Consider the following 72089-nt stretch of genomic DNA (forward strand, 5'->3'; position numbering starts at 1 on the left):
GTACACTGTCAACTGATCACTGTGGATTTTAGATATTACAGTATCGATTAATGTTATGTGCTGAGGTTGGATCCCAAAAACGCAGACACCAATAATACCTTAACTATTTATTCACATCAAGAGGCGTGGAACAAACGTGACTAGACGAGAAACAAGGAGAGTTGCACAGAGGAACAGAGGTAATAATCCAACAAAACACACTTCTCAGACAGGCTTATATAGACAGCGAATCGATCTGATTGGTTGTGGCTAGACATGTGGGTAACAGGATTGACATGGAATTCATTAATAATTATTGACATGGAAGAGATTAACGATTCCTGACATCACATAGCTTCTGACATCACATAGCATCTTACCAGTTTAAACTAGATGCTGGTTACATAGGTTCAAAACAGACACATGACCTCACGGCCATGACCCAAACATAACCCTTGCATGACCCTAGTCATGACAGTTAATAACAATGTTATAAACTACAGTATTTAAAATTAATAAGTTAATAGTTAATATACTAACAAATTTTAGAGAGATCAAGTTAATGTTCTTAATTCATCACTTTTGATAGATAACGTGATGTGAAACAAAATGTACATAATTGAACCACTACCATTCAGACAATCTCCAAAACAGTAGATTTGATCTCACAGTTTGTAAAGCAGGTCTGACTTGCTGTTATCTAAATATCAGTTAATTAGTTCAGTTTAGTTTATTATCATTTTATTACATGTTAATTACCAAACGTGTTGCCACATTTGCCATTACTTAAAATTACTCAAGTAACACTGTGAACGCATTCCTAAATGCTCACAAGCTAAAATCGCAGATGGAGGCGATGTATTAAGATCAGGTTTTTTTTTGTTTTTTTTTTTAAGTGGTTGTCCAAAGCAATGCTTCTCAAAATACTTGACGTTCACACAGTGATGATACAGGCCTCCATACAGAGGGCCGACCATCTGAATGACACTTTACAAAGTCAGCGGAGGCAGGAAGCAAGAAACCAAATACTCGATTAGCCATGTCGCTCCCGATCAGCACGTTTACCACACACAATTATAGATACCAGATGCAATGACAATGACTCGGCAAAAAGAACTGGAGGAGAAACTGGAAACTCAGCAACAATGATAAATGTGCAGATTTTGCGAGAAGCTGTTGTAGTAAAAGCTCAAGAGTGCAATCTGGTTTCTCGGCAGTATGACGCAGTCTCGAGGTTTATTCAAAAGCTTTTTGCACTTTTAAAAATAAGGCATTCTTGCTTGCCGAGGGAGAGATGAACGACAATTCGGCTCAAAGAAACAAGACAAATAAAATAAAGGAACAACTTGAGCCTTTTACTCCCACTCCTCTGGTGTATCGGCGTCCTCTCCAGAGCGTCCTGTGGGGTCAGAGCCGCGCTCGCCAACACGCTACAGCACAATCAAAAACACCTGGCCTGCGGGCTTGGAACGGTCACAACATTACGGCGTATAAACGAGCCAACTACTTCATATAGAGGCCCCCTAATTGTTGGGCTGAAGAGGATTTCTGCTTTATTTTACGGCGCCGTTTTACTATTGTTGTTCTGGCTCCGAGCCCGACGTCCGGCACACACTTCATGAATATAACATTACAAACAACGAGAAACAGCGGACTAAACTGCACGTCACTCACTCTCCGAAGCGGGAATTTTTCTCAGCGTTATGAAACACGGCGCCCTCCAACTTTACTCCATTCCCACCATTCACAATTTACCATGTCACTACTGCAGCGCAATAAAACATTTGACATTTATGAGCTTCTCAATATTTCTTTTACGGTGTATTTTAGAGCAAAATGTGTGTGCTTTGTAGCACGTGAAGCAGAGGCGATTCTTGGATCAGAGGTTTAGGGGTGCTATAAAGATGTTTGGGGGTGCTTGGGTGGTACGGGGGGGTTGTGATAGGTTGCCTGTTGTGGTTTGGGAGGAGAAAATGACTTAAAATATAAACATATCCCAACCCTAATTTCTTGGGAACTTCCAAATGGAGCTTTGATTTGCTGAAAAACAATATTATATCCATGACTTACTCCATGTGTCATGGTTTGGGTTGGGTTTTGTTCCGGGGTTGCTTTTGTTATGGATCAGGTTTGGTTTGTGTTTTGGTTGTTTTTCCTTGAGTCAGTCATGTTGTGTGTTTTTGAGTTGTTGTCCTTGTGTCATCCCCTAATTTTAGTCGATGCATTGTTTTGTCCACCTGTGTTGCATGCCCTTCTTCATGTATCTACCAATCAGCTTATCCTGCCACTTATGTCTTGCCCAGCTGTGGCTAATCATTGTCAATTAGTTTGTGTATTTAGTTCCCTGGCTCCTCGCTGTCCTCTGCCGGCTCATTGTTATTTTCCCACCTGTCATGCTGCTGAGTTTTGCCTTGCTGTTGTCACACCTCATTTTGCCCTGTCAGGTTTTTGTTTGTTAGTTGTTGAAGTTTTTTGTTAGTATCTGGACTTTGTTGTTTTGGTTTAAGTTGCTAAATACCTTGTTTGCCCTTTGTTTTGTTTGATTAAAGTACACTTATTTTTTGAGCACCTCAAACTCCCTGCTGCCTTCCGCCTCTGCACTTGGGTCCACACTTACCAAAGAATCGTAACACCATGAAGCTACTTTTTCTGTGCAGACACACACTCGCCACACACGTTAGTTAGTTTCCCTCATTAAAGCTACTCTATGGAGGATTTCCCAAAAAAATATCTTAACAATAGCCTTTTTATTTGACCATTTATGACTGAAACATATTCTAATTAGTAGATCAACATCTTAGCTGTTCACAATGGGTACTCCTACAAGCCTCTGGCCAATATTATTTAGGAAGCGTCCGGTCCGAATCCTTCGAATTTCCCGCCCTCTGTCTGCAGGATGTGACGTCATGCGCGTCATCGTCAGTTGTTTCCTGTCGCGCGAAGACGGAACTAGTACAGATTTTCGCTGCCCCAGACACCCACTGTTAGTCCGCGGAAGGCTGCTTAAAAAAAAGAAAAGAAAACAATGTCAAGTGCCACGGGAAAAAAAACAAACATCTAAACTTGATAGTGACCGAATCCGGGCAAGAACGAGAGTGAACATTGGTTTGACATTTCAGCGGTGGAGAGAGTTGAGATCGGACTTGGATTAGAAAATGATTCACAGCTGGCTTTCTTTCTACTCGAAAAGGTAAGAAGCGAGTATCTTGACATTTAGAAGAAAATGTGTTGTTTTCAAATAGCAGTAACCTCAAGATCGATTACTTCTCGGTCGTAACTATTGGGGTGAAAGTGAGGTGGACGGCAACATTTAGCGTGAAAGGGGCGGCAAAGTTGAATATAATAGAACAGAATGACTTTATGAAGAACAGACGTTCCATTCCGCGGCGTTTCAATCAGACTAAATGTTGCCTTATTTTCCTCCGTGAAAACAGCCTATTGTAGCTACATTATGCTAACGGAATGTGAACGGTACTACTGAATGGCGATAACATTCACGGCCATATCACACTAAGTAGTGAATGGGTCTATATGTTTTTCACAATCGTCAATTTCCATAAATGGACAGCCCACCTTTCGGCTCATGCACAATGACGCTAGCCTGGGGGCGACATACACTAATAATGACTAGAATCAGGTTGACGTCCGTCGAGCGGGGTGGCTATAATATGTAACTGCATATTAACATCGGAATGAGGTCCAATTAATTGACGTAATTTGCACATCATTTTGGAGTACAGCACAGGACTGGACTTCGACCGACTAAAGCAATATGATCTGCACGTCCCGTCGACATCGATTGTTTAGTGAGGATCGAGAGTCTCATTCCGTGAAGTGGCCAGCTTTGTATAACATTATAAAACTTCTTACCTCTGAAAACATAGTTTCATTGGATATGAAGAGCCCAGTCTTCAGTATTGAGGTCGTGCACGTACGAGTGCGCGCAGCGTGTACGAGCGTGCAGTTTGTTTTCGGCCACAGGTGGCAGTAGAGATTTGAAATTTTAAATCTTACATATAGCTGTTTTAAGAAGTACCAACATGATGAAGGAGCAAAAAAGAAGACTAGTAATGAAAATAAGGTGCTGGTGTATAGTGGTAGAAGGTAAAAAAATAAAAATAAAAATAAAAACTTCACATATCCTGCTGTAAGTAAGGAACACTTAATTTCACTCCACTGACTAGACAGACATACACCGTGAATGAACTGAGGACGATGCGCTCTGCTGTCTGCTATTGCAAGCAAAAGCAGAGGGGGAGGGGTCGAGTTGGATGAAACCATTTTCAGTCAAATGGGGGGTGTACTGTATTTTTGTTTAAATATTACTTTTGAAATCTATGGTTTAGTGGTGGGTGATATGGCCTAAAAATTATATCACGATATTTCAAATAAATTTGCGGTGACAATATGGTAATAATTACTGAACAATAGATTTGTGATTGACACTTCGGAATAATAGAACTTTTACTGCAGCAACAATATTTAAGCCACCTTTTTTCCCCCCACAATTTAAATGTAAGCATAGTGCAAATATACCAAATGTAATGGAATAAAATGGAAATAAAAACAGGCCATAGTGTTTACCCTGCAAATTGAAACATAACTCCTTAAAGCACATTTACTTAGCAAATACAATGAAAGCACAAAGTCTACCTTCAGAAGTCAGTTGATGAGTCAATTACATGAGTCAAAAAAGTCCCTTATGTTCTTCTGTGTGGTTGATTTCGTGTTGTAGGAGGTGGATCGCCAATGATACGATAGCAGCCAGTTTGTGGCTTGTTAAAAAACGTTTTCCCTCTGCGATTGTTTAGGCAGTGGTTATGTTTGTTGCAGCCGGCGGCAACCCTCCTCGAGCGTTATTTTGCCGTGAATGTCTCTGATTGGTTAATCAGGGGAGCGATGAAATGCCGTGATTGCTTGTAGACATTACTAGCGGGTATGAAAAACACAAATATGCATGTTTACGCCACTGTGCAACAACAACGCACACGCCGTCTCGTTGAGAGTACGTTAGCTTAGCGGTTGGTCAGCATCACAAACTCGCGTGTATTAGATGGCGAATTACCATCCATCCATCCATTTTCTTGACCGCTTATTTCTCACAAGGGTCGCGGGGGGTGCTGGCGCCTATCTCAGCTGGCTCTGGGCCCTAACCCTAACCCGGAGTACCCGGAGAAGACCCACGCGGGCACGGGGAGAACATGCAAACTCCACCCAGGAAGGCCGGAGCCTGGACTCAAACCGGAGTCCTCAGAACTGGGAGGCGGACGTGCTAACCACTCGACTGGCAAATTACCAGTCACGGTAAAATAAACACCGTGCTGATTGGCTAATCTTGGCCAAACAATACGCGAACGCTTCTGTATTAACCGACCACTGTCTGTTTTTGTTTTGTTTTTTTCATTAGGAGTACGTCTAATCAAGAGTGCTCCAGTAATTAATGAACTTTTGTTCACCCCCGACAACACGAGCTGCTTCTATGTCATCTATGACGTGCTTCTATGTGTCTGCAGCCTCCGCATACTCTTAACTTTACGGCAACTGTTTTCCTGCACAATTTGCAAATGATTTTTTTTTTTTTTTTTTTTTTAGCATTATATCTGACCCCTTGTAGCAAAACAGCCTCCACGCGACGAAGCTCACTCCCACTTTGCCGAAGACGTGACAGAACTAGCTGCAGCTCTTGCAGCCTCACACGCTCCGACATTGTTTTTTATGCAGCAGCGAGTGTATGTCCAAATTGACATAACGACGTATAATGCTACGCATTACGTCATCACCTCAATTTCGCGAAAATTTTTATCACCAAAAAAAATACACCGGTAATATCGTAGATATAATTTGGAACACCCCTAATCAGAAGGACGCAAGGGCCACATAATGTTATGAAGAGAAATTGTGTTTAGTCCTAAAAATTGTACTAACAATTTATTTGTGCTTTTGCATATTTAGAAATATGCTACAGTATATAAACCAATTTATTTGTAATGTGGCCGTAGGGTTATTATAGTTTTGGAATTTTTCATTTGAGTTTTTATTTCATTTTGATTTTTGTTTTTTAAATTTAGTCAATTTTCATTAGTTTTCAGGGTGTTTCTGTTAGTTTTTATTAGTTTTAGTTCTTTAATAAATGCTTAGTTTTAGTTGATTGTTAGTTTCAGTATGATTTTTTTTTATTTATTTTTTATGTGTATTACTTGTGCACAATATTTAAAAAACACCATGGAAGCGATGTCATCTGAAGGTGCTTTTCTATTGGCTGTTGCTAAATGACGTCACTTCTGTGTGACATACATTCAATCGTCATTATTCCAGTTTTATCAAAATAAATCTACTAAAAATCATATTTGAAATCATCCCCAAAGGCTCATGCATTAAATTAATTACCAAAGACTAAAACGAATGACCTTTGCTTTAATTCTAGTTAGTTTTGTAAACATAAAATGAAGTTTCAGTCAGTTTTGTTTTGTTTTTAAAAAAAAAAGCATTTTTGTTTTTATTTTATTTCGTTAACGAATTTGTTTTTTGAATTTTAGTTTTAGTTATTTCGCTAGTTTTCGTTAACTAAAATAACATTTTAGGGCACCTGTGTTTTTCGACACCCTCCCTTCTTACTCTGACCATGTGCAAACATTTTTGTTTTAGTTAATTGTGTTAATGCCATTTTTAGCATATGTCGCGGGCCACTGAAAAATGCCGTAGTTTGGACACCACTGTATTACAGCTATAAGTTTCTAGCTTGTTAAAAAGAACACACAGTAATACATATATATATATATATATATGTATATATATATATATATATATATATATATAAATGCGCATAGAAAATTTTGGGGGTGCTATTGTTCACTTTGTTCACACCCTCAAAAATGGGCTATATACGCATCTGACGTGAAGCCAAACTGGACTTGGAATGGGTCAATGTAATGTAAACATGCGGTGGTTGTTGGGATGTTCGTACATGAAGAGGACTTCAACACGTGCGCGTTGTGTGATTGGCACACATAACGCTACCCAGATTTTTATAATCCTCTGACGAGGTAATTGTGGAGTAAAGTGCACTCGGATAATCAGCTGGGCCTTTTGGGACAGATAATGGAAAGGAACATGTGAAGTTTAGATTTCAGACTCAGGAGTTTCTTTAAAAGAAAAAAAGAAAAGAGATTTCTGTGTTTCATTAAACGTGAAGCCGTAATTCTCATACTATAAAAATAACAAAGGGTTCACATTTCTCCAAAGCGAGTAAACAAAGAAAAAAAAAAGGCTGAAAAGATGGCGCGAGCAAAATACTTGGACAAAAGTGCATTGTTGTTGTAACCTTAATGGGGATACAATAATAAGAATTTTCCTCCTCATTATGACCGAGCGGCTGGGCCAGGTCTCTGGTTGCCCCCTCCCCCCCATACCCCTGCCGAGCCCTGGCAAGCCGACGCATCCCCACAGAGATGGCTTCCTTGCTGTGATGAGCTTTTGACAGGCCCCAAAACAGGCCGCTTAATGCTGTGCCAGGCCAGACATGGAGCGGCTGGGACACTGGCAGCTTCTTGGCCCGCACCGTGCATCACGGGCCTCGACCCATTTTACCCCTCCTCTTCCTCTTCGTCCTCCTCCTCCTCTCTCCCCCCCGTCTATCCTCCCGAGCGCCTCCGGATTGTTATGCAAAGCTTTCCGAGCGGAGATGGCGAGCGCTAGTTCAAGCGCAGATGTATGTTGATCAGATTCAATTTCTTATTGCACGCTATGATAAGTAGGCCCAGACTGAGATCGCTCATTTCTATTCTGGGCTCAAGCACCAGGTGTGAGGCTGAAGCCCCAACTAGCAACACTTTGAAACTATCTGGAATAGATTCTAGAGACCTACAGATTATACAGCTTGACAAAATATGTTAGTTAAAATATACTAGTCTAAACTCAGTATTGTATTCTGATTAGTATTATACTGGTGGAATATGAATGGCAGCAAAATGCAGCCATTTTTACCCATTTCAATGGCGGCCATTTTGCCACTTGCTGTCGACTGAAAATGACATCACATTTGCTCAGGGCTCGGGCAACAACCAATCACGGATCAGCTTGCAAATGTCACATGACCAAACTCAGACAACAGGTGAGCCGTGAGCAACTGTGATGTCATTTTCAGTCGACAAGTGGCAAAATGGCCGCCCCTGAAATAAAGAAAAACGGGTGAATTCCACAATCACAATAGATATCAGAATACCTTGTTTAAACTTCTGGGTCTGCATAGGACATATTATTGCAAAGAAAATATTCTCCTGTAAATATCAATACTTTTGAAATGTCCGTCATTTGAAGTACTATATTTTCAGAATTGTACCCGAAAGGAAAATGACAACACTGGGCAGCAAAATAAAGTTAATAAATTGGTTAAATATTAACATAATCTATGAGTGGCAGCCAAAATTCATCTGTGGTTAGAAAAAAAATTCTTAGGATAACAAGTAACATTTTCACAAAAAGTAGTTACAATATCTGTAGACACATTTTTGTGTGTCGAAATACGTTCACAAAGAATTGGAAAGGTGTCTTTAAATAAACTTTAATGTCATTACATACAGTATTTTCAATACATTTTAAATCTCAAAATTGTGTTCAAATACGTTCACAAAAATGTATTCAAATGTTAAGTGTTGAAATTTTGTGGGGGAAAAAAAAGAAAGTATTTTATGCCATAAACAGTGTTAAAAAAAAAATAAAAAAATAAAAAAGGGGCGTTATACCATTGATTTCCACCTATCATGTCTGGAATGTAACTCCTGCAATGAGTGATAATCACTGCCTTATCTCAATATACTTACAAATGTAGTTAAATTCGACAAATTGAGGTTAACTGGACATATCTTCTGCCACCTACTGGAAAGACATTTGATTGTTCGGTCCATAAGTGATGTCAAAAAAAAAAAAAAAGTCTACACACCCCAGTTCAAATATTAGAATTTCGTGATATACAAAATGATACCAAGACCTGTGCAACTAAAGTTGATTTATATTTAAAAAAAAAAAAAAAAAAAAAGATTTGCAAAGAAAAGTAAACAACTGAAATAACGTGGTTACACACCTGCCACTGCTGAAAGTATCTCTGATTAATCCCAAATAAATGTCAGCTGTTCAACTGGGCTTGCCCTGATTTTATTTTTTATTTTATTTTTTCTAAAGAAGGCAATTTTGACTATTTCAAATTGTTCATAATTCCATCCTCCTTGTCTAAGACCCCAGTTCCAGCTGAAATAAAACAGCCGCAAAGCATCATGCCGCTACCACCAAGCTTCACTATATGGCCTCCTTTTGGTGAGGAACAGTGTCATGTTTGCGCCAAACATACATTTTGCCAAAAAGTTTAACCACAACTTTGTTGGACCAAATATTTTCCCACGTTTTGGAGATTTTGATCATTAGACTTGACGATCCTGTGATGTGACAAACTACATCTTACAGCGGCCAGTCTGTCAAATTCCCTCACTGCTGCACAGCTTTTGGACCAACTAAAACGTAATAACTACAGTCTTGATGACAGCTCCTACAACCAGATTTTTGGCAGGGCTGAGAACATGAGCTGCACTGCCATCTAGCGTTTATCTGGTGCTACTGCAATGCATCTGCTGCACAAGTGACGACACCAGGATAAATCGTCCCAGATTTTTCCTATTTGTGGTCCATTTTGTGGCTTGTGAATTGTAAACATTAGTCCAAGGAGAGGGAAACACTAAATGCGCGTCGGGGCATTGTTAACCTCCGCCGTCGCTTGATTTAGTGGACTTGTTTGAAGAAGAATCCTAACAGTGTTTAAAAAAAAGAAAAAAGAAAAACGAAGAATGTGCGTTGCATTGCACAATAACTACAAGCATGTGCTGTCTTCCTCAGGCAGGAAAGTCTTTGATGATCAATGTCACAGTAAATGCACGCAGACAAACAAAAGAGCTTTGGGGAGGATGGATGACATCTTGCTGTTGTCGTTCACACAGTCGGGCCTGCAGACGACATTTCCAAGTGTGAAACAAACAATTGTCACACTTGACTAATTTAACACATGTAAAGTCAAATACACAATAAATGCAGCTGCCACACACGACTGAAGCTTTGAGGGGCGAAAACATCTGAGACGGCAGAAACATTTGTCCGAAAGCCCGCGAAAAGAAGACAGATAAAATCTGCTTGAAGAAAAGTCCAACATGATCCTTTCACCGTTAATTTTAAAGCTCTGTTACTCATTTAAATAAAATAAAATAAAAAAATAAAATAAAATAGCTTTAAAAGAACGCGCCGGCACAATAGATATCATATTTCAGTTTATGATCCAAAGAGATGTCTGAGATACTCCGTGGCTTCTATTTCATTTGCTTCTCCCATGTAGGCATGAAAATTTAGTAGCTTCTCTCGAACCCTGTACATAAATCACGTTCAATCCGGATTTTAATTCAGGGTAAACGTGAATTATTTTTACTAGATTGTAATGTATGATTTTTGCTTCATCTCATTAATCCAGCATAAGTCTTTATGTAAACAAAAATGAGACTTTCCAAAAAAAATAAAAAAAATACATATTTTTTGGGAGAGGAAGTGTAAAAAAAAAAAAAAAAAAACTGAGATAATGTGGATGCACAAGTGTGCACACCCTCTTAAAAATGGGAAGTTGACTGTGTTCTGAATTAACCAATCACATTCATATATCAATCAGTGCCTGTGTTCACCACAAATAAAGTTCAGATGTTCTGGCAGGCTTTTTATGACATTTTGCTGATCACATCTTACAGCACACGCAATAATCTTCACATAATTTCAACAGGATCAAAGAGATCCCATTAGTGAAAGATATTACTCAGGAGAATGGTACAAAAGTCCTATTTAATTAGGGATGCCAGTACGAGTACTCCACTCTTGAGTAGTCACTGATACCGATACCAAGTACCAAGCCCAACATACATTTTGATACATATATATATCTATATATCCCAATATAGAATTTGTCCTTAAGATTGCATGAAATGAATGGCCATTTTATTGTACCATTTTCAAATTCCTCATCCCTGATTCCTGAAGAATGGCCACAAGAGGGAGGCTAATACAATATCGGCGCCTTTTGCAAGTACTAATAACTTGAAATGAGGCCCGATATCAGTACCATCTCTTTCTCTAATATTAATAGTGGAAATAATTTTGAAATGATTCATCTTGGTCTCGTTTTTTTTTTTTTTTTATATTACAAAAGAAAACTGGCAAATGAACGGGGGTGTGTAGACTTTTGATATGCACACCGTATACTGCAACTGGTGTCTTTGTTGAAAGTGGTTGCAGTTTACAGTTGTGTTGATGTTACGTACATATAATGATCTAGACCAGGGATGGGCAATCTCGGTCCTCGAGGGCCACAGCCCTGCAGCTTTTGCAAGTTTCCCTCTTCCAACACAAGCTGTTTCTAATCAATGGGATTGTTATCAGTCTAATGCAGAGCTTGCTGATGAGCGGATCATATATCAGCTGTGTTGGAGAAGGGCAACATCCAAAACCTGCAGGGCTGAGGCCCTCAAGGACTAAGATTGCCCATCCCTGATCTAGACAGCAAACACACCCATTTTAAAGTCCAACTTTTTATACCAAGTATTCAGTTCAAAGTTTAAATATAACCAAAGCCCTCTATACATAAATTGATCAAGTTATAGAAAGACCCAACTCTCATTTCACTATTTTAAATCGGTTTCAAGTGCAGAGAATTTCTCTGGCTTTATGCCGAACTGTTCTCGTAGTCTGTTGTTGTCATCAGTGGCAGCTGTGTGCTTTGTCAAGAACAAATCCTGTTTTGAGAAACTTGCCATAAATTGTACTACGCGTTGGAACAGTGTGACGGCCATTCAGCTTTTCAAACTCAAGTGGCGGACAGGAAAAACGTCTTGCCAGGCGGCAATTTTCCAGAGCTCCAACGTCAGTTGGCGAATCATGGGAAAGGGAACCAACGATATGCTTACAAAAACAGCAACGCATGAGCTATCAGGTGCTGATGGCCTCGTGTCTGCTCAAATCACAACAGAAACGAAATAGAAATAAAGGAAGTGTGACTTTTTGCTTACGGGAAAGTGGTTGGAACTGGTCAATTTGGGTGGAAAAAAGAAAGTTTTAAAAAAAGAAGACTCATTCCTATAAGTGGCTTCTCTTAAAAGGGGAAGTCAGGTTAAAATAAAATTGTGTTCATTATTATGTTATGTTCCTTTTGAAATTTTCACACGCTTAAGAAAAATCCAAACAGTATTGTCTCTCACATAAAAGTCATCGCCAACATCTGCTTGGAAAGAAAAACGCAGTGCATGAAATTTTGACAATTCCTCAGTTTAAAAAAAAACAAAACATGAGTGATAGAAATGATAAAAATGGGGGAAAACAGTTTCACTTGACTCACATCTTGTGCAATAGGTGGAGGGCGGGTTTGCGCATAGCTTGGAACCTCATCTGCACATTGCTGCTGCGAACTACATTATTTCATCTCCTCGTGTGCCCCCAAAAATATGACAAGTGGAAAAAAAGTATGAGCTCAGCCTCCTCAAGTTGGCAGATATAATCCAATCACGGTGCCGAGGGCCCAACCTGATGCATACATCATACTTTCTATCTAATTTAAGCGCGAGCTGACTGCTCTTGATCATCACATTCCACTTCCCGCTCCAAAACATCAAATCATTCCTATTCCCGCGTGACGTGCAATTTTCGGACGCGAGAGCTGGAGCAAATCACTTGCAGACTACTTCACGGGGTGCGAGACAAGAGGCCCGGGGACCCGAGTTGAAGTATAAACAACCTCATCAGCGGACAATGTGAACGCTTTGATAGAAAGCGTGTGAACGGTTCCTTCTTAACGACAAAAAAAGTGCCCCATAATTGGGAACAGTCACCGAGGTGGGCTGTGATTAATTCCCAGCACAATGAGGATCCTCTGCGGAGCCCGTGTTGTTATTGGACGTCATGCACGCGGGCCACTCTGGAGCCTATCAGCAATCAGCAGGATGATTTCAGCAACCTAAAGGTTATCAAGGGGCATCTTTTAGACGTCACTCTGACCTGAGCGATACGCTCTTCGCATCAGGTTGTTTGAATTAACGTGGTGAGTGCCAGATGAAGGATGACGGGAAAGGTACCGGCTGTAGCTTGGCACATCTTATCTCCCACATATTAGCAAAGGCGAAAGACCCTATTTGCCATGCTGCCCGCCCACCGCGGCCAACAACAACACCGTTCAAATGCAGTCCAGATGTTTCAATAATATTTCACTCCCTCCTGGAACGACCGTTATCGAGCGTGCCACTGATCTCTGCGTGATAACGCCTCACGTGATCTTAGACAAGCAGCGCCATCATCTGCGCCGCTCCACAGGCTTATACCAACCTGCATATTTGCACTAAGCAAACACTATAAAACGACATTTGAACTACAGTCGAATATTTGTTGTAACTCAACATTCCAATGTTTTTTTGTTTTTGTTTTAACTCAAAGTTTGTTCTTATCCCTTCTTAGAGGAAACACAGGCATAAGGAGCGATGGGGCCAAGGAAAAAAACAAAAACAAAAAAAACAGCCAGTGTCTTAAACATAGAAATGTTAATTTTGGAGTGAAAGGTCATGCGATATGACTTCACCTGGCTTTCAAATTTGGACTTTTGTCACTGATTTATTATTGTTTGTGTGCAAATAAAAACTATTAGGCAAGAAAAGCAGTTTTGGTTAACCATTTGTTGTGCCAGAACTTTCTGATGCTAATGATTTCGATCCTTATTTGAATACGCTTGACGCCATTTTCATTACCAGTTGTGTTTATTTTAAACAACATAGTTTTTCGCAAAGTTTTGTGTCATTCAAAGTCCATCGCCCTTAAAGAGGAAGTCAACCCAAAAAATATTTTGATAATATGTTCTATGCAGCCCCTCTAGTCTAAAATACAGTATTTTGGTTAATATTACATTAGCGGAATATCAGTTAAGCAGAAAAATCCAGCAGTTTTTATCAGTATCAGAAGGCGGCCATTTTGCCACTTGCTGTCAAGTGAAAATGACATCACAGTAGAGGTAAGATCGAACCTAAACAATCCAGCCTGACCCGACCAGGCCCGCGGGCATTAAAACCCGACCCAGCCCGAGCCCGACCAATTAACTTGATTTGCAGGCCCGAGCGCGAAGCAAACCCGAAATTTCAATTTATCCCATAGTATTTTTGGCAGAAAAAAACGCAAGATTTTTTAAGGTTAAAATAATCTACATATTTTTATGATCATGATAAATACATTTGCACAACGAAATAACGCTGGAACACAGAATAAGACGCCAGACAAAGAGAGTGAAAGACAGATCTTGATGCGCACTCGCTTAATTACGCGGAGAAATACTGTACACGTGTGGATTCCACACATCGTTTTAGTATACATTTTTATAAAAATATATTTATTTAAAAAAAAAAAAGTCAGCAAGAGAGAAGCACGGCTCGACCCGACCCGAACCTAATGATTGACATTTTAGGCTCGGGCTCGGGCTCGGGCGAAAGATCTTACCTCTACATCACAGTTGCTCAGGTCTCAGCTAACAACCAATCACAGCTCAGCTTTAGAAAACAAATGAGCTATGATTCCTGAGCAAGTGGCAAAATGGCCGCCCCCTTAGATGTTGCCGCATAACTCATATTTCACAAACGTAATTAATCAGAATGTCATGTTTAGAGTAGTGAGGTCACATATAACATATCCTGGTCAAGAAATGTTACAGGTTGACTTCCCCTTGAAGGAACAAGCAGGTCTTTCTCCCATCTGACCGTCCAGGATCAGTCTTCCTCCGAGGACGGCTGCGCTCCTTCATCGTGAACCTCTCTGTAGGCCGCCATGGGGCCTCCGTCGGGAATGTAGCTCCCCATGGAAATCTTCAATCCCTCGGACAGTTTCTGTGCTGCCAGCTTGGCCTGCAGCTCCTGTCGTGAACCACAACACAGGACTAGGCTCGACACGCTAGGTTCAATGCGGGGCCCGAGGATGAAGAGGGTGAAATTACTTGCTAACTTGGTGCACAGGTGTCCATGATTATGAGCATTACTTTGTTAGAAACAACATGCAGACTCTTTGAATGCAGGTTACATGCTGCCCTCTAGAGCTCTTGGAAGTATATGACATCTTCCTGCCCACCCAAGATGTTCAAATGTCATAAATCGACTTCATTTAATAATAAATAAATAAATAAATAAATAAATAAATAAATAACTATTTTATTATAATACAAGATTACAATTTGATAAATTTGAAATTTAACAATGTCTAAAAATCTTAGCTTTCTTAACTACAAGAAAAAAATATATGCACTTACTAACAGTAAATGTGCTTTTTATCTTATAAGTTACAAGTTAGGGCAGCGAAGCTCAACTGGTTGGTGGGACCCAAAAGATGGCCAACAGCACTACACTTTGCTTAAAAACAGGACATATTTGCAAATACTATTTTTGAATACCACATTTTCTCCATTGTTCTTAACCTAAAATGCTCCTTCCATGTCTGTTAAAATTGCTTCTTTTATTTTATATAACTTTTTTGATTGGATGTACAAATTGGCGTCCCGCTGCAAGAGACTGATCTGCTAAAATATAGTGTGTAATATGTGGTTAAACAATTGAGCAAAATAATACATTTTACATGGTTTTACGGTGCACAAGAAATTATTTGACAAAACAAGTCATTTGATCATGTATAGTCTATTTTCATAATTAAGTGACCATTTTGCTGTCCACCCTGTCATAATTTGTTAACTGCCCCTTTAAGAACCCCTCTTATGTTGGTAGTGACATTTCTAGAGACCAATTGTCGAGTAAGTATTTAAATTTATGTTTTATAATTTTTCTCATATAGTTTACATGCTGTTAAGCTTCTACCCAGTCTTAGTGGAATATCAAATCCCAAATTAGCCACAGGTACATACATATATCATAAATATATTTCTGTATTTCTGTCAAATATAACACAATATACTGTATATACAGTATACAGCATTGGCCAATTTTGGATTAATATTTTTGTGTCTCAGCAGTCATGAACCTCACTCCACGTCACTGACAGGTAAGGCAGAAACTCAAATCGCTTAAGAGATATGAAAAATTCATTTAGTTGTAGCAGATGATGAATTGTATTTGTTGATGTTGGTAAAGAAGTACATAGAGAAAATGTGTGACGCCTGCAAGAATGGACTAACCTGTTGTCTCTTAGTTTGTGCTCTCAGGAGGTCAGCAGACTCTTGCAGAGACAAAAGCTGTGCTGGAGTGTGGTGGAGAGGAGGCAGCTTTGCGGCGGTGATGTCATCCAAGTGCTTTTTGTCACGCTCCCTCCGGGCCTGTGCGGAGAGCGGAGACGAGCCTTCGGACGACTGGCCGGGTGATGAGGAGCCAGATGGGGAGTTGCCGCCTCTAGTTGGTAGCCTGAAAAGACACAAAAGGAAAAGCCAAGGTTATTGAAGGACATTAAAAATCCGTTATGTTTCAATAACGACTGATCGGATCTGCTCACTGGTTTGTTTTGAATTTTTGCCTTCCGGGTGTCTCAGAGTCCTCGCTCCTTTCCAGGACGGTTACAACGTGAGGCTTCTTTGGTGTGTGCTTCCTGAGAAAGTAATTGTCCGTTGCAGTGCTTTTAACAGGATCCTTGCCTTGGTCGTCAGTGCTATTGGAGATTGTGACCCGCTCCAAGGCCTCCGCAAGGTCGCTTTCTTTTGTCCCGACAGAGTTCAGGGAGGCCCCAGGGACAGCCGTCGTCTCCATGGTTTTAGCAGTGTCGTCTTCCTCCTCCTTCCCATCAAGGAAGACAGGCGAGGCGTCAGTCCGTTGTGACGTGGCTGCTTCATTTTGCATAGCACGATGCTGCCCCGTGAAGGCTCGCTGATACTTGGAGTGAAATTCCGTTCTGGCTGCTGACACCAAACTCTGCTTCTTCTCCTCTTCATCACGGCGTTCAATGGCGACGCGTATCTTCTCCGCAAAGTCCCTTAATCGCTTCCCTTTGTCAGGAAGCGATTGTATTAATTGCCTGCAAACAACAAAAACACAACTTAATATTCAAACAAATCAATGTTAATATGTCCATGTGAGTTGCAAGTATTTTTTTATCCACATGGGGTCGCCATCCTCAAGCCCTGTACACCTGATAATGAGGCCCTACAACTGGCTGATGATAACCATTCAATACTGGTTGCGAGACAAATTTTTTAATACAATTTTAAAGATGTCAATTTGTTACATATTTAAAATGAACAACAGGTGCTGCATTTTGAAATTATTTTATGAGAACTTATTGTCGCAGTTTGTAGGACTCTGAATCATTTTATTACATGACAGGCTGCCAAGTGCGGCAACACCTGTCTGCGTTTAATTGCGAGGCCAACCTGTTTTGTGGTGCTAAAAAATAGTGACACGCCCCATTGTGGAAACATATCGTTATATTTTTAGTTTCGAGGGATTTTATTGTCTGCATTTGTATGTTCTCCCTATGCTTGTGTGTTTTTTCCAGCCTTCTCCTTCATTCCAAAAACATGCATTGAAGCTTCACTGAAGCCTCTAGATTAAATAGTCCATAACTGTGAATGTCCAGGGGCTAACCCACTTCTCACCCATAGTCAGCTAAGGACAAGTGCTATAGTGAAAATGGATAGAGTGATGGATTTATGGTTATTTGGTTGTTGTAATCTCTTGATTCTTAGAATAGCATCTTTTAACACAGTGATTTGCACTTACTGTGCTGCAGGTGAAACCTTCTCTAAAATTTTGAATGCACATAATCCAACTGTTCAACATTTGAGGACATAGTTTTTGCATAACTTGCTCTCTAACAAAAAACTCAACTACAAAATTCATGACCATTGTTTGACCCATTGGTCTCCTGGTTCAATTAGAAATGGTATTATAGACAATCCTCTTCTTCCCGCGGTTCTTTTTTTTTTTTGACATCATGAGACCAATAATGGAGTTTAATCCATGAAAATGTCCAAAGACATACACTGCCTTTCTGTGACTGGTCCAGTCTCCGTTTCTCTGTTGCAACCAGATCACATAACAGAATAGCTGTCTATTTTTTTAAGTAGCTATTAGTGACACTTTTGGTCTACTAGTACACAATTAAATTTCCTAAGGAACTTTTTAGGTCCAACTAATAGGCATGTTTACGCAGTAGCAGTAGCGTCAACGTGACCAGTAGAAGTTTTACCTGAGTAGTAACATTGTTGTACTTGTGTGTCGTGGAAAACAGGTCACAAGTAAAGCACAATAGTGTGCTGAACTGTGAGGACAATGAGTATACTAGTAGTACTCAAGTACTGTCATGGATCTGGAGATGGATGGATGGATACGGACACCAAATGTTCAAACGGCATTATTCCACATCCATTTCATTCTACTACTTCCAGCCTGTGTGTGAGGATGTCAAATCCACTTCTTAGGTCTTACTTGTCAGAGAGTATGTTGTTCTGTCGCAGTAGTAGTTCCTGGAGCTGCTGTCTGCTGTGCTTGTTTAAATCTCCAACCTGTCCCTGGCGCTCGGACATCCTGGCGAGCTAAACAAGCTTAGCCACAGACGCTCTCTAACATCGGGAACACGCCACCTTTCTCAACGCGGCATTTCTCACCAAACAAATAGTCGCCCGTGAATATGAAGGAGTTCTAAGCCGTTGGGTGCAGGAGAAATTTAAATAAACCCAATTAAAAGGACCATGTGTAGTTGGAATCGGAGGGAGAACATTTCAAAGTGGGATTCTTCTTCTTGGGTGGAAAATAAGGGCACGTTCAAACACGATTGGGGAGTGTGTTCGATCGCCCTCTGCAGGCCAGATGTACGGTACGCTACCTTTCGATTTTCAAAGTATTTATTACTCTGAACTGAATAGAGGAGGGGTAGGCAAACAATTCCATCCATCCATCCATCCATTGTTCTTCACATGGGTCGCGAGGGCGTTGGAGCCTATCCCAGGCAAACAATTTATTAAATCTAAATACTGTACTATGTAAAATACTTAAAATAATATCATGAGTCATGCTTATTTTTTATTTTATTATTTATAACAATTTTAAATTGAATTAATGTAAAAACAAATTATTTAACAAAACAAGTGAAACGGTTTTTAAAGATGTGTTTATTAAATATGTTAAATTAGATCTCTCTAAAATAACACATTTGCTCAAATTACCTTTAAACTCTTTGACTGCCACACGTTATAAAAACAAAAAACAAAAAATCCACAGTGCCAGCCGCTTTTGAGCATTTTAACTCATCTTTCAAGGCAAAAAGAATATTGTTTGCCTTTACTACATATACAATGTTGCTACTAAATGAAAGATCGCATTCCATTCATCGGAATTTTACTAATCATTATTAAACGTCTTTGGCAGTCAATTAATTATCAATAATTTGAAGACACTGCTCATTTTAATGATTTATCACAATAATTGCAAAAAATAATGACTTAACAAGATGGGAAACAGATAACGGTGACAATGTCAATATGAAACACTTTATTTCTATAAATCGTGTTTACATTTTCAAATGATTGCTTCAACAAAATCAGAAACAAATCATATTGTCCCGTCAAAGGTGAGTTAGTTTTAGAACATGCCCGCAAGCTACCCGTGTGGCCCTTGCGGGGGATCTGGTGCCTGAAGGCACCACAATGATGACCCCTGATATAAATGCTCAATGGACTGAATTATATTATGGAGCAGGTCGTATGTGGCTCATGGGCTATACTTGCCCAACCCTGGCATAGCATAATAACCTACCAGTGCTTTATATACAGTAAATAAGTGTATATTTTCATTTTTTTAAATGGGCATAGATTCAAATAATATAAACAAAAGTACTGTATACAACTGATTTACCAGGTAGGCAAGATAATTGTACAGTGCGACTGTTTACAGTACAATTTAAATACAAACATTGAGTAATGGTTACAACACAAGTCTGGGTATAGTTTAAAAAATATCAATAGAGTCAATACCAACATTAGGGTTGAGTATTCAATGTATCGTCACTGGTAAATGGAGGTCTGGTTACTACAACTGTATGGCATGGTCTTTAATTAGCAGAGGTTGCTCTCATTATTTTTTTTTATCAACAATATAATCTAAAAATGCCCAGTTGTATGTTATATAACTTTTAATATAGATTCCCACCACAAAGGCACATATATGTCAATAAATATATTGTGCATAATGTAAAAAAAAAATAATAATAATTTTTTTTAATACAGAGCCAATATACATTTAAAAAAAAAACAAAGAAAAAGAAAATATACATAAAAAAAAACCTTTTTTTTTTTTTTTTTTTTTTTTAACTCCAGTTCATTTGAGCAGTGTGGGCTACATTTATTGTAAACAATCAAAACAGTCCTTAAGATTATTTACAAATATGACTCATAATATGAGATTTATATACACATACAGAATATGATTTTATATCATAGTACTTTGTACAAACATCAACCGGAATTATATTTTCAAAAAGTGGGACAAAGAAATGAGAAACAATCAAAGTAAACATACAATGCAGTTTTGTCGTATGCTAGCTTTTGATAAGAAGCTAGCAGCTAGCTTAGTACAAAGGCTTGAAACGTGGGTCACCATTGAACCTGGAAGAAGAAAACGACTATTAATACCTCAAAAGATGTTATAATGGCCTGTATTTTGTGTATAAATAACAGCTTTTCTGTAACTTGTACATTATTGTAAGGCATACAAAATAAAGTGAGGTTTTGGCAGGGAAGGGTAAAGATGTTCCAGCCAGTAAAACAATAGGTAATGACAGCGTTTAAGTGCTGAGATTTTGGTAAAAAAAAATAAAAAATAAAAAATAAAAAGAATAAAAATGACTACAGTATACTGAAAATGTTGTATCCTCTCCAATCACTCTGTTGTGATATTTGCTGTTATTCCCATTAATTTCGTGAATGGTGTATCAAGGTACGGAAGCCTCGACCTTGCTCTCCTTAAGGCAGTCGAACTTTCATCTTGGTCCAACGCCGTCTGAATGTCTGTCCCAGCGTCCACCTCGTCTATGGGCCGGCTCTCGTAACTTTGCGATTCCGATGACATTCGGGTGAAGGAGTACGTTCCATTCTGGGGCGTCGGGTTGGCCTCTAGGAAGCGGCTGTACTCAACGGGCGTGTAGCGAAGTAAACTAGACTCCACCCTGCTGGGAGGAGGGGTGTTAAACTTGAACGTTGTTCGATGAAAATCCGTTGTGAGGAAGAGGGAAGGACGGCGGATAGGTGGTGCGTCGGGTTCTTCTATGGGAGATGATGGAGGTGGTGTGGGAGATGATGGAGGTGGTGTGGGAGATGATGGAGGTGGTGTGGGTGATGATGAAGGTGGTGTGGGTGATGACGGTGGAGTGGGTGATGAAGGCAGTGGGGGTAGTGGATGTTGTGTGGGTGATAAAGGAGGTTCAGGGGGTAGAGAAGCGTACATGCATGGTAAGAGAGGATCAGGGGGTGGTGGAGGGCGTATTTGTGGCGGAGGAGGGATGACAAATAAATGTTCAGATGGGAGTTGTTCTAAAATAGTAGGAAGACGAGTTGATTCATGCAGAATAGGAGATTCAACATCACACCTTGGTACTTCTTCAACTCTGTTTGAACAGTCACACGTTAAACCAATCAAGTCCTTGAGCGAAACACTACACTCAACGTTGCTTCTTACCTTGGGAGAGAATTGTTGTAGACTAGTGCTGTCTTGCCAAAGTCCAAATCATCTTCATCACTACTCTGTGAGGACATAAAATACTTGAGCTTGGCTTCTAATTCATTATTCTAGGAAAAGGAAAACAAGAAACAAGACTGTTATAATCATGCAAAGACGACACCGACAACCATTGCTCAAAGTTCAGGCACTCAGCACCAAAAGAACCGTTAACCGCACGAGCCCGTATTGAACATGCAGTACACTTACACACACCCAGAGTCTTACCTCACACTCTACAATTGCAATTCGGTCCAGCAGTTCTGAGATGAACATGTCCTTTTCAGCAACTTGAGCTCGTAGCATTTGCACCTTCATCGTTTCAAGACGAAAACACAGATAATCATAAGATACAATTAAAAAGTTTGTTGGGATTATCCTGGCCAGTCCTGTGGATTAGTGGTTACTACTAATGAAGAAGAAGTTGCTGGAAGTGAAACAGCCTTAGCAATATGCAGTTAACGTGTTGCCATTTTTTTGTGCAATGTCTCCAATCAGGACTATCCAAACTTGATTGATTCTCTCTCCCTGTGTCCAAATTCACAAGGCTGGGTCCACCGAAGGCCAAATTTGTCGGCCGAATGACGTCACCCCCGCCGCGACTCAACAGCACGTACGGACTTACATGTGAATGGATTGTCAATGCTGCTTGTCAGTTGACCAGATTAGTGAATTTGGACCCAGGGTCTGATTTGTAGGGATGGTTACCACTGTTACAAAACAAATTTTAACTAAATACATACTTTGGTATGATTGTTTTACAACCTGAAAATCCCAACATTTCAGAGGAAGTTTTTTAAAAATCAGCAATTGTTCACATTATTTTGCAATGAAAACAAAAATGAAGCAAATGCAGCAATGCGTGGCTCCGTTGGTTTTCTTTCATCTGTGTTTGTTACTAATATACTGTTTATACTGTTAACTGTTTCACCCCACGGCCTATTATAACTGACTTGACATGAGAAGCGACAGGACAAATTGAAAAACTGTCGCCAATATATTCTGAAAATTGATTTACAGTGAATTACACTGAAAAACCTTTTGAGTGATATTTGCTTGGAAAAAATTCTTTTCACTCCGAAATTCTGAGTACCGTAAGTATTATAAGGAGAGTTCTTTTTTTTAAACAATATATTTATTGGTTTTAATTCGAACACAGAACAAACTCAACTGAGTGAAATACCCAAAACTTACACTAAAGCAGAAAAAAATCAAATAAAATCAAATAAAAAATGATACAGAAAATATGTCAAAATAAATCCTTAAAATAATGAGAGTTCTTGAATAAATTTTACTTGCATATTAGTACATTATTAAAAAAAAAAAATTTTAATCACTGAATTGTACTCTCTTCATTAGGAGTTTCTATAGATAACTAAGAAAATGGTAAGAGGGCTTTTTTTTTTTATAGAATGTAGTATTATTGCACAGTGTGGGAAATAATTGTGAGTTTAAATTGACACTGTACTATTGTTTACACTCTACCAGAGTTAAATATTTTGTTATTATTAACATTTATAGTGTTAATGAATGCAACTCGTTTTGAGTGTTAAAAACACTGGATGGATTTTAACACTACACACAGTTGTTTTAAACTCCACCTCAGTGTTAAAAAAAAACACACCTTCAAAAGAGATGTTTTAACTATATATAATATGGACCAATATAGACATATTACCACTGCTGATCTTGCCTTGCAATGTGTGTTCCTCGTCATAAAGTAAACAATGTGAAATAATTGTGTTCATTTTGTCTGTTTCTTAGCGGCAGTTTTTGCTCTCATGCCACACGCAGAAGAACATTTGCTGCAGTGTGTCTATTTTACATTCTGAAATAATTTGTGCTATTTGTGGTGGTTTCAACAGCCACTAAACATACTTTGCTGCTGTTTGTTGCTCACTGTTTGTCATTGCAAACCTGAACCGTTTACAAATGACTCACTAAATGGTGCCTCTTTTTTTTTTTTTAATTTAATTTTAATTGGCAATTAAAAAAAAAAAAGCCAAATTTACAGGATATATACAAGTGTGAAAAATGTCCGTGCACTGTCTCAAATTTTAGCGGCAAAATGCGACCATTTTGGGGCGGTCTGTAACCCTGTCCAGCATTTTCATTCTTTTTACGGCTAATGAAATTAATCGTCTCTTTCCTCAGAAAACAAGGATCACACAACCTCAAATGACCTCTCTCACCTCCTCAATCATCTCTTTGACCTTCCGCTGTTGGCAGAAGACCATGTCGTTTAAGTGTCTGATTCTCTCTCGAAGATCTCCGGCTTCACTTTGCAGCTCTTGGGACCTGCGGACCACCAGCAGCCATTGTTAGCTCCAACTGATCTGAGCTGGTGTCGCGCTCACCACAACAAAAGTCGGAAAGCAGTGTTTACCAAACATTGCATTTCCTCTTTGGACACAGATCAGATATTCAGCTTGTTGTCGTCCCTTTTTTGGACATTGGCGGGATACCTTTTGGCTGGAGGTCCATCTGTTGTGTCACTCCTATCCAACATGCGAAGACGCCGTTCACATTCCTGCAGTTTCTGGTGGAGTTGGCTCTTTTCCTGTAGGATCGGTCATATTATTATCATGCATGTCATAAGTTGTTTTTTCTTGTTGTTTTTTTTGCAATGGTTACCGTTCCCATGCAGTCGACCAGCCGCTCAAGTTCACCGATCCTCAGATCCCGCTCAGCGATTTTAGCCTCTGCGAGCCTGATATTCATCTCAGCTTCCTCTAGTCGTCTGATGTAGTCGTCCAGTTGTGCCTGTGTAAGCAAATACATTAAAAAAAAAACATTTTGCTCTGGCGTTTGTTTGAAATTGTTCTTAGGAAGCACTGATATGTGTCTATTGGCAATAGATGTAGCACATTGATCAAAAAGTAAACAGTGCAGACCTGGAGTATTTCAATCTCCTCCCTGTGTTTCCTTTGCTCTTCTAGGAGCTTTTCCTGGTAGTCCCTTTCGAGTGTCATTGAGAGCTCCATGAGGGCTTTACTGTTGGCCTCCCGTGACGATTCCACCTGGACAGCAAAAAAATAAATAAATAAATAAACTGAGCTGATTGTGGACTGATTATAATGGTGGATGGTGAAGTGCTTTATACAAGCGTGTGATTAAAAATGTAGTAGGAATGGAAAAATGTTGATTTGACTTGACTTCTACCTATGTCCCAGATATCTACAACAGAATGTGGTGTGCCGAGCTGCTCAGTACACATGTAAACAATGTGTCTGTGTGTTCCGAGTATAATCTTTCCTCACAAAATGTCGCACAACTAGTCCAACGTCTCTTATCGACAGTTCCGAGCAGGCCGACTTGTCACACCAGCTACAAGTGACAACAGTTTCCATGAATGTGTCAGAGCAGGTACTTCCACAGTGATGTCACGCAAACATCCTACCTGAAGTCTGAGCGTTTGGTTTTCCGCATGCGCTGCGGCCAGCTCTCTCTCCTTGTCTCTGAGCTGTTCCTGCGTTGTCTCGCAAGTGCTGCGCAAACTCTTCAACTCTTCCCCTGTGTCCACTCGATTCTGACAGTTCTCCAGAAGGGATTTCTGCAAGGGCGACAAAATTGTTCCAAGCGTAGAACTATGTCTAATATGTCTTTACAGGTGCAAGGATACAGTTTGTTACCTGCAGGCCGATATTGGATGATATAAGGGAGCTGTTCATCTGATCAAATCTCTCCATTGCGGCTGTGCGGATCCTCACCTCTGACTCCAGACTTCTGCGGCGGGAGTTGGCAGTCTGTAAAACACACGTATTGACGTTTAGCAAATTATTTGCAGCTTCATTGATGGCGATGCAGTAGTTAGTGGTGAGGGTAATCTGAATTTTTGGAATGGGTCATAGATCATCCCCATATATTGTCACAGAGGAATATTAGGGTGGCAACATCCACGTCTCAGCATGACGTACAGCATGTCTGTGGGCAGTGCACATGAGCGAAAACGCGCTTTCGAGCACTACGGTTGGAAGAGGGAATATTTGGCCAGCTAAAAAGCAAAACTGTTAAAGGGATACTTGACTCATTGAACAATTTTCAGCAGTGAAAAGTTAATATTTTGTCCAGAATGAATTTGATAACTTCTAGCTTCTGTTGTGAATACAGTCACAATCGAAGTTATTTAAATATCAATTTAATATATTGAAATATTGAGCTTACAAAATCTGCCTGTTATTGTACTTTTTCCGAAAAAGGCTTCATAGTCGAACAAATGAAAATTCCAATTTGATCAAAATGGTACACAGCCTCATTCATTCAATTATTCAAAGACATATTGAACCGGAGGGTACTCAGTACTCAGGTCTGGAGAGGTTTTCCTTTTTGGTTTAAAATAGCTTACTTCAACTTCCAGGATCCCTTGTCATAGAATCCATGTTTTTCTTGCTTTTCCCTAGTAAATCCATCTGTATTATATCGTACCAGCTAGCTAGTGCTAAGCTAACCTATCATCTCCGGCTCAGCATCCAAGTGACTGAACTCGCCTTCATTTGCTGCTGTGATACTGTGAGAGGCCAACAGTGAATTAACAACGACAAAGTTGTTGATAAACCGCTTAGATGTGCTTTATTGACTGACTCCTTAAGGTAAACAGTATCACAGCAGTAAATGAAGGTGAGTTCAGTCACTTGGACGCTGCACCGGAGATAATAGGTTAGCTTAGCGCTAGATAGCTAGCTGGTACGATACAATACAGATAGATTTACTGGGGCAAAGCAAAAACGTGGATTCTATGACGAGGGATCCTGGAAGTTGAAGTAAGTTGTTTTTAAACCAAAAAGGAAAACCTCTCTGGGCCTAAGTACACTCCGGTTCAATAACAGTTCACAACAGAAGCCCGTATTTCACTGAACAGCGAAAGTGTGTACGAACGTAGTGAATATTGCGTTTTCATCAAGGTGGCAAACGGTCAGAAAGACGTTCACCAGATGTTCTCCAACAGTTTCAAGAAATTTTCACTTTCTTGCTGACAAGAAAAACTGTTGGCGACCTTTTGCAACCTGAACAAACCTTGACGAAAATTCGTACTCGCAAAACTTTGACGGCTATTGAGATAGAGGCTCGAGAGTGCGTTCTAAAACAGTTGATGCATGTCTTACTTTTATTTCCTGTGACATCTTCTGCACAGATTGCTGCATGCCACCAAACTGGCCATACATGCGCTCTCTGACCTTCTCCAGAGAATCTCTCACCTGTATAAACGCACCGAGAGAAAGCAAGCCGATAAGATCCGTTATCTGACAACCAAACGAGCATATCACAACAATACGCTTTGCGTTGGTCCTCGGCTCACCTCCCTGATGTACTTCATCTCATCATGAAGGTGACTGACGGTCCACTCTCGCGCCATCACATGCTGCTGTCGGTCAGGGTTGTTACTCTGAACCACGCCGTACATTTTGGCCCCGCGATGCTGCAGCGAGGGCTCGGGCTGCCCATTGGTCATGTCACCCAGGTGCTGAGGGAGACAAGAACGCAACGCTCAGGTTTCCTTTCGGCTGGGACGGTCAGTGTGCGTGTGTGTGCGCTTAAGCCTTTTGACCTTTTATTCCATAACCTTAAAATTCAGGTTAACCCACCTGTTATGTAGCGGGTCAGTTTGACCCGTTACATTTTTTTTTTAAGTAGTAAGTTTAGCGACTCAATAAACAACTTTAACTCATTCACTGCCAGTCATTATAGAAAATTTTTACATTTCCAATACTCACGTGATATTCCATTCAATAATTATATATAAACCGAATCTACCAAATAACAGAATAGACTCCCTACTTTTTGCCCCGTCCCGTTCTTTTATAATTGACAGCAGAAAAATGTAGGTTTGCCAAAATACAGCCATTTCTCCCATGGACTCTGAAACTGTGTTTATTTCCTATAAAATGGGGCAATGATGTCATCTACCGGTGGTTGGGCATCAGTAAAGTTGTTTCCAAGTTTGATATTTACAGTGGAGCATGCTCAGATTCGCCCCCATTTAGCACCGCTCTAAAAAATACAATTGACAAGTATACTTGTCAAAGGCAGTGAATGAGTTTTAATTATTAATAAAATAATGAGTAACGAAATTCACGTTTAGGTTTTGTTTTTTAGATTCAGACATTTTGTATGATGGGTCAAATGATAGCAGGAAGTCAATTGCTATTTCTTATTACCATTATTAGAAAGACACTATCATTCTACTACTGTCATGGCCTGGGTTCATGACCTGTTATGTGTCCGTTTAGGTACTGATGTAACAAGTCTCTGTTTACAAAACGTGATGTTCGTGATATCAACCTTTAATCCTTTAGGTGATGTCGGGGACCTATGTGAGCTCATGCTTTAGTCCTTTACGATTCACTGTCTGTAGGTGCAATCTGAGAATTGTGTTTGGTTTGCCGGATTATTGTCCACCTGTCCTGTGTACAGCGTCTCTGAGTTTCTGCCTCTCGATGTGAATAAATAGATAAAATTTTATTTGTGTCTGCATTTGGGATCCAACCTCTCAGCACACAACAACTACTGCACAGGATTGGAAATTGTTTGAGCACTTATATATTCTTCAGACCCAGTTTAAGGTCCATGTAGTAATAAAAAAAAATTGTCCTCACACTTTTCATGTACTAGTAGGAAAACTACATGTTGCTACTAGGGCAAAACTACTCTACTTGAGAACTACAAACTTCTGGCACATTAGTGACATAAAAAAATAAATAAATAAATCTACTAGTTAACATCTAGCACTTAGTAGTTTTAACTGCAGTGAACTAGCCCACAGTTTTGTCTCACTAGTAACATGTTGTAGTCTAGTGGTAGTCTACCAACGTCATCACACTAGGGTGCAGAAACATCATACAGTAGCGGAAGGCAGTGGTGGAAAAAACAATACAAGTATTTCCTACTAGCACGCCCTAGTTGTTCTCCTAATGTTCTGAGTGATTTTAGCAGTAAAAACAAAGGGTACACTATGGACCTTAAGCTGGCTATCAACTAAATTCTCAAACGGCTTTCCATTAGCACACTGACTGTGGGACGCTTTTAAGTTGCACACGCTTACATGTGTGCACAGCATCAAATATTTGCAGCACTGCAGCTCAACAGTGGAAACAGGAAGTTGTGAACGGATGTTAAAAAAATAAAAAAATAAAAATAGTGAATTGAGGGTGTCATGTTTCTGCCACCCCGAACATGAGCTGCTGTCTCTTGTGCCTTTTGGGCCTCCAGCAGCCGGATTAACCGAAGCAGACTGCGGCAGTGTAAAAAAGCAAATATTGAATATGTCATATTTAGATGTGGTGCACAACAACAGTACGTGTGGTTCTGACTGCTAATCATATGTCTATATTACAACTGCATATGTGAAGGCCTGAAGGGGCGAACATTAAGAACCTTACACATATGGATAATACACTTTAACATGAGACAAATCTAACACAATTTTTTTACTATTGCACTTGGCTGGTTTCTTATCTTATTTGTGCTACACTGTTTAAGTTCTGCTTCATGAAACAATGTTGTGTAAACGCGCACTACACTTCTTAAGCATTCAACCTATCTACCTAGATACTAAATAAAAACATAAAATATACAGTACTAACATAATAATTTTTTGTCAAACTACAAAATAACAATTAATGCAGAATATACTGAATGTTTAATTTTTTACACTGTTTGATTATTTACATTTTATTTAATGACATTACTGTATTTGTTTTTTAGTACAATATTATAGTGTTACGTTCCTTATTTAAAAACCCATTATAAACTATTTAGTTGAATTTTGCATTGATTTCAATGGGTACAGATGATTTGAGATATGAGTGTTTTGAGTTACAAGTGTGGCCATGGAACAAATGAAACTTGTATGTATCTCAAGGCACTATGCTGTGTTTGGCCTCTCATGAATCTATAATTTCTTAAATATCTTGCTCTTATTCGACAGTACAGGACAGGACAGTGTACCTAATGTTGTGGCCAGTAGGTGTGTACGCATCTGCCTACTGTACCTGATTGGCTGACTCCCTGCCAGGTGGCCTCTCTCTTTGAATGACACCATTCTTCTTCTTCCAGCCATCCTATAGAGAGATGATCAATATTAGCATTAAATACTGCTGAGTCCTGATGCTTTAAATTGTGAAATGCTTGAAACAAGTGTGGTTTTAGTCCAACTGGCTGCTAACAAACACCTACGTAACGTATCTATACTAACATTCCAGACCTGTTGTCCATCAAAAGAGGCATCAGTCTTCACATGGAGTGCAGATAAAGAATGAAGAGGACCAGAACAAAGAGACCTGTGTTGTTGTATGGGCACAGGACAGCCCCTCATTTCTCTAACACTTCACCTGACCCCTGAGAAAAGCTCCACTATTCTTTTTCGTTAAAGCTCTCAACTACGCAACAATAAATGCCAACTGTGACTGTCACAATGTGTTTAAATACACACTGCTTGACAGTGTTTACTTGGTTTTATTTCACCGAAACCGAAGCCGTGCGAGTTTGTCGGAAAGAGAGTACAGTAATGCTCATCTTTGTTAGGTTGCCAGTCGGATAATACTTCATTAGATACACCTGGACAAGCTCGGAATCAGAATTGATTTTTTTAAAAATCTGCCTTTACAAATACTGAAAATAAGACAGCGCTCATATTGGGTAGGTGTACCTAATATTGTGGCTGTTAGTGAGTGCACAAAGACAAGTACGAACAACTTAAATACAGGTCTTTGAATTAATTACACACCAGCGCAATTTACTGTGTGGTTGAGTGCTCACAGAAGTTTGTCTGTATTGCACGACTTTATCATGAAGGGCACGACACAAAGAGCCTTCATTCAACGGCCAGTCAAGGCCACTTGAGAGAGAGAGAGAAAAAGAACTTTTGTGTTAATGAATTCCGACGGGCTCAAGGCGACTTCTGACTATGTGACTGTCTCTCGTACGCAGCTGGGTAGGGCGTCCATTTTGTGCCATGTTGCTGCAAACATAATTTGCTGGTGTGTTGTGGATACCAGTGGAGAGGAATAGAAGATGAGAGGAAAACAAAAAGTTCTCACTTTTTATTTGACGGTAAATATGAATATTTAAAAACACCACTTTAAAAAGAACTCACAAAGTGCTTTAAATTGCATAACAAGATCATACTAAGCAAAATGATGCTTTTGCATTTGTGTGTCTTGAAACTCAAAGTCTCATTTTAACTTTCACCTCCATGTAGAGGACCCAAGGAAGTCAGTTTATCACTGCGTCAACTTCAGCAGTTCTGCATTGATGTTTATCTGCAGTGTAGCACAATATCAGTCGCACTGCTTCACACTTGGGCGGAAATCCTCCAGCATGGAGCTAGCAATGAACAATAAGGGAGTCTGTCAATGGAATTTAAGAGTAAAGTGGGGTTCACTGTTCTACATCAGTGATTAGAGGTACGTACTAGGCTTAAGGCAGGGTCAGTATACGTAAAGTTCATTTGTATTTACATTTTAAGTCCAAGACATTTGCATTTAATTTGGAAGAATTATACGTTTTAAAGCCTTTGAGTAGATATAATTTTTATTTAACTTTCATGAGCAATTTAAGATTGAATCATTATTCATGTGCAGTTTTTTTAATTATTATTTTAAATAGAGTTGAGTTGAGTTGTGCAATTTGTAAAAAAAAAAACAAAAACAAAAAAAAAAAACTAGGAGGATTGCCATCAAGAATTTGGAGGAGAAAAAAAATAAAATGAGAAAAAAAAATAAAATGAATGAAAAAATGCCCTGTATTCATTTTTATTTTGGTGCTATTAATTTACATGCACATTTGAATTCACATGCAAATTGTTTATTGTATATAAAAAATGAACATGATCACTATCATTATCATTATAGGTCTACATTATACTTTAAAAAATTGCATTAAAAAATGTTACAGCTTTTTTTCCCCATATTTCCGGGGATTCTTTGGCATGAGGTGCCCGGATGAATTTTCAATGACCAGTATGGGAAAGTGTGAGAGCTGTAATACCAAATTTAACACACATGCGCCCTATTCACACCTGACACTAATGACTCAAATGTCACTGGGAGGAAAACTGTGCTCAATTTGGGCTTTTTCACTTATGGGTTTATTCACTTTTGTTGCCAGTGGTTTGCCTATTAACGGTTGTATTTAGCGTTATTTTGAGGAAACAAATTTACACTAAAGTTACTTAAAAAAAAAAAAAAAGTTACTTAAAAAAAAAAATCGATTTGGCAATATATCTCGAGATTACAGCGCACAATTCTCGAATCAATCCAATAAGCCAAATTGATTCTTGAACATTAATTTTTGATGGAAAAATAGTCAACAAAACGTCTTACTTTGGGCTAGGGTTCAAACCTTTTAAGCATGGAAGATGACTTGACTTGAAGTTTCAGATAAATAAATACATTTTCAAACAACTCTTACAGTCAAATCTTAAAATTTACTGGTTAGTATTTTCTAAATTTGAGTAAAAAGAAAAAAAAATCGCAACAATCGACTTATAAATTCACATCGGGATTAATTGGTATCAAATCGAATCGTGACCTATGATTCGTGATGCGAATCGAATCGTCAGGTACTAGGCAATTCACACCCCTAATGAATCATCACCATGTCTATTTTATAGGGGAAATTTCTTGACAATATGTTATATGTGACCTCACAAGTCTAAACATGACATTCTGATTAATATTACATTTGTGGAATATGAGTTATGCAACAAAATCCAGCCATTTTTATCCATCTCAGGGGGCAGTCATTTTGCCACTTGCTGTCGACTGAAGATGACATCACGGTTGCTTAGCACTCAGGCAATGACCAATCACAGCTCACCTGTTTCCTGAAGCTGAGCGGTTATTGGTTGTTCCCTGAGACAGCAAGTGGTAAAATGGCTGCCTTAATTGTGATAGTGATAAAAACTGCTGGTCATATGCCACTAAAGCTAGATTATCCAGAATGATGTATTAGACAAGTGGGGCTGCATAGAACATATTATTATCAAAATGTTTTGTTTGGGTTGACATCCTCTTTAACAACATGAAGTTTTGAAATTGAGTGTCATAGTCCTTTTGAGTATACCATCAGTGTGCTATCTACCATGACCACATCTTCACCTAATGAGCCATAAAACCACATTGTGATCTTTGTTGTGCTCAAGTCAAACACATGCAGTCTGACTAATGCGTCTCAAAGCTTTCATGTGCGTCCGTGTCAGAATAGGCGTCATCACAGGAGGCAAACGTGTTCCTCGCCTGTCACTGTTCTAACAACATGTCGTCCCTTCCAACTCGTGACCGCACCCTCCGCAAGGGAAGCACGCTCACAGATTACAGCTGTGTGTTATCTGCGTCTGTGTGCGCTACAGTCCTGCCGGGGCAAAGTTCTCGCAAAACGCAGCCACGTCCACGTCACGGTTAGGAACAGACACGCAATATAAGGACGCCACAACAACGTTTCGAGGCACCTCGTCACGCTGGAGCCAAACAAAAGCGGTCGGGGCGGCGTCACCATCGGCAAACACCCACAGAGCAGCGGAGTGCCTGCAGCGTGTACACACGCTCACGTTCACTCACATGCGCAACCACTCGTCACCATTTCAACACTCAATACAACAGTTGCGATGAAAACTGGCAGTGGATAGTCAAACCCCCTTCGCATATTCACCATTCTGCCATTCACAAAGTCACAGATTTTGGGGGGGCAAAGCACAAAGTGTTACATCTTGCAGCATGTTGGTGCCAAGGAACTATGTTGAAGTCAGTTGAAGAGTGTTATTTAGAGAAAAGTAGCGCTTTGCAGTAGTCCAATGTGGAAATGCCTTCAGGTTTGTTTGGCGTTCGACCTGGTGGACACCCAAAAGTGTTCGGTCCTTCGTCCGGCCAACTTTCATTTGCTTCTTTCCCTATTTCTTTCTAGCTATCCTTTCATCCTTCCTCTCTTCTGTTTTCCTTCCCTCCTTCCTTCCTTCCTTCCTTCCTTCCTTCCTTCCTTCCTTCCTTCCTTCCTTCCTTCCTTCCCTTCACGCCTTCCATGTTTGCTTCCTTCCTTCTGTCCTTCTGTCAATTCCATCCATCCATCCATTCATGCTTCTTCCCTCCTTCCTTCTAACATCCTTCATTTCATACATCCTTGTATTCTTCCTTTTTTCTGTCTTACCTTCAATTGTTCCTTCTTTCCTTTCTTGCTTCAGTCCTTTCCTTCCTCTCCCCCTTCTCTTTTGAAACTGTCCTTGTTTCCATCTTTTCACCTTTTTTTTACCATCCTGCTTTCCTGCCATCCTTCCTCCCTCACTTCTGTCCTACTCTACATTTCATTTGTCCTTCCTGTCCTTCTCAATCCTTTTTCACACTATACTTCCTTCCTTACCTTCATTATTTCATCCTTCATTTTTTTTTATCTTCCTTGCTTTCCAATCTTCCTTTCAACCATCCTTCCATTCACACCATTCTTTTTTCCTTTGTTTATTCCGTCATACCTTCATCCCTCTATTTTTCTTTCCTTACATCCTTCCTACCTTCTTTCCACATTACTTTTTTCTTAAATTTTATAATAAGATTAAACACATCTTAGAATTTTGATTAATCACAATCAATCGCTTAATTAAAAAGGATTTTTTATCAACATTTTTTGCCTCCCAAAGTTAAAGAGTAGCTGTTATGTGTGAATTCTTTCGACATTTAATGTTAACTGGACGTCTTCAGTGAATATAAGCAAACATGTATTAACTGCTTTACTTTAATTTATGTATTGTGTTTATTGCTCAAAAACAACCTGTGCTACCTTTAACGTAACCACCCGCTGTCAGCTAAAGGATCATCTGCACTCAAAATTAATAGTGTGATTAATACATGATTAATGTGATTTTTTTTTTGTGATTAACACTTTAACTTTGACAGCACTACTTTTTCGCCAAACATGCTTGTTTCTTTCCTTCCTTGCATCATCCAGCCTTTCATACCCTTACGTCCTTCCTTCCTTCCGTCCTACCTTCAATTTTTTTATCCTTCCATACTTTCTTCTCACCCTTTTCTCATACTAATCTTTCCTCGCTTCTTTACTTCCTTCCATCCTTCCTTCATTCCTCAACTAAAAGTCCATTTTTAAAACATATACCTACTTTTGGCCCACCCTGTGCAGCACGTGAGATGTACAGTGGAGCTTCAGTTGCACTCTGGTAGAATGTGAAACACATGTAGGCACTATTGCACACGCCCTTCAGTCATGATTACATAACGCACACCAGACAACTTGAGTACATTTTTGATGAAGTCTTTCCAGTCAAGACTGGTTGCACCATGGCTAAATGAGGAATTTCGGCGATGTCAAAAAGAAAAGAAAGACAATGACTTACCGTATCTGGCTTAGTAGTTTTGTGCTCCTTGTTGTTGTCATCTCCCGGAAGGAGAGTCAACCTCAGGCGCCTGATTGTCCTCTGAGAAGCAAAAAATAAATAAATGAAAGTGTGATGAATGCTCACATTTCAGACTCCAATGATGTCCCAATACTTTTGCCAGGTGATCTACCGTGGTTGGCCTCGTTCGACAATTGAGTGACTAAGAATGTTACAAATTGAGACGCGTAACATGCCATCGGTCATTAAATTAAAAAATGAGCGCTTTCATTGTTATGTCTTGAAATTAGCAGCAGTTAATTGAGTTTTATACTCCTATAACAGATAGTAGTTACTTAAAAAAAACACAAAAAAAACTGCCTGTTCAGTCAGTAAAGGTTTTATAATGGAGTGCAAAACATTTGTTATAATAATACATATAATATTTTAGTATCAATAGAAAGGACAATTAAAAATGGCAACTGAAACTTTTTGTCGTTATTGATTGAATAAAAAAACAACAATGATGAGAATATTGTTTTTAATATTATTATTATTACCACTACTACTGCTATTATTAGCATTCTTATTCTTTCTATTATTAATAGCATTACATATTATACAAAAAAATATACAGAAATATTAACAAATAAGACAATAATAAAATTATATATATCAACAGTGGAGTGCAAATAAATTCTTATTATTATTAAATACTTGAAAACAAATAAAAATGATACGAAAATGATAGAAAACAACATGTAATTAGAGAAAATATTCTTTATTAAAAATAAATAAAATCAAATGAATACAAATAATAAAAGATACATATAATCATGACTATTAACATTATTTTGGACAATATCAAATTTTTATTAAAAATAATGTACACAAGTACAGAAAGAAGAGCTCATAATAATAATAATAATAATAATAATAATAATAATAATAATAATAATAATAATAATAATAATAATGGATATAATTTTTTAAAATTAAGAAATAAATATATTAATCTATATTCAGATTTCATGAACATGGACAAAGACATACGTAATTTAAATTTTGTAGGGATGTTCAATACAATTTTTTTGGTATTTGGACTGACACCAGCACGAGTACTCGAGTACGAGTAGTCACCAACCCCGATACCACTAGTACTTTTGAAACATACTAAAAATAAATAAATAAGTAAATAAAAAATGACAGATACTTTTATAAAATGATCTATATATCCAAATATAACGTTTTCCTTAAAATTGCATGAAATAAATTGACATTTTCTATTTTTATTTTTATTTTTTTTCTAAATTCGAGTTCCTGATGGTAAAACACATTGCGAGTACCGATACCTTGAAGGCCTGGTATCGATCCGATACGATACCTGATATCGGTTGTCGCCTATGGTCTATCCCTTGTTTTAAATCAAGTTTGTATAGAGCTTTTCTCAAAACTCAAAGATGAAAAGTTGCAATACTGTTAAAAAAAATTCTTGATGACTATGAGTTCTAGTACCTGCAGATTGATTTTTTTTTTTTTTTTTTTTTTTTGTCCCATCATTCCGCCAATAAGTTTAAAGGGCATTTGTCATCACCGGCCAGTTATGTCAGCACATTGTTGCAATAATGACAAACGGCCAGCCTGCAGCACATATTGGACTCGCCTTACACGCTCTTCTTGTACACATCCTGTTTTAGGCACATTGTCAAAATGCATCGCGCGAAACACTGGAGGGAGGGGTGAAGACGCAGCAGGGTTTGCAAAAGGAAGAGTTGACAGAAGACCAAAAGAAGCCTGTGAGACAGAGGACAGAGTTTTCTCCCTGGGACTTCATACCTCGCTTCGGGACTCTGGCGAGTCGGCAGTGGTGGTAGTGGTGCTGGAAAACGTTCGTCTGCCGCCGTAGTGAAGCATGTCTTCGCTTGTGTCCACTCCACCGTTCCACACTGTGCCCCCCCCCCCCCCTCCTCCTCCTCAGCAGACCCTCCTCCCACTCTTCCTCTCACTGCTCCTTCCTGAGTTGTACTCCAACTCTCAGAGGCACCATAGGGAAATTCCTCTCTCGTCCAGTGAGGTGAGACTCGGTGTGTCTCTCCCAACAGGTTCCCACTCAGCAGTAGCAGCTGCACAGCGAGGTCATTGTTCGATTCCTGCCTGCAGCGCGCACAACAATCCACCTGAGTGACAAGCTGGTCAGTCCCTCGACAGCTAGGCTCGCTCTCTTTCTGTCTGAGCTCCCATCCGACCTGTCGGGCCACATTTCACCTCTTCTGTGAACGACAAGCCTCGTGGAGGGCGGAGGGCGGAGGGCGGAGGGCGGAGGGCAGGGAGGCTGGGCGGGGCCGGGCCGGGCCGGGCCGGGCCGGGCCGGGCCCTCCCACTCGGCCCGGGGCAGGTGGGGCTCCTAGGTGACAGCTCCTTGCGGCTCAAGTCACCGGAAAGAATCTTGACACTATCAGCAGACAATGACATGTAACTAGAACTTGCAACTCCGGGACGACATATGCTGACAAACAATGTCGCCAAAAGGAAGAAATGAGGACTGGAATACTGGTGTATGCCCTGTATTTTAAACTGTGACTTTACTTGCAAGCAGAAAACGTTTTGCCAAACTTTATTTACTAGATTATTTCATTAACTCCTATCTCATATACAGATAGCGGCCAATCAGAGTTGACACTGTTTTACATACTGAGATTAACGGTACATTCATTCAAATCATATGTAGAAAAATGATTTATTTTTATTTTTTTAGGTAGGGATTAATGTGTTGAACAGTTGAGCAAGGTTCTGGATGTGCTTATGATGTGTATGGCATTTAAACAATGACCTCAGCCATGTTTGTGATGTGAAAATAGGTCTTACGTGGATATAAACACCTAGCGTGTTCTACATGTTTCTATTTGTGTATAATGTAACACAGGAGTGACCAAAATGACACAGCGTGGCACTTGTTACTGGCAATGAATCATTGATGACGGTAGCATTATTTTTTAATGTCCCCAGCGTATATGTGCGTGTGTAATGTCTCAGAAGACATGATAAGCAGGGATCACATTCCAACCCTCTTCCGACATTCCCTGCATATATGGATAAAAATGTGGAGGAAGTGATAGTGAAAACAGTTCAAACCCCTAAAGTCCTTCCTTTCATTCCATTAAATATGAACAAAAAACAATAAAACAAGTGGCATGCCGACATGGTTAATGAGTAACTGCATATCAAACACTTGTGAAATCGGTCAACAAGTGGATGGTCAGTGTCACATTTGTGGACGGTTGTGCAGAATACCTTATATTTATTTATATGCAGTAGGCCTACTATATATACATACATTTATGTTCTGTTTCGGGGGGTTTTCCCCTTACTTTGTTTGTACAGTGACTTTGAGTGCCCCAAAAGGCACCTAATATAGCCTGCACTATATACATGTATATTGCCCTAGATGTACAATTTAATAGTCAAAATAAATATGACAAATTGCACAAAATATGACCACAAAGTTTCGAGTGACCTGACTTACTACTTTTTAGAGATACAAGCCAGCAATCTGTTTTTTTTGTTTGTTTGTTTTTTTTGGGGGTTTTTTTTTGCTCCAACTTGTGGTAAAAAAAAAAATGTTCAGCTACAAGCACAAGATGTAGCAGTGAACGTCAACACAAGCATCAGTTTAGCAAATGATGAGCAAATCATCCAAAAAAAAAGACACTTTTAGCGTTTCATCGTGACTCCCTGTTCAAGTGTAACAAATATTACATATTCATCTGGTACCTCTCCACAGTAATTTCGTCGGGAAAAGGCGGGACATTCTGTACAATGATTGGAGCTGATTGGACGATGCGACATTCTACACGTTTGTTTTAACCAATCACGGCCACGGGTGAAAATGTCATCTCCGTTTTAGATCGCTAACTACGGCCACCACACTAGGACAAATACCTTTATATGCCTGAGCAGTCGTGCGCGTTCGGAAAATAGGATACAAAATGGAAAGATAATTATGATTGATGCATTTTGAAGTACTCAAAACTAATAATCCTATAAGATAAGAGCAGATAAGAACATTTTACTTATGACCTCATTACCCAAGCTGGGGAAAATTGCATTAATACTGTATTCAAATGCACGGGTGCTGAACTGAAACTATAAGTATGCAGGTTTCCACTATATACGCATTGGCCTATATTCTTTATCTTATGTGAAAAATGACGAAGATTGCTGCAGTTTACTGAGAGTTGTTCTCGTCTTCACTGATTGTGCCCATATTATATATTATACTGCCCCGTGGTGGCCACAATTAATTAATAACGTTTAAATCTTTACACTCTATTAGTTGTGTTATTATAACTGTTTTTTAAAAAAAAATATATATACAGTACAGTAATGCTGAGTAGTGAGTACTATATTTTCTTATCAAAAACACTAATTTAAATGTATTGTCTGCGAGTCCTACCTAACATTAACGGTTAATGACTATCCCTGGTCCTACGTGATGATACCAGGAAAAGGTGTGCATTGTTCTGTTTTTTAGTTATCTTTTATTTGTTTATTTTTAGGTGCCGTTGCTATGTGCCTGCCACACAAACAAACAAAATACAAGTGTTGACAATTTATTTAAAAAGTGACACTCCTCCACAATGCCGTATTGTTTCCGAAACTTCCTCACATGATCTAAGAAAGCAGAAAGTAACACAAGTTGCCAATCGGGGATATTTGTAATTCCACAACAAATACACTTGTGTCACTTCTCGAAGAGTGTTTTGTTTTCTTTGTACTTATGTCAATTTGTGCGCACATAAAGTAAGCATCATTGGGTTTTTTTGTTTTTTTTTAAAGACAGAATTCAAGGCGCCAATCTTTTACCAAATGAAAAAGAAATCATGTGATCAAGAAGCTTTTAATATTTTTTGACTTAAGTATTTGTTTGGTCTGGACTTCATCAGTGCTTGAGGGGGAGTCGCCCACTGTGCAGTTGGCATCTACCTGGTGCATGTCTTGAGAAGACTCGGCTAAAAGGCAGTGATGGAAGTTTACTTTAAAGTTCAGCAAATATACGTACAGCACTCGAGTTGCTCCGAATTGAAGGCATCAAACTAAACATGCGACACACGCCTCGGGGCGTTGAGTGAGTCTGCGCAGCAGGATCAACCTGCTTTCACATTTCATGTGTTCACAATCACTACTGCGGAACTTTCACAACATTCATGTCACAAGGTCTGAGGTCACAAGGTCACATGCACGTGAAATCAAGCAATCAAAAACAGATGCATGCTCACATTGTTTAACCTTGATTGCGTTTTACAGGATAAACGTGTTGTTTTTTTGTACATAATTAACAGGTGAAATCACAATTAGAGATGACAACTTTGAACTCACCATAACCTGCACAACTAATCGAGTCATTCTCAAAGTGTACTAGTGGCACACGTGCTCGCTGTTGTGCTATGCAAAAGAATCAGACTTACAACATCAAACTGTGCATAATAGAGTGGCTTTAACTAATAAATGAAGGAATAAATAAATAAATAAATAAATACATCCTTATATTTTTAACCTGTGTGTAATATATTTTAATTGAATAATTTAAGTAGTTTTAAAATATTTATCTCTAAACTGCATCATGTTGCAATGGCTTATAATAGTATTTTAAAATCTTTGTTTTTGATAACACGACTTCAATGAACCTCACAAGCATTGTTTAAATAACACTTTTTTGTGTTTCCATTTACAGTATGGAACTATTTCCTCTAAAATAGTAAACATGTACAAAAATTTTACTTGAACAAATAAAAAATTCTTCTAGATATTAAAAAACTTGTTTTTATTTTTTTTATGATGCATGAAATTGGCTTATTCTCACAAGGAGGCAATGCGCTTCCTCGCCACAAGAGAGCAGCATGCCGCTGTCAGTACTGTATTGGTATCTGCCTAGTAATAAGCGGACCTAAAATGTTTCATATCCTTCATTTCGAAGATGTTTGATTTGTTTGACCTAGACAGTACTACTGTACATACTTGTACTGGAGTATTCGTTTACACATACTCGAAAGACAATTTAGTGCATTAAAGCGCACTAGTAGAACGACAAGCGTTAACATTGTACTTGGAGGCCGAGTGGCACTCGTAGTAAACAGATATTCTGCTAGCACGCCCGAGACATTCCACGAGTAGTTTTTTTTAAGTGGGTTTTGTTTCAGTTGATATGGAATGTTGAGACAATAATAGTAGATGAGCATGTGCGATAAGGCGGAAGCAAGTTTATTGAAGTCACAGCAGAACAGGAGCTACACAGAGGTAGTGGCAGTAATTAGCTTTTTAATCCACTTTGCAGCCTATTGCTTAATTAAAGGGAGTGCAAATAATTACAGTGATGCAACACTTTTGATTGTCAGTTTCTCACATTCCATCAGGAAAATTCGGGGGATGTTACAGATGATACATTACTCATTGGGACAAAAAATAATAAAGGAAATAAGCAGTTTCAATTGATTAAAAGGCAGATCCATATTTCAACAATTGTGTAATGGGAGTAAGTAAAGACTTCAGTAGATGTATTGACATTGATATAAAAACAATATAAAAAAATTGTATAAAGTCCCTCATTCATTGTTCCCTATACCACATTGAAGTCAGGATTTTTTTTTTTTGTTCATATAGACATGAATAAATAAAAAAATCAAAAAAAAAATCCTTGCTTTATACGTCCATGTTTGTTCGTTAGAAATACATTCCATTTAAATGACCAGTATAAAAAAAAACACATACACAAACAGATTAGTGAGACATTTGATAGGGTTATAAAAATAGGACTTGTGTCATGCAGAGGCAGTTGTGTGCAGTGCATTCAAGTTGGTTGCACACTTGAATGTGGGAAATACAAACCAACTAAGAAGTATTTACACATCTCTTCTCTTCCAGTGACCCCGGAGCTGCTCAAATAATACTGAAGCAATTCAATGATATGCTACTGCCGGATGGAAGTCATTTCAGCGCAGTCATTCGGTCCAACAGTGAAGTTAAGCTTTGTTAGTTTTTGGTTCTTTTACATGCTGAAGGTGGACAGGAGGTTGTCCTGACTGGATGAGCGCTTGTAGCTGGAAGTGGAGCTAAAGTACGTCTCCCCGTCTGTGCTGATGTCGTCGTCGTCATCGTCGTCGTCCAGATTGTTGAGTAGCGGCGCCGACGTGCTCTTGCGTCTGCCGTGGAAAAACACATTCGGTGAACGTCACGAATGGGCAACGTGCTTACATTTCAGTTTTAAAACAAATGGATGGATCACATCATAGTAGAGCTGTCAAAATTAATCAAGTTAATCGACAAGTAATCAAATATCAAATTGATCAACAACCATTTTAATAATAATCGAATAATTGTTTGGAGCAATTTTTTATTTTATTTTTTATTATCCAAATCCTCTGATTTCAGCATATCAACAGTAATTGTTCGCTGATTTCTGTAGTCCTTCATGAAAAAAAAAAAAAGACATTTGCAAACACCTGTTTTTACTTTGGAAAACAATGACCACACCGGTAACATAGTAATACATCAATTCCCCCCCCCCCCCCTTTTTTTAATATCACTATACGAATATGAAATATGAAATAGGCACCAATCGCTAGTTAATAAACAGTAATGAAGGGGGGAAAATGCTTTTGTAATACATTTTAATGCACAATTAAAATGAATCTGATTAGTCAATTAATCAATTGAATAACTGATAGATTAATTGGTCCGAAAAATATTCAATAGTCAAATTAAAATTGTGAGTTCAAGTATGTATGTGAAATACTGTATAAAAAAGCTTTAAACAGATTAATACATTCTAAACATTTTTATGTACATTTTTATGTTATACACTAAAATATTCTAATAAAATAATTGATAATTTATACATTTTATTTATAATTATTCTATTTAATTAATAAAATTAAATATTAATATGTGTACTTATGTTTTGAATTTCAAATATTTTTTTCAAAATATTTTGTAAAATTAATTTTAAAAAATGACACTAAAATTCAAAATTATTAATATTAGGGCTGTGGCATATATTCTTTATCCTCTGAAAAATGACTGAATGTTTTGCAATATGTTAAAAGTGCTATTGTCTTTATGAGAAAACAAGATTTTCTTTTTTAGGCTGAAACAGATTTCCATTTCTGTTTTGAGTTACAAGCACGGTCACTGATTAAATTCCACTCTTATCTAAAGGCACCAGTGTATGTAGATTTACGAATCTGCAAATGCAGAAAATATTTTTGGCACTTTGGGTCCAATTAGGACATTTTCACTTCGAGGTAGACTCACTTTTTTTTTTTGCTTTATATATAAACTGCTGTATTGCCATTGTTACAATAGGACATTATCTAAAATGCTTCTTTACGAGTATCAGCAGCATTTAAGCGCAGCAGCCAAAGCAAATAAAAGCTCAAACGTTTGTGCCTTATTTGCTGACCGTGTTTCATGGTCGCCGTTCTTTTTTACCTCATCTCACTGCGCAGAGACTTGAGCTGACTCTGCAGCTGCTCGTTTGTTTCTTGTTGCTCGTCTAAGTCTCTCTGCAGCTTCTTCTTGCCGTGCTCCAGTTTGTCGATCTCCTCCTCAGCCTCGTCCATCTGCCTCTTCAGGGCCTTCAGGCGCAGATTCAACTGTGGCGAATGGGGGCGGGGCACGGGTCAAAATGGCGTCGCTCGGCTTTGTCGGACGCGAGAGGACGAGCGGGTTTTTATACGTACTTGGTCCTTTTGGTCCTGCATGGCGTGGTTTTCTTCCTCCACTTGCATCATCACCTCTTTCACCTTCCTCTCCAGCCTGCGATTGGACAGTTGCAGGTTGGCTCGTTCCCTGAAAGACATTGAGGACATTTTAACATTCAACTGGAGGATTTTCACATTTTTCAGGCTTCGGGCTAAATGGCAGTTGGCCAGCAGATGCATTTTCATGCTTTGGAAAATATGTAACGCCATCTGGAACACACTTTTATACAAAACACATTGGGTAAGAAATGTTTGTTTTTATTTATTGCCATTTCCTTCTTCCTTGCACCTAAAAGGAAAAATCCACTCGTGGGCCGTCATGAATGAAACTAAGACAGCCGAAACTGTTAGTGAGCTCAGAGAACTTCTCTTTACACATAAAAAATACAAACACACACACACAAAAAAAAACAAGTATCTCAAAATCAGTGTTGCCGGTAACGCGTTACTTAGTAACGCGTTACCGGCAACACTGATTTTGAGATACTTGTTTTTTTTTGTGTGTGTGTGTTTGTATTTTTACTTAGTAACGCGTTACTCAAAAAAGCTGCTTTCTAAAGTAACTAATAGTCTAACGCGTTACTTTATTCTACAAAGTAGTCTGATTAAAGTTACTGTCCAGAGAATCAATGCGTTACTCCACATTTTCATGAAGAAGGCAAACTATCACACTGTTGTAACAGTCACAAACAACTACTGCTAACTACGAAGATGAGGCAGAAGTCATTGATCACCACACTGAATTCAGCCATGGTCTGGTCATGAATGGTTTGCACATTCAAAACAAAAGTGATGATACTTTTACTACTAGTTTTATTAACCAACAGGCACACAACACAACAAAAAAAGTGTGCATTATGGACCATAAAAGTGGTAAAAAAAATAATTTCTTTCCATCCTCAACTGGTCCGTGAAGCATTATGGGATGAGGTCGTCTCCGCCCTCTCGCCAGGGGGAGTGACGTCAGACAAGTTACGTTTTCAGTAGGGGTGGAACAAAAAAACGATTCGACCGAACCATCGTTCGTCAAGGGGAGCTAAACGACCGTATCGGTTGCGAGTGAGGCTTTATGGTTTTCATAACAATAGCAAGAGTTCTGCGCCGTGCTCTACTTGTTTTGTTTACATTTCAGTAGCATCACCATTCAAGCTACTTCCGTGTTTCCGTGCTCGCGACACGGCGCGCGCGCGCGCAACGAGTGACAACATACAAATGGAGACAGTTAGCAGAAGCCGGTGCCGTACATCTCGGTATTTCCCATGGCTATCGAGTCCTCTCGGTGCACTTGTATGTCCCGGGCCGGCGTTGGTACTGCGCGCGAGCCAAAAAGAATAACTCCCGTGACGATCCAATGCATGGATTCAAACGACACAGGTATGTCCCACAGCCAACACACCAGCTAAGCTAAAAGCACACTGCAAGTATCTCATTTCTCAGTTTGTAGCTCCCTGTCAATGTCTACAACTAGCATGAGCAGCAGATAGGAGAACTGAGACGTGCCCGCGATTACGACAGCCCAAAAAACAAAATTTAAACAGTAGTGATTCTGTGGTCATCATCGTGTCTCAGATTAAAAAAACAAAAAAAGATGTCATACATTAACCAAAAATGAAAGTGATGACAAAAGAAAAAACAATTGTTAAATACAAAAATTGTTGATTAAAAAGGGAAATGAACTTTTGGAAATATTTTTGCATATATTAAGTGGTTAAAATGTGTTTGATAGATTTATTGTTCCATAAGGTGGCTTCATATTTCTTTTGGCTGGACGGTAGGTTTATTTCATGTCTTAAATTTATGTTTCTGAAATACTTCACAATGTGCAAATATTCTGTTTAATTGTGTTGGTGTCTGTCTAAAGGTTAAATATTTATATTTAACATTAAATTATCAACCTTTTGTTTTCCTGATCCTTATTTTGAAGAGAAAAAACAAACAAACCAAAAAACAATTATAACTGTCAATAACTACTAATAAATATTTAAACTGATACATGTGTACACACTGGAATAGCGGAACAAACAAACAATAGAGGAATTTAGGGGATTTTCATTTTCAACCTGGATAGATTTTTATTTTTTGTTTTATAAAAAGTATTTACGTTACAAGAAGTCAAGAGCGACTGCCTATTTTGTTTTTCATAAAAAAAAACTTTATTTTCATGTTAAAAATGCACTTTCAATAAAGTATTTGGAACTCCGTTTCTACTGCATTATTTTTATGTTGAGATGGAGTTATCGGCAGCTGCTGAAAGTAACTAAAAAAGTAACTTTTAATCTAACTTAGTTACTTTTAAAATCAAGTAATCAGTAACGCAATTTAGTTACTTTTAAAACCAAGTAATCAGTAAAGTAACAAAGTTACTTTTTCAAGGTAACTGTGGCAACACTGCTCAAAATACTACCTTATGTGGATAACACTTGACTATTTGAGTGTTGACACCAGCAAATTGGGGCACCATATAAAACACGAGTAGAGGGGAAAATGTTTTTTTTTTTTTTGAGGTAATATACACGTGTTAAATAAGTTTTTTTTTTTTTTTTTTAAACTAATTTGCTCCCAAAAACGTATAAATATGTTCTATTTTAAATCTTTTAAGTGTCCCAAAGACGCATTTATAAATTTTTTATGTATTTTTTAAAATTAATTAATTTTTTAAAATGCATTTTTTTAAATTAATTAATTTTTATTTATTTATTTTTTTTATGCTAGAGCATACAGAAGAAGGCTTTGATGCAGCCTCTCAAATGCAGTGAACGGGTGGAAAAAAATTGTAGTAATTACAAAAACGGCCAGCAGGTGGCAGCAAAGTATACGAGATTAACCAGGGGAATGTTGAAAACAAGCTTTTTCCCCACAATTCTAAATAGATTTGTGAATAATGATGAAACTCAGCTATATTCTAATACTAACTGCTGCAAAACGGAAAAAGATAGACATATATATTTTTTCCTGATGAAAGAAGACATTTTAATCTTTCTTTTGGTAGGTTCCATGTTTTTATAGCAATAGAACGCAATATTCTGTGGGCCTTGCCAAAATCAGTCAAAATGAAGTGAGTGAGGGGGTTGCTTCTGTGAAAATAGCTGCAAGTGAGCGAGTTAAAGCGGAAGTCAACTCAAAAAAAAAAAAATTATTAACAATAATATGCAGCCCCACTTGTCTAAATACAGTTTTCTGGTTAATATTGCGTTAGTGGAATATGAGTTAAGCAGCAAAATCCAGCCGTTTTTATCAGTATCAGAAGGCGGCCATTTCGCCACTTGCTGTCGAGTGAAAATGACATCACAGCTGCTCAGGTCTTAGGTAACAACCAATCACAGTTCAGCTTCAGAAAACAGGTGACCTGTGATTGGTCATTGCCTGAGCAGCTGTGATGTCATCTTCAGTCGACAGCAAGTGGCAAAATGGCTGCCCCCTAAGATGGATAAAAACAGCTGGATTTTGCTGCATAACTCATATTCCACAAATGTAATGTTTAATAGTGAGGTCACATATAACATTTTATTGTCAAGAAATGATGAAGAGTGACTTCCCCTTGAAATTTAATGGATGTGGCTAACATTTGGGTGTGGTCAATAGTGCAGAATTTACAGTAGTAATTTATTTACAGATATACAACTAAGAAAAACGTAACGCTTGAGTAAAGTTAACATTGAGTGTTTTTTTTTTTTGTCATTCACTCCATGAACTGTGTCCTCACTTTTCAAAACTTGAAACATTTCTCTTCCCATCCCTTTAATCACCTCCCCTCCACTCCCGCCGTGTACTTTGACCTCACCTCTCCTCTCCCTCCAGACGCTCCTCCAGCTCGCGAATGCGATCCTCCAGCTGCGCAACCTGGCCCACTTTGCTGGACTTCTGCGAGCCCTCCAGATCAGCCAGTTTGTTCTTCAGGTCTTTGCTCTGTGGAGGGCCGCACAGAGGAACATGAGACCGTACGCTTGCGCTCTCGCAAAGGAAACGGATGTGGGAGATGATATAATTTTTTAGAATGATGATGAAGAGACACATTATTATGGAGGACCAAAACTGCCAAAATTCGAAATAAATAAATGACTAAATAAATAAATAAATAAATAAATGACTAAAAATGAAAATACAAATCAATATGAAAAATTATAATTCCGAATAAAAATATAAATTTATTTTCAATTTTAGTCATTTATTTATTTATTTATTTAGTCATTTATTTATTTATTTATTTATTTATTTAGTCATTTATTTAGTCATGTATTTATTTTGAATTTTGGCAGTTTTGGGCCGTACTGCCAAGTCGAAATGTTATTAAATGATCGTCGTCCATTGCTGGAGCTTTCCATTGTAAGCCGGCGAGACTTCCTTGTTTGCCGAGCTGCTCACTCGACCAATGACAGGCAGTTTGCAACGGCGGAGTCCAGCCCAAGACACGCTTAGGACCGCCCCCTCATTTGAATAACATTTCAGCTTGGCAGTACAGCCCAAAACAGCCAAAATTCAAAATAAATAAATGACTAAATAAATAAATAAATGACTAAATAAATATATAAATAAATGACTAAATAAATAGATAAATAAATGACTAAATAAATAAATAAATGACTAAATAAATAAATGACTACAAGTGAAAATAAAAACAGATTTATTTCCATTTATATTTATTTTTTTTAGATATAATTTTCGAATTAGATTTTTTATATTGATTTTTATTTTCACTTTAAGTCATATATTTATGTATTTATTTAGTCATTTATTTATTTCGAATTTTGGCAGTTTTGGTCCTCCACACGTTATGGCTGACGTCGCGGCGGTGGTGCGTTGTGTCTACCTGTCTCTCCAGAGCCATTTTGTCACACTCTGCATCCTGCCGGCCAGCCCTCTCCTGCATGAGTTCATTCCTCATCTGGTCCACCTGTCAACAAACCCGATTTTGCACTCAGTACAGTGCCAACAACAATAGCGGCCTTGTTCAAGCGGAGAGGCGCAGTGGGTAAATCGGCGTGCCGGATTGTCTGGTTCATCCGCATTGTAACGTACGTGGAGGCTTTCGATGTCGCCTGCAACGTTGTCGAGAATGTATGTACAACTGAGACACTTGCATTTAATTTGTTCCCTATACTAATAAAATTTTAAAAAGCTGTCAATTGATTTGATAATCTATTAATTTTGACAGCTCTACTGTGAAGTGAGTTGGGTTACCAAATATAGTTTTAATGAGCAATTCATTCTTGACTGTGATGATGCTAGGGAGGATGTACAAACAACCCCCAAATCATGACCACAATGGACACTACCTGCTCAGCACTTCAAACCAACACGAGTATGAAAACCGATCGAAGCTTCTTTTATGTGCGACGCCAGCGCAGTATTGGTGATATTTTATGCCAATTAGTGGGTGACAGTGGGCCGCTGTGATGAGCGATAGACCCTATAAGTGGGCGCGCCCAGCGCGGCGCTTGAGGGAGCTGAATCAGCAGACTGGAACATGCGGTGAAACTAATCAGCTTTGTGAGAGGCGGCTGGAGAGGAGAAGGGGAGATTACTCTCGTTTAGACAGGAGGGGTGCACCTGGTGCCAGGAGAGACGCAGGTGTTCCTCCTGCTGCCTCCGGAGCCAGACGGGGGGTCCGCACATACACCCACGAGAGAGTAGGTGTGTGAGTTGGGATGGTTAGCCATTTGAGTGTGTAGCGCAGTGGTGTCAAAACTCGGTCCTCGAGGGCCGGCTTCCTGCAGGTTTTGGACGTGTCCTTGCTCCAACGCACCTGTCTCCGATCAACAGGATCATTATCAGGCTTATGCAGAGCTTGCTGATGAGGCCCAGGTGCGTTGGAGCAAGGACACATCCAAAACCTGCAGGACGCTGGCCCTCGGGGACCGAGTTTGGACACCACTGGTGTAGCGTAAAGTTCATGTTAAGGGCGTCAGGCGATTACAATTTTTAAGCGTAATTAATTGCATGACTTCATTAGTTAACTCACAATTAAAAGCAAATTTTATATCTGTTTTAAATGTACAATAACTTTTCTAAGTTGTCATACTCTTGTTAGCATAAGAGTGGGAAAAAAAATCATAAAATTGTGTTAAAATTAAAAAGATGTACTGTAAAAAAATGAGTGTGATATTGATTTGTGTTGAGGTAATTTTTCTGCCACTAGATGGCATACCGGGGTAATTGCATTTGTAAGAGATTGGTGACAGCTCAGTGCGTTTTTTCTTTTCATATTAAAGGGATCGTTCGGCTTTTTTAACATGAATCTCAATTTCATCCTCACCTCCCGTGTGTGCGATCAGCACTGACTTACCCCTGACAGCGTTCGGTGACACCAGTTCTGGTCCGGCGTTGGACGAGAGGAAAATAGTCCAGCAAGCTGGCTGGGGTCTCGGAAATAAAGCGTTTTTCTTCTAAAAACTATTTGTTTTCAAAAGTGTGATACATTTCCATCACAATACTCCTTTCCTGAAAAAAGTCAAACGCCATTACCGCCAGCCACTACTTTTCTGTTCGTTTGTATCACTGCGCGGCATATATATGTATATATATATATATATGTATATATATATATATATATATATATATATATATATATATATATATATATATATATATATATATATATATATATATATATGATGTATTTATATTATATTCAGATTGATATTACTTTTATTATATTATGAATTATTTATTTTTATGATGTATTTTTATTTATTATTATTATTATTATTTATTGATATTTATTTTATTATTTATTATATTATTTATATTATTTTATAATGAGTTTTATCGTAGATTATTGTGCATTTATTACCTGAGCAATATATCGATAATCGCGGTATCATCATATTGTGAGATAATCGTTATTGTGAGCCTTGTATCGTATATCGTATCGTATCGTGAGGTAGCCAGAGGTTCCCACCCCTAATTTATTACGGCTAAATTGTGACCTGTCTGCTCTGTTGCAACTGGAATTTCCCCAGTACAAGCTTTCCAAGTAAGGGGCAGTCATTAATTGCACATTTAAAAAAATAAATAAAAACAAATCAGTGTGGTTAAAAAACTTGAAATTAACTCAAAATTAACGCACTAATTTTGACACCCCTAATTCATATACTTGAGAAGCTTTATCTGCGGTGGAAATGTATTTCAAGTGTCTGAAAACATTTGTGAAGACAGACAGAACTGGCACTTGTCAATATTTATTCTCCTTTGTTTTACTAGACAGAGCAATTTTAACAACAGATAGCAATGTTGCAGTGTGATATTTCTGTTTTGTATTACAGATTGTGAAATATGAAGTGAAATGTATGTGCAGGCACAGTCATGCAGTCAAACAGTGCGAGCACTCAACCTCTTGGATTGAAAGCTCGAGTGTTGCCGTGACAACTGACCCGAACCAAAGCCACTTCTTTGTCTCTGCCAAGAATTTTTTTCCCTTCAAGTTTAAGAAGATTTTAAGTCTCCCCTGGACTACACAAGAGCTCACTAGACTGAAAAGAAGCTGTTCAAATCATCATTTTACTGTCCACGCAATTCGAGCAAACGCGTGTTACGCAACACGAGGAGACAAAAACATGTTCAACACTCAACGGATACTTGATTAGAAGTACTTGAAATGTGTCCTTGAGTTATTTGAAAGCAGTCAAGTGCCTTACTCAAGCAACATAATTTTGATAACGATCTGTGTATGTGATAGAAGAATGCGGCGTGCTGTAAAATCACTATATTTGTTATAAATGTACATGTAATGATTGTGTTGTGTAATTGTATCATTTCTTATCCATTACATTAGAGTTCCATGTTTTTTGGGGGTTTTTTTGTTTTTACTAGGCTACAGTTTCTCAATTGCTTATTCTCATTAACTTCTGCAAATTTTCATGATGCATTTCAATATTGATATGATTGATATTATATATTTTAATATGATTTATTGATATAATTTTGAGGACTATATCTTACGCCTAACAAAATCTGCAAATTAAACTAGGCAAAAACAAAAAGTCAGGCTTTTACTTGCTACATTATTATTTAGAACTAATTTAGCATTGACACATGAGAATCACAATTATTTTTCAGGATCAAAAGGAAGAATAACTTGCAAGTGAACTCTGCAACCTGAACCCTGACGGAATATTTTGACTTTCATGGTCCTTTGCGGCTGGCAGGCTGCCAAAAATTCATGCGATTGCGCAAGACCATCGTACAACGCAACAACCTGCAGTTAGCCTGTCTGCGTGTGTCGCCGTGTGTGCGTGTACACAAAAGCACCACTCAACATGTTCAACTTGTGAATGGATGACAAGTTGCTGTCATTCACATATTAGTGGCTGCAGACGTGATTGTTAGTGGATGTATGGATCTAATTTTCATGTTTAGATGGAACAGAAACACAGCTGTGTGAACTAACATGAGCATGGGCAGCAGGTCACTGACCCAGGTGAGTGGTGACGATGAATGCGTTCAATGTGTCCCACGTGCGTACCTGCTCTCTCCCTCGGTCTAGCCTGTCCATCAGCTGGTCTCCATTATGACGCTCCTCGTCCAAGTCCATCTCCAGCTGAGCGATTCTGTCCTGAAGAACGTCACATCCATTATTAAACAATGTACAGTGTAAGTGAGAACACCCTCCTCACACATTTTGGTATTGTATCTTTTCATGAGATAATCAAGAAATGGAATTTTGCTACAGCGCGTTTATTGTCCCCTCAAAATAACTACGCAGACAATACTGTCTCAACTGTTTGCAACAAAAACTTTTCACCAATGTGAACCTTTTCCAGTACTTGGTGATGTCATTTTTGTGAGGTACAGTATTCTATTTGTATATTTAAAGAAGAGAGGCCACACAAAATATTGACACTTTGGGCACAATTTGGACATTTTTAATTAGGGGTGTACTCACTTTTGTTACCAGCGGCAGACACTAAGTTTTGAGAGGGCAGTAAATTATTTTCTAAAAAAAATGCATTTTTGTCAATATTTTAAAACATAAAACAAATTACACTTAGCAAATTTGTAATGTTATCCGTGTACAGCTCATATAACAGTGTACATTTACTATCGCCTCAAAATAAATTAACACTGAGTGATTAATGTATAAACTGCTGACAACAAATGAAAATGAAAGTGAAAATGTCCACTGGGCCCAAAGTGTTAATATTTTGTGTGGCCAATATTATTTCCCAGCACGGGGATGATGATGATGATACGAAACATGAAATGGTGACTGTGAGTTTGTTGTTGACATTTTCACTTAGGGGTGCACTCACTTTTGTTGCCCGTGCTGTTTGTTTCGCTACTTTAACCGTTTAATGGCCGGACAAAGAAATTTTCACTGGAAAAAAAAAAAAGCCTTGCATTTCCTGGTTAATAGGGACACAAACAACAAAAACACATATACATTTAAAAAAATATTTAAAATGAGTTGAAGTTAATTTCCAAACAAATGTCTAAAGTTTAAAAACAATCAAAAGTGAATGTGCCAAACGGATACCGTGGCTTTTAAAGGGTTTTTAAGCAGATGGTACATGAACACCACAAGCTGTCCAATGACTTTAGATTGTCGTAAAGACTTATTCCTATGGTATCCCAAAGAAAAGATCATCTTTGCAAAAATGTGCAGTTTGGTACTCCGTTTTCTTTGTATAAATGTGTGACCAATGCATCTGGTGTACTGTACCTCCATGAGTTTGAACTGTCGAGTCTTATCATCTTTCGAGTGGGTGTAGGTCTGCACCGCCACCTCCAGTTCATTAACCTTTTTCTCCAACATCTTTTCGTTCAGTACAGCCTTGTCTCGCTCCTGCTCACAGCGGCGCAGGTCCTCCTCTCGTTGTAACAGCTACAAGCAAGGACAAAAGAAAAAAATACATATATTTACAACTTAAAATGATAGTCCTTCTCCAAAATTGAGTGTAAATGTTGAGATATTGCCAAGTAGAAATGCAAGATAACTCTGGTTTATACTGTAATCACAGTGCATCAATATTCATGAGAATAATGTCATACTATTGTGAGAAGAAGATTGGAAGAAAAAAAAGAAAAAAAAAAGGCTAATCTTGTAATTTCAGCTAATATCTGCCAAATTTACATGGGTGGGGACTGTCGGGGCATCGCAGAGCAGCTGGAAAAGCAAACTCAGGAGAGCTAAAGGAAGGAGGATGTGAATCCAGCCAGCACAGCTTTCACAACAATGATATCACAACCTTGGATGTTCTCACCCGACTTCCTGTGCAGCAGCTGGAGAACGACGCATTAGTGTGGACGTAGGAAAAGAAAAAGGAAAGACCTGGATGTTGACCTCATCCACGATGAGTATCCATATCAGTGAGGGTCTGATTTACACACTTTTCTACATCCTTAACATGAAGACCTATGAGGTGAAGACATGCTTTTCAAATTAATTCCTAACACTATTAACTCAATGCTGTTAGGCATGCCAGGAAGTCCCGCCTCAACTTCTCCCAATTCTCAGCACAGTCGCATTTTTCACTAAATTGTCTTGCTCGTGTGGACAAATCGTGCACTAGTGCATGGACCTTACACCGGATATCAAAAGGATACTGAGCAAATGCTCAAATGGCTTAAGTTGTGGTCAATATTATATTCCATTCTGTTTATGCACTGTAGGTGGCAGTAATGTGCATTCAAAACTACTAAAAAACTGAAGGAGAATAAGTCTTCATTGTTTTACAGTTTTCACAATGATAAATAATTCCAGGAGATGTTATCCAAATCCACTCCAGTTTTACCAGTTTCGCTGGTACGAATGTCTCACATAAAACGACCTTGTTCCAGATATTGCATACATCATTTGGAACAGTGTGGCCAATGTGCCCTTGTTATGCAAATATTTGTCTAATACATAAAAGAATAGAAGGCCGGTGCCCTTTTTGACAATAATTATTCCCATTCATCTATTTTTGCACAAAAACATTCCTAACATTCCCGCACATTTGTCACATGCAAACAGTGCATTGTGATAAAGGGATGTTAAACAGCAGCCACCCATGAAGCACATGATGGCTGATGACACGAATCAGTCCAGATGAGTCACAACAATGGCTCATATGTTCTGCCTGGGAGCACAGTTGGCCTGTTTAACGACACGTTTAATGATTTGACAATAAAGAAGCGTACCTCCTCTTGCAGCGTTTGGGCAGCCAGCAGGTACTTGTCCAGCTCCTGGCCTCGCTCCTTAAGGAGCTTCTGCAGCTCCGTCAGCTCCCGGCGGTTCTTCTCCTTGTAAATGTCAATCTGTTCCTGCAACTCCCGTGTTGACGACTGGGACGCATCCACAATGTCGTTCATCTGAGGGCACAAAGGGCACAGCACTGTTCAAGTTAAGTTCACATCCTCAAATTTCACCCTTAAGTCCGACATCCTGAACTTTTTTGTGAATATACTTTTATAGTGAGTGCACTATAAACGTTTTAACTTGATAACATTTACACTTATTTGTTAAGATTACATTTATTAATCACATTTTAAACCTCAACATTTCAAACAAAGGTTACAGTTCAAAGTCCAGCTAAGGTTCTGGTGCTAAAGTAGGGTATAAAAGTGGCAGTAAACACCTCTCATCCTTCATTCCTTTCTACCATAACTTCATTTAAAATGTGTATATTTAATTTTTCCACCCTGTGTTACATACACAAAGTGACTACCGCTCTGACAGACACCGTGTGTCAACTAATTTGAGAATGGGATATTCTGGGCTGTTGCGCGTGACAGAGCACATACTGTTATAAGTAGCGACACAATTGTTCCAACTGTCCCTAATTAGTGAAAGGAACAAAGAGTAAAAGGACATGAATACTCCCTTACATACCATATGTAAGGAAGTTTCAATATAATTACATTCTACGGCCTCAGTCCAGTAGATAAGCAAATTTTCAATCTTTCCCAGAGATTTTACAATTCTCCATAGAACAAGCACACAATTAACTGAGACAACTATTGTCAAAGACTTTACAAAGTCAAGCAATTTCAAGAATTTCTAGCACGTGTGTGGATGTGTGGACCTGCAACATTTCAAAGCCACACGAGTGCCCCCAGTGGACAGAATAGGAACAATACCTTTCAGACTCTTAAAAGTCCTTGTAAAGTGAAAATAAAATTGTCCTCTGAATTGGACATACCACAGAGAATGTGTTAACTGCTGAATTTTAATGATTTAAAAAAAAAAAAAAAAAAAAATCAAGTATATAAAATGTGGAAACTACACCCATGACCTGGAGGCGTTTTGGCGGCGCGTTTGCATCGTAGTCAATGGAGTTCGCTTGCAATGGAACGAAAGTGCGTGGGGCGGCGCAGAGGACGCGTTTGGCGCGCTGGGAGGCGGTGCGCAGTAGCGAAAATCCGCACATTTGTGACGAAAATCCGCACAATGGCATATTCGCCAAAGTTACAAAAAATTGAACTTTTTTCGCTTTTTACCTCGCGGCAGCCAATCGACTTCGAGTACGGGCTACGTCACACCCCGAGCGCAACAACACGGCCAACCGGGACAGAATGGTGAGCAAAGAAGTAGCTGGTAAGTCTGATTACTTGCTAATGAACTGTACCGAGGTAGTAGCAGTGTTTACCATACAAGCCAAAGCTATTTTTAGCACAAATGCCAGCCGCCAGATAGCCACTAAAAAAAGCGAAAGTGCTATCACGTACCTCAAAAAAAAAAGAGAAAATAGTTTGCCTTTTCGGATTTGGTGAAAACCCAGCATTAAGCAGCCAAGACAGCGGACAATCCGAAGGGAAGATGCAATTCCGGCATGTGGGCATAGCTAGCTAGCTAAATAGATGTCACAATTGAATCAGATAACTGTAAATCTGTGGCTTCACTTCACTAAAACAATAATTAAAATGCTGGGACGGAATCACATGCCTCTTTCTGTAGTTTCTCTACCGTTCGATCCAGCAGCCGCCTCTCATCCTCAATGTCGTTCTTCATATTCTTGAACTGCTCCTTCTGAGCCTTCTCCTCTTGAAGACTCTCCTCCAACTCTTTGTGCTCACAGCTCAGTTTGGAAAAGTTCCTCTAGCAAAGGAGATAAACATTAAGAGAAGGTCCAATTTGCCTTAGAGCAAAGAAAAGCGATTTGCTCACCTGCACGTCTTCAAGACGTAACGTCAAAGCTCTGTTAGCACGAGACATCTCCTCCTCTTGCTCCTTAATTTCATTTAAAGACTCCTGCAGCTGCTTCTTCTCTTTCTGTAGATGCCAAGTCGAAACATTAATGATGATCTGCAGCTCCCAGTTAACACGGGCAAATGATGCCACGTCACCTGCATCCGCGCGACTCGCTCCCCCAGCCGGCTCTCCTGCAGCTTGGCGTCGTCGATGATGCGGTTGAGTTTGGCCACTTCGTTTTCCAGCTCCTGCGCCCGCTTGCGCAGCCGTTCCGCCTCTTGGCTCAGACGTCCCGCTTGGCCCTCCAGTGCGCCCTTTGCTGCCTCCACTTCAGCTTTCTCTTGGACGACCGCTGTGCTGCTCTGGAGGCAACGAGACAGACAACTGACTTCAGCACAGACGACGCTCACAAAAAATGGAAATGTGACACATGATGTGAAATGTGAGAGTCCTCCAAATGCTTTGTTGATATCATGATATGTGGCATGGATGTGCTTGCACACGAAACTCAGGTTTCCTCGTTGTGAAATGTACAATTAGGCCTATGCAGTTGACTGTATCTACAGTATTTACATATTCACGTCAGCTATATAAATAAACTTGACTTGACGTGAGAAGTCACGAAGGTGTCTGCTCTTGAGTATTTATTTTTCTGATGACTTTTCCCTTTTATCACCACATAAAAAGAAGTAAATAGAAACACAAATCTTGCAAGTGCATACTTCACATTAGTAGACCCGATTGGTTTCAGCCAAGTTGACAGCTTCTTTAGATACAGTAGGAGGCTTAGTGTGGTTTAATTGGAAGCAACACTGTGTCATTTAGGTGGAATGTCAGGAAACAGGTTTGGGAGTTTGCTGTTTATCTCATCTCAGCTCAGGGCCTTCACGTGAACATGTGCTCTGCAAACCACAATCGTAAATACCCACAGCAGAACATACAAGTGAATATGTATTGTATATGTATGGAATGTGCCTGCCTTCTTATGATCTGTGATGTTGTTTAACATGTCAGCAGACATGGCGACATGATGTACCCTTTTCGTGAACTTACTAAAAACAAGTTGCTCAATGGTGATGTGGGAGTGATTCTTGTGTGGAAAAAATTGGTCTGTTTTCACGAGATCATCACAATGTAACAGACTGTGGAGAATGTCAGCATTTTTATCAAATCTCCTTGAGGCCTTAATTAAAGTCTTCATTTAGGGCTGCCTGTTGACAAAACGTATGATCTACGCTCCAAATACGTCCGTGTACATGCATGCAAAAACACACATGAATGACACCTTCAGTTGGATGTTGGATATCAGTAATGACAAGTTCTTACTCTAAAAAGTATTGCATCTGAATGAAACTTGTGCCACATTCAAGAAAAAAAATTGTACTTCTGAACAATATGTAATTAATAGAAAGCCCGGGTTTCTGCAGGTAAGTCCAATTTAATGCTTTTTAAAGCAAATTAAATAAATTTAATTGCCACGTCGTACTGTATTTATACACCCATGCACGCGTGCACCCCCACACATACATGCACATCTTATATATTAGGGCTGTCAGTTGATTGCAATTTTTAACCGTAACTAATTGCAATATTTTGCTAGTTAATGCACAATTCATCAAAAATGAATCATACATTATATCTGTTCTTCATGGTCAATAAAATCGTTTTTTTCAAGTTTCCATACTCTTGTTAAGATGAAAGTGGACAAATATGGTTACCAAATACAAATGTGGCTATATCTAGGAGTGTAAATCATTGAGTTACATTTGTGTTGAAATAAATTTCCGCCACTAGGTGGAATTAGTGTTTCATGTTGGACATTAGTGACAAGAACTGGTGCATCCCTAATATTTTGTTTATTTTTGGTTCCGTGCCGTGAGATTTTATAAAGGGACCAGTGATACAGAATTGCGCAGTAGATATACTACATTTCTAAAAGTCTCTTATGGTTTCTGTTTACAACCGAAACTTCAACCAATAATGTCCCAAGTTGAAAGGCTCCACTCATCACGCTGCTGCCACGTGAATAGACACGTTTCTTCTGCAGGAAGAAAAGATGACACACATGTAACCTCCCAGCTTCACAGCTGACGGGCCAGTCAGGCCAGTTCTCCTAGTCACCTCACAGCAGCCCTCAGCGTCACTGCTGACACTTTTCATAACTCACTTTGTGAAAATGTGTAATGTAAATCATTGCAAATGCTTTATGTAAAGCTTGTAAGAGAAGTGCAAATGTTCAATCAGTCTGAGCAAAATGTCTTCGAACTGAGATGTCTATCGTTGCTGCGGGTTATTGTGAATGAGTTATGAATCTCTCTAGGAAGTTCCCTTATTTTTACAACTTCAGTCACAGGTTACGCTGTGGTAATGGGAAAAAAATGAATATCTGTAACAGAGGTGGGCTAAAAGGCAAGTCCCTATAATAATACATAACTGATACTGTCAGTGTACCCTTGTGCAGACAAAGTCCAGCTCCAGCACTTCACTGGCCCAATTCCCACACTGCATTGAATCCACCAACCACTGAACTGTTAAGTGGCAGGTCACTGGAAAAAGGACTGCACTCATATATTGTACACTAATAGGCCACAAGATTAGGTAGATGTTTAAAAATCTAATGGGAACCAACACAAGGGCAGCATTAAAAATTCTGGCTCTATAAAGATAAAGCTCAGTTGGGTTGACACAGTCAGTGAGGTATTAATTGAACAATGATGTTTATAATTGTGTTCTTGATTGCTTTCTTATTCATAACTATAAAAAGTTAATCATTGAACACACATTCCTCAAGATTAACCAGCAATCATTGAGGGATTAGTATTACTAAATAAACAGTCACATTATAATCTGTATGAATTGTAACTCTTCAAATACAATCAAACAAAGCGAGAGACAACACGTGAAAACAAATAAAAACATGACCAGTGAATATTGTTTAATTACGTGACGACGACTAGAACTCTCTTTTCATCTCCACTAACTCTCTTTGTTTGACTTGGGACGTGTTGTGTATTTAAAGTGTTTGTTTAAAGTTGTACATTAACTGACTTTGTGCAGTCTGAAGCACAGAGTTTAAAGTTGTAAGCCTTTAAAATAAATCATGTTGCTATTCCAGCATGACAACAAACATTTTGACTTAAACATTTATCATTTAAACTACTTAAAATGCAATTTTTCTCTAATAATAAAATTAAAAGAAAAAAAAACATCTTTAACATAATTTGGTGAGCGATGAAGAAACATGTTCCACTGGTATGAGGAAATCAGACTCCCAAAACAGACGCACCATTTTAACCACATCAATTCGAAAGTTTCACTACTGGTTGTGTAAAAACGCATTAAGCTTTCGATTACGCTGCTTTTGTTTCAAACGACGACAAGCTGTTTCCAGTTTTCTCATTTCCTGTTAGCGCTCAGTGAGAGGGACATTCACTGCTAAGCAGGAAGCTCCCCCAAATGCACGATTTCCTTCATTTGGAGGCAGCTGCAACAACATGCAAACGAATCCTGCGTTGGCAAATAGAGTCACCGCTAGCATCCATAAACAAAACTATTACTCCTCTGCTTTCCAGCACTGAGGTGACAGTTATGTAGTTCTTCCACAGCCATTTCCGCATTAGGGCATTTTTCATTTGCAAACTGTCACCACTAGTGTCCATTAAAGTTTATAACGATAGACAACAATGTGGCCCATAGAGGCTAATGGAAGAGGCTCATTTCTATCACCGTTATGATTGCAGGGATTCAATTTTTGGATACTCGTCACAGATATTTAATTTTGAGTACACAAAAACACAATTTAAATTTCGATTAAATGTATTTTAGAGTAGACCAAAAATTAGAAAATTTGGAAATTGGCGGTGTCCAGACGAGTTGGGGCTGATCGTAGCTCATTTTGAAACAAAAAATTTGGCTCACAGCACAAAGACCAAAAGAACAAAAGAAAACAAAACAAAACCACACCCACACCCTTAACTTGGACAAGTGTGAGCAGACTAATAATGCTAAATTTGATAGGCTGCTTATCCAAAACGCTCTTTTGAGCCAAAAAAATGAACAATCATCAACCGAGACTGATACATCAGATTCTAATACAATATTTAGCAAAAATAGAACTATTGCCAAGAGATTCAAAGCACACAAACTTCACTTAAAGTCATAGTTGCTTCATGTTCTAGTCACAACAAATAGAGGCATTGACTTCTATTATTTCAGAGTTTTCGTCTCCCAGGGCAGGAGTACAAGAACAAGAAAAAAAAAAATCCTAGCCAGTGGCTGATTCCACATGGGCCTGACCTTCAAATGATAATGCAAAAAATGATCTGGGCGGCTCCTTTTATGATGGAGAGCCAAAATTCCTTTTAAGTTTTAACATAAGCAATACATACAGTACAGCTTTTGAAAAAATGTTAATACTCCCACATGTATTAAATCTCATTTCCTGATCCGCCCGTCAACAAGCAGACAGTCTGTCCAGTGTCCACTCACGGTTTCCTCCCTTCTCCATTCCGCTGTCACCTGCTTATTAATCAGCTTCTAAAGCAACACTAGGAGCAACAGCACTATCATCAAACGAACAGACTCATGCTGGTCGCTTTTGAGGGGAGACTCTTCTCCAAGCTTGGAAAGTTTGATGATCAGACAGTGAAAGTTCAGTTCACATCCTCCAAGAGCTGTCTTAAGAGGGGGCGAAGACACCAATGAGGACACAACTGGCTGCAAAATGAGCTGCATTTACCAAGCTAGAAGCTACCAACCATATAGTGGATATAAAAAGTATACACACTATTATATTATATAAAATAATGACACCAAGATAAATCCTCCTTTCAAAACATTTTTTTTCCACCATTAATATGACCAATATCCTGAACAACTTAATTGATTTTTTTTAGCTTTTCGAGAAGTGCCTGTGCTCAGAATTAACCAATCACATTCAAATTCATGTTAGATCGAAGTCAGCACACATCTGTCACACATTTAAAGTAACTGATTACCTCCCAAATAAATCTCAGATGTTCTAGCAGGCTTTTCTTTGCACAATCTACGACATAATTCAACTGATTTGCTAACGGTAGTCATCATTAATGTTAACACGCGTCACAGTTGAATATCACAGCAGTGGACCATTCAAAAAAAATTATACATGTCAACTCTTCACCGCACACCAAGCAATTGAGCAATGCAAACTATGACTGATTTGGTTTCGATACCCCCCTTACAATATATTGTACTGTATTATTATTTTTTTGTTGAACCACAAAAACAGGGCATGATTGTCAAGCTGGTGATACTGGTGGAAACTGGTGATAATTGTAGATCGCCTCACTCCCAACAGAGATTCTCTACCCTTAGACCAGGGGTCTCCAAACTTTTTCCTCTGAGGGCCACATACAGAAAAATAGAAAGCTGCAAGGGCCACTTTGATTTTATTTTTTTTTAAGTTATTTATTAAACATGGTAAAAAAAAAATCAATTAAGCAATTATAAATTGTTGATATAATGTACAGTTACTTATTGAAAACTGCTAACAGTCACAAGGCAAATAGTGACCCCTGTGTGCCACTATAATAGATACGCCTCTCCACTGAGTAGCAGCTGAATCCCAACTTGACATTCTGAACCACAACAAGAACAATCGGTAGTAAACTGACCACACTTAAGAACCATTAATTTAATTTGATGTTTTCACAAATTGGACCTTGACACTAAGCAACAAGTGGATGAAATGAAACTATTTTTATTTCTGAAACTGAATTATTAGCTGCAAATTTGTGACTTTGCGTAGCCAGAAACGTTTAATCCACCCTCTTTTTTTTTTAAACAACATTAAAAAATTACATTTAGTATTTGCCACGGGCCCCCCAAAAATGTATGGCGGGCCACAAATGGCCCCCTAGCCGTAGTTTGGACACCACTCCCTTAGCCTGATCAACAAAGGATCGTCACTTCTGGAACTTGATTAAAAAAATACTAAAATAGACAGTCACTTGTCAAGAAGAAATTACAAAAAACTTTGGATGTCTTCCTTTGTTGTCATTTGTTTATATGTTCTTTATCAAACTCATCGGCAGGCATAATCTCACATTACTTAAAAAGCAGACGTCACCATCCTACCCACACATTCCATATTAAAAACAAGACAGATGAGGGTTTCCTGTTTCAAACCATACTATGCAAAAATTAACAACAAGAAGTTCAGAAACAGTATGAAGTCAGAAATAGAAAAAACAAACAAACGATAATTAGAAGGCCCACTCTTTGGAGACTTCAGCTGAGATGCATTAAAAGCTCAAACAAACTGTAGAACCCCACAGAGACAAGAGATAGAACAGCAGTATCCCTCATAATTGATAAGGTCTCACAGGTCAGGGCGGGTGCACTGTAAGAGCCCGAGCTGAGTGAAGAAGGTCTACACTACAGGGTGCACATTCTCCACTTTGACCCCCGACATTCTTGGAAGCAAACCAGTCTCTCTACTCGCTGCACCTCACCCGTCCACATTGTTTGCATACCAGCGCACGCTGACATCGAAAGATCCCATTCCAACAGTGCACACGTTTTCAATTACAGAGCGTCGAGGGATCAGGCGGGAATCCTAAAATCAAGTTCCTATTCATTTAGGAGAGGTCTGATGACAGTTTTGTAACCTTCATCAAATTCCGCACTTTACAGCTGATTGAGAACACAATGCGCCTTTCAAGTAAAGACACAAAACAGACCCCTCGCCTCCTTTCAGGGGGTCGGCCACGCTGTCCCCTTTCTACAGCACACTGACCCACTTACTGAGACAGTCCCAACCCCCGCTGGTATTATTGTGTGAAACAAACTCATCATTCAATTTCATTCGAGGTTCACAATTGCCCCCACTCTTTGAGTCCAAAGCAAAACGAGGGGGCACAGCGCAAACTCGGGAATGGATGCTCATTAGATTAGTGATGGCTTGCCACTGCAATTACCTTGTATACGCGCCAATTTGGTGCTCCACTTTCCAGCATTCTGTAAATGGGACCTGCTGGTCACCCCAAAAGTGGGCTGCACAAAAGAGGAGGTGGTTCCCATTCACTCCACTTACACCAAGTTATTATAGACTGGAAAAGTAGTGCCTCCAGTGCTTCATCAACCTTAATATGGTATCTATCTTAAAGGTTCATCATAATCTGTTGTGGGGCCACCAATTTGTTCAGATTTTCCCATAGAAAATTATGGACATTGAATTAATATGTTGCACGGCCAAACTGTTAGCATTATAACATTACCAGAGGCCAAAGAAATGTAAAAATAACCACTAATATTATTACGTTAAATTACTCATAAATTTAATGACAAACGAGAAGGGAATAAAAAGTGTCCAAGTTATGACAACAAAGTCATTTTAACCACACGTGTCACTGAAATTGTTGCCCATCCTCTCATTATGGGTTAATTGCCATTTTCAGAAAAAAATCTTTGTTTTTTGTTTTGTGACATTTCCATTAGTTCATCATTCCGTCACTGCAGAACGAATCAGTGACTAGATGCAATATAAATACCGGTATTTATAATTAACATTGTCATTTTCATAATTTTATGTGTAGTTGGACATTTGAAGCGTTATATGTCCACTCTGTCATTGTAAAATATCAACACATATAAAATATTTTCTGAAATTTGCAATATATATTTGTTAAACAGAACAGAGATCGCTGACTGAATTACGTTTAGCAAAAAATGTTCATGCTGTCTTTGTCCACCCTGTCATCAAGCTCACTGCATGTTGTACATTGTCTGCCTGCAGTTATTTTATTTTAAAATATGGGAGCTTGACCAATATGCATTTCTCACACCATAACATCTACCTAATCCAATGAATAGGACGTTAAATGGAAAATCTTAGATTTTTTTTTTTTTTTTTTTCTGGTGAAATTAGGTCTCAAAGGCAACTTATGGTGATACTGACTCATTGGCCTGAATGCACAAGCTGGGAAGAGGACAATACTGCAAGCACTCAAAAGGAAAGCCCCTAATGAGCAAGGACGCAGTTCAATCTTAAAAGCAAAGAAAACAATGACTTCATCTTCCTAAATATTTACAAAAGCGGTGAGGATCGACCCCTGATGACTAAATCCCCTGGGAGGTGGGGCGCACAGTACCTCTGTACAACAAAGGAACTGTGCTCACTGGTCAGTCTGCTATAGCTGCTATGGGTCACCCCCAACCAGCACCACAGGAAGCCGAGCGCAAGGACAACTTCCACCCTTTGAGACAAACAGGACGCACACCAGTCGCACTGAGACGGACTGAAAACAATGTTGCCTCAGACCCCTCCTCCAAAACTTGACCAAAACTATGCAAGGTGTAAAATTTTCCCAATAATTATTTACTTTTTAAAGATAAGGACTGCTTTATCACTTGTAATGTTGTAATATTAAAGCACAAAAATACGTTAGGGAGGTTTGCAGGGGAGAGCTTTTGAGATAAGTAAATACATTGGTGCATCCCCTTTAAGTCTTTCAAATCATATCAATGTTTTTGTTGTCGCAAGTGAATGTTTCCAAAAGTAATAATCAAACGTAATTTTGAATAAAACGCCTCTGTAGAAAAACACTGGATATGATGAAGACAAAAAAAAAAAAAAAAAAAAAAAAAAAAAAGTTCACATTGTACAGTATTTGTAGCCATCATCATGTTTGGAGGTTCTGTTGATACAGTTGTGTAAGTGCTTGTGAGGACTGAGGCAAAGTACAATGTGTGCAACATGTTACTTAACAAAAGAAAATATTTTGCTCTCGTGCATGTAGTGAACATTTGTTTGTAGTCTATACTGTGGCACGCCCATTTACACACTACAGAACCAAAACAGTAACGTTTGTTTTGTGCTTTTATGCTGACGAGTGTTTCTTGGCAAGCTGATGAAATAACACAGCAGGGTAATAATTACTATTATGATACAGCAGATACAAATAAAGCCGTCTGCTTTATCTACTTAAAAAGATGTGCCTTGCTCATCTTTGTGGGGGGGGGGAACGTGCCGTGCTTATCTCCACACTCCCTCTGACGTCATGCAAGTTTGAATGAGTGGGTTGAAAATGACGCTCACCTGCTTGGTCTCCTCCAATGACCTGTGCAACCGACTTATCTCCTTCTCATATCTCTCCTTCATCTTGTCCATCTCCTGATCGTGAGCGGCCACTTCCTCCTTCAGGGCTCCCTTCAGAGCCGTCAGCTCCTTTCCCGCTTCCTCAGAATATCCTCCTGTTCCTCCTTGGCCAGGAGAACTTCCTGCAACTCCACCTTCAGTTGCATTATTGTCCTGAGTGAGTGAGAGAGAGAGAGAGAGAGAGAGAGAGAGAGAGAGAGAGAGAGAGAGAGAGAGAGAGAGAGAGATAGAGCGAGAGAGAGAGAGAGAGAGAGAGAGAGAAAGAGTGAGAGAGAGAAAGAGTGAGAGAGAGAGAGTGTGTGAGAGAGAGTGTGAGAGAGAGAGAGAGAGAGAGAGAGAGAAAGAGAGAAAGAATGAGAGAGAGAGAGAGAGAGAGAGAAAGAAATGAGAGAGAGAGAGAGAAAGAATGAGAGAGAGAGAGAGAGAGAGAGAGAGAGAGAGAAGAGAGAGAGAGAGAGAGAGAGAGAGAGAGAGAGAGAGAGAGAAACTAAAAAAATTGGTACCGGTACCCATCCCCACTGTTGGGCCCAGAAGTGTCTATCACTAGTGCGGAACAGTAGTTTTCTAGTAAGGTTTCATTGTATGCTAGTAGGCCAAAACGGCAATAGCAATGGCAGTAGTGAAAAAGGTCACTCGTAAAATATTCAATCTACGTGTGCGACCTAGTCGTTCCACCAGAGTGCTACTAGTGAGGACAAAGAGGGCAGCAGTATATGGAGATGAAGTTGGATATTAGGCTTTCCGCCTTACCGCCGTGATAGCGTCTCTCTCGTCGTCAGCAGCCGACGTCTTGGCCGTGTCCAGCTCATCGTGCATCTCCGACAGCTGGTCCTGCAGGTCTCGGATCTCTGTCTGGTACTGCTCCCTCTCCATCTTCACCTGGAACAGCCTGACATGCCACATAGCATGTCACTACTCACAGCAGTTGGCCCGCACTCCATGTGCACACTAGTTGCACTACTAGTGCAAGTTAAAAGTAATGGGAGTTTCTCAGAAAACTGTCTTTCTAAAATTATACTCCAAATTGAAGTGAGGACTTGAAGAATAACTTGAGCAGGAGGGCATATGACGGCTATAAGAAGCCACTCTACCTAGAAACTAAACTAGGCAGCCACTCATTCATTTTACAGTGAACAGAGGCCTTGCGGGAGGTCTGCATCTTTTGAGTTCTTACTCTTCAAGTGTGGTCTGGAGTTCAGTCTCAGTTTTGGCCAGTTTTTCCTTCAAGCATTTGCACTCTTCTGTAGTCCGGTCTCGTTCACGCTGCAGCTCCTTCAAGCTTGAAGCAGCCATACTGTCTGCTTTATTTGTCTGAGAGGGAAACATACATACAAGCATAGATAAAATTGTTAGTAATGAAAGAAAAAATGCACAATCGTCAGAAATAACTTAGATTAAACGAATCAAAAGGAATGTCGGATTTGTTATTGTACACACAATGACGCTCTATACAGATCTATTCTTGACTGTCCATTGTTTGCTTTTAGGGAGCAGCAGCCAAGTTCTGAACAGGTTTGATTTTGAGTTGTCCATTAAATCTCAAGTTATCCAACCCGCTGATCAAAGAGGAAAGAATATTTGAAGTAGACATATTTTTGTTACCGCTCTTTGCTCCTGAAGTTGTTGTTTAAGTTCGGCCATTCTTTTCTCCAGTGCAGCATTTTGCTCCTGCAGGGCTTTGGTTTGTGCAGACAGACCCAAGGACTGAGAGAAGAACACAACGTACAAAAATATTTATGTTCCTTTTAGTTTCTGTTTGGTTGAAGTGGATTATGTTTGCATAGACATCTGATTGTAGTACTGGATTGATAAAGAATGAACTTCAAATCAGTGTCAAATGCAAAATTAAACAGTAACATTTGAAGAGGCTGCATAGGTTGGCCCGAGTGATTTTTACTACTTTTCCTGATAAAGCTGATAAGGATGGTGGTAAAAATCATGCATTACCTCTAAATCCACATTCGGGTTTTTTTGAGATACGAGCTGTTGTTCGGTGAATTTTTTGCTTTGACTTGCAAGCTAAATTTTGAGATACAAGTGCTGTATGGTAGCATTGAACTCAACTCATGACGACAAGCAGAAGCTTGGCAGATAATGAAGTGGTTGTACTTTGTGTAGTTTAAAACGACCACATACCTTACACTAAAGCCTGCTAGCTTAATGCTAAAACAAAATAAGAAACACTATAGACAGGCTAACCAATAGCAATAAAAACAGTCGTCCACACAGTAAAAAAATAAAATTAAAATAATAATAATAATAATAATAATAATAATAATAATAATAATAATAATAATAATAATAATAAGTAGAGATTTAAAAAAAAAAAAAAAAAATCATAAATAGGTGAATCTGCAGGTCCTGACCACGACTATGCGGTCCATTGTCCACTGTTGGCAGATGTACACATTCAAATCTTGTATTGAACAGCAGTTGGAAAAACTGAGACTCTAACAATATCTCACTTTGTCATCAGGAGGGCTTGCGGTGGCTCGAGACTTCAACGTCTGAATCTTCTCAAAGACCAGGTTGACCTTTCTCTTGGTCGTTTCATCATTATCGGCGCTCCTGCAGACAAAGACACACACAGAACAGTCAGCGGAGGGTAAAACAGAAACTCTGTTTTTCGGTTGGTCCTAGTGGTTCTGGGAACGGAGATCAGTCATTCCTGGCTTTAGAAAGGGTCGGGAGGGTCATGCTGCTTATATCTGCCACCTCAGTGCACAAACAGCTTTTTTTTCAGCCTCTAACTCAACAATGTGGCAACATAATCAAACGTATGCTCGGCATAGTGTTGTTTACTGCACACCAAAACAAAATAAGCAAGAATTGAAACTTGTGCGAAACTGCCACAACTTTATGTACAGATAAACAATCTAATGAGAGCCAAAAAAAAAAACTTAATACCTTTGTGAGGCTAATTATAGTAATCAGTCAACACAGAATTGTAGAATCACACTCAGAAGTGTTTTGTTTACCTGACTGAGCTACAAAATAATGAGTTCATTACTGCAATCAACAAGTACAGTACAATAGACAGAACAAACTTGACATGTTAAAATAAAAAGCTCCCTTCCATTTTTATTCAACACAATAGCATGCACGTGATGCGCAGGTATTCTTTGGGCCAATTGGGGTCACCATCCTCACATTGTACTGTCCTAGGCGGGGCTTGGCATGGTAAGTGACGTGGGTGTCAATGAATGGGAGTGTATAATTGGCTGGTTTTCTTACCGTGTGTTCAATTAAGCGACTGAAAGAGCACTAGCGGCTGTGTCTATCCTAGAAAGGATCCCAAACTTTTGACATACTTTATCTTTTACGTAATCTTTCCTCTTGGCTTGCTGTCTTTACACCAACTTATTTCTACACCAAGTGGTGCGTACGACGGCAATAATTTTAGTGTGTATGGAAAAATGATCCCTGCGAAGATCCCTGCAAAGCTTCGGGGCAGAGGTTTTGCTTTGACCTTGTTTTATAATTGAATTATTCGAATGTTTTGGTTAATCACTGCAGCCCTTAAAAGCATGATTATTTTTTGTAAAGGTAGAACAGTTCCTATTAGTCCTTATTGGCTTGTGCAGGAGTACCTAATTTTGTGGTTACTCCCCTGTCGGTTGGACCACAAAAACCAACAATGCGAGAGATGGTCTTTTCGTGATTTTTTTTGTGGGGGGTTGGTTGAGTGTGAGGATTCACAATTCCAGAAACAGGCAATCAATTCCACCTCCTTACATATCATATTTAGTATCTGCTTATCTGTAAATTTCAGCAAACAAAGTGTTCTTTGGTGGAGACTTCGGGAGGATCTACATTCCCTTGGAAAATTCAGTGGAATGAAAAGAATCAGTATCAATAAATTTAAAGTTGCACCACTTTCTAATGACAACAACAATGTATTATTTCTTTAAATTAGGTCAGTGACACAGAAACATTCTCTCAACCTCTGTTCTTCTCACACAGATGACTTTGATTACACATCCACAACTCCTGTTGGCCCATGTTTGTCTTGGCGGCCTTGAGAATGTAGCTCATTTGCAATCCCAGCACTTCCATCTGGGTTTCTTTTCCTTTGCCGTCCTGTGACTCCTGACCTGTATCCCCGACACACCCAAACAGTTTCCTGTCCCTTTTCTAAACGACCACTCGTGCCAACAAATGCAATAAAAGCTAGAAAAATGTATATCAAATTTGAACAGTTGGATCATGCCACAATAATTTATTTTGTCTTTCATTTACTGCTCCTCACAGCTTATGCAGAAAATCGATAAGCACCATACTGATTATACTGCAAAGACGTTTTAGTTTTTTTTTCTCCTTTTACTCAGTTTAAACCTTAACTTTATATGCTTTCTTCCCTTGACAGCTGATGCGTGTCAGATTACAGACGAAAACACAAAGGCTTAGCCCTTGATTTACACTAAAGCTGAGAGAAAACACTGAGGCAAAGTGAGATTGGGGGAAAAAAATCCACACAGCTGGATCGCATAGCTGGGTGGGTAAAAGAACACATTCCTTCACTTTTATCACAAACAGTCCAGCTCTGATCAAAAAAATAAATAAAAATATTCATAAACTCCCACTGAACGACTTCTCCCACCTACATGATGCATGACTTAAAATGTGGTATTTCTCAAATGTAGGAACAATGGGCCCAGTTTGTGGTTCAATCCAAGCCAAAAGATCCAAACTGTTGTGTTTTTGTAGCATCAATCGCCCAAGAAAATAGGGAGTAAAGCAGAACAAGGTCAAGCTGTAATAACTCACCCGTCCTTTAGGTAATTGAACAAAATTTGTTTTGCTGTCTCTTCGTGTGTTTGTTGTGAAAGCTCCTGCTGACCTTTCAGGAGGTCTGGAGTTGCCTGAATGGGACAGGAAATGCGAGAATGATCTGAACGTGATGACAGAGATGTCAAAGTGGTTTACAACAGACATTCATTTACTACTACAACAACATACATAAATCAAAGCAGCCATTGTGTCAAATAGCGTTGTTCCTGATTGTGTATCAATAAAAATGGCATTATATTCACAGTGACCTGAGACGAGTTATCTCGTGTTCAATTTTTGGTCCTGAACCCAGCTCTAGTAAAAGAGCCTGTAAAGTGAATTTAGAGATATGTTTACAAGTAAATTCTATGTTTGAAGTTAATTGCTGAAAGCATGAAAACACAGAGAACTACATAGTACTGAATTGTGGCGAAATTAAGATAGTGTTAAACTGTTTTTCATCATTTCAGTGTTCCTTATTTTTTTCGATTGTGGGTAAAATGGGGCTCAGTGACACAATTAAGGAACTTGAGCGCCTTTGTAATCATTGGTTATTCGTCACAATTGTGGCATGCAGTTAGCTAGCTAGTGAAAATGCACTCTTATTATCCACTGGTGTGGCCACATTAGAGTGCCTCGACATCAGTGAGTGCGCACATGGAAGAGCAAAGAGGGTGGAAAAGCTTTGCTCTGGTATAACCGCTTTAGAACGCCTCATTGTCACGGCATCAATGGGATTTTTTTTTCTTTACTCACTGAAGGCTTTAAGCAGATATACTTGAGTAGCTCCAACGTGTAGGGGTGTATAGGCATAAGAAAGATTCTAGATGAAGTAGCATCCATTTTTCAGCGAGGCGTGAATTCATGTATTCAATGGACACGCCCACAGTGTTTGAGAGCGGAGACAATAGCTTTCTTCATTTTGAAACCTTTTGAAGATGTTTTTTTATCATTTAAATTAAATTAAATTAAATTAAAACTAACTTGCGATCAAAATACAGCTTCTATGGACATCAGTCAGCCGTTCGTATTTGCGAATGTTCGTAACGCGAATGTTTGTAACTAGAGGACTACCTGTACCACATTTGTGGTACAAGCACTGTACAATTGTGGTCATTAGTGAGTGCCAAAAAGTGGTACAATAATGAATAGCTTACTTTCATTTTATTGTGTATTTTGACACACTTCACAACTTCTACTGTAACAGAAATGCAGAAGCAACACCAAAACAAAAGAACTGATTTGGTAAGGTTGTGTTAAGGTGATTGGATGGATGGATGGATGG

General features: G+C 39.0%; 2 protein-coding genes and 1 pseudogene across 9 annotated transcripts in view; all 3 read right to left on the reverse strand.

Annotated features, from left to right (window-relative positions):
• Positions 1–9095: 9095 nt before the first annotated feature.
• polr2m (RNA polymerase II subunit M) lies at positions 9096–18796 on the reverse strand. 2 transcript variants are annotated; one of them, XM_077518548.1, is made up of 5 exons: positions 18438–18796; positions 16510–17025; positions 16199–16421; positions 14781–14933; positions 9096–9968 (listed from the first exon to the last, which is right to left on the reverse strand). In XM_077518548.1, the coding sequence occupies exons 1-4, from the start codon at positions 18533–18535 to the stop codon at positions 14790–14792; spliced, it is 981 nt and encodes a 326-aa protein (XP_077374674.1). In that variant the 5' UTR covers positions 18536–18796; the 3' UTR covers positions 9096–9968; positions 14781–14789. The 2 variants fall into 2 exon arrangements, with proteins under 2 accessions (XP_077374674.1, XP_077374673.1); XM_077518547.1 differs by lacking the exon at positions 9096–9968 and having other exon boundaries at positions 13763–14933; positions 18438–18795.
• Positions 18797–19479: 683 nt separating this feature from the next.
• On the reverse strand, positions 19480–37326 carry LOC144017217 (myocardial zonula adherens protein-like). 6 transcript variants are annotated; one of them, XM_077518543.1, is made up of 15 exons: positions 36868–37326; positions 35053–35133; positions 29708–29776; positions 27016–27180; positions 26822–26914; positions 25352–25465; positions 25120–25272; positions 24614–24739; positions 24354–24482; positions 24185–24279; positions 23912–24017; positions 21948–22031; positions 21681–21790; positions 21329–21609; positions 19480–21286 (listed from the first exon to the last, which is right to left on the reverse strand). In XM_077518543.1, the coding sequence occupies exons 1-15, from the start codon at positions 36943–36945 to the stop codon at positions 20886–20888; spliced, it is 2085 nt and encodes a 694-aa protein (XP_077374669.1). In that variant the 5' UTR covers positions 36946–37326; the 3' UTR covers positions 19480–20885. The 6 variants fall into 6 exon arrangements, with proteins under 6 accessions (XP_077374669.1, XP_077374668.1, XP_077374667.1 ...); XM_077518542.1 differs by having other exon boundaries at positions 19480–20611; positions 20959–21609; positions 36868–37325; XM_077518541.1 differs by having other exon boundaries at positions 19480–21609; positions 36868–37325.
• Positions 37327–41268: 3942 nt separating this feature from the next.
• Positions 41269–72089, reverse strand: part of LOC144017220 (cingulin-like protein 1) — a 35029-nt pseudogene continuing 4208 nt past the window's right edge. Inside the window, exons 3-19 of the transcript XR_013283139.1 lie at positions 70802–70896; positions 68500–68602; positions 67637–67738; positions 67209–67345; positions 66794–66923; positions 65975–66195; positions 57051–57257; positions 56872–56976; positions 56650–56802; positions 54906–55076; positions 53446–53607; positions 52249–52338; positions 48595–48678; positions 47569–47693; positions 43767–43875; positions 43516–43679; positions 41269–42227 (exon numbers count right to left, since the gene is read on the reverse strand). The product of XR_013283139.1 is annotated as a cingulin-like protein 1 (transcript). The remainder of the gene's footprint in view (positions 42228–43515; positions 43680–43766; positions 43876–47568; positions 47694–48594; positions 48679–52248; positions 52339–53445; positions 53608–54905; positions 55077–56649; positions 56803–56871; positions 56977–57050; positions 57258–65974; positions 66196–66793; positions 66924–67208; positions 67346–67636; positions 67739–68499; positions 68603–70801; positions 70897–72089) is intronic.

This window comes from Festucalex cinctus, chromosome 4 (assembly GCF_051991245.1).
Source record: "Festucalex cinctus isolate MCC-2025b chromosome 4, RoL_Fcin_1.0, whole genome shotgun sequence".
NCBI classification, from domain to species: Eukaryota; Metazoa; Chordata; class Actinopteri; order Syngnathiformes; family Syngnathidae; genus Festucalex; species Festucalex cinctus.

What these genes read in the sequence shown, in the direction of transcription:
- polr2m (XM_077518548.1), bottom strand. Translation starts at nt 18,535, where the DNA reads ATGTCCGAGCGCCAGGGACAGGTTGGAGATTTAAACAAGCACAGCAGA. An exon ending in AACAACATACTCTCTGACAA is followed by an intron (nt 17,026 to 18,437) that starts GTAAGACCTAAG and finishes TGTTGTTTGCAG; the next exon opens with GCAATTAATACAATCGCTTC. An exon ending in CACAAACTAAGAGACAACAG is followed by an intron (nt 14,934 to 16,198) that starts GTTAGTCCATTC and finishes GGTTCACGACAG; the next exon opens with GAGCTGCAGGCCAAGCTGGC.
- LOC144017217 (XM_077518541.1), bottom strand. Translation starts at nt 36,945, where the DNA reads ATGCTTCACTACGGCGGCAGACGAACGTTTTCCAGCACCACTACCACC. An exon ending in AGATGTCACAGGAAATAAAA is followed by an intron (nt 25,466 to 26,821) that starts GTAAGACATGCA and finishes TGTGTTTTACAG; the next exon opens with ACTGCCAACTCCCGCCGCAG. An exon ending in GATGGACCTCCAGCCAAAAG is followed by an intron (nt 24,018 to 24,184) that starts GTATCCCGCCAA and finishes GGTGGTCCGCAG; the next exon opens with GTCCCAAGAGCTGCAAAGTG.